General features: G+C 44.3%; 1 protein-coding gene across 13 annotated transcripts; it reads right to left on the reverse strand.

The window, feature by feature from the left end:
• Positions 1 to 15114: 15114 nt before the first annotated feature.
• On the reverse strand, positions 15115 to 58379 carry ZNF217 (zinc finger protein 217). Of its 13 annotated transcripts, none has more exons than XM_005569371.4 (6): positions 58259 to 58379; positions 56842 to 56932; positions 30028 to 31739; positions 26890 to 27006; positions 24011 to 25564; positions 15115 to 17303 (listed from the first exon to the last, which is right to left on the reverse strand). In XM_005569371.4, the coding sequence occupies exons 3-6, from the start codon at positions 31394 to 31396 to the stop codon at positions 17155 to 17157; spliced, it is 3189 nt and encodes a 1062-aa protein (XP_005569428.3). In that variant the 5' UTR covers positions 31397 to 31739; positions 56842 to 56932; positions 58259 to 58379; the 3' UTR covers positions 15115 to 17154. The 13 variants fall into 13 exon arrangements, with proteins under 13 accessions (XP_005569428.3, XP_073861676.1, XP_065379395.1 ...); XM_074005575.1 differs by lacking the exons at positions 56842 to 56932; positions 58259 to 58379 and adding exons at positions 19718 to 19850; positions 42650 to 42814; XM_065523323.2 differs by lacking the exons at positions 56842 to 56932; positions 58259 to 58379 and adding exons at positions 19718 to 19850; positions 42295 to 42814.
• Between the last annotated feature and the right edge of the window lie 13710 nt (positions 58380 to 72089).

Here is a 72089-nt window from a genome sequence, read left to right on the forward strand (position 1 = left end):
TACCATGTTGGTCAGCATGGTCTCGAACTCCTGACCTCGAGGCAATGCCTGCCTTGAACTCCCAAAGTGCTGGGATCATAGGCGTGAGCCACTGCACCCAGCTTCCAACATTCTTTATACAGTAGGGTAGGTTTGGCTATTCACGTTCTTTCAAATTTTTTTTTTTTTTTTTAAACGGAGTCTTGCTCTGTCGCCAGTGGTATGATCTCGGCTCATTGCAATCTCTGCCTCCCGGGTTCAAGCGATTCTCCTGCCTCCACCTCCCAAGTAGTTGGGACTACAGGCACCTGCCACCACACCCAGCTAATTTTTGTATTTTTAGTAGAGACAGGGTTTCACCATGTTATCCAGGATGGTCTCCATGTCTTGACCTTGTGATCCGCCTGCCTCGGCCTCCCAAAGTGCTGAGATTACAGGCGTGAGCCACCACACCCAGCCTTCAAATGCTATTGAATAATGTGTTATATTTCATTTATTAGGCAAATTTTAGTTCATTTTTGTCAATTTCACCAATGGCCTATCAGCCTTGTTTTTGTTTTTCTAAAAATGAACATTTCTAATTAAGTTTAATTTACATAATTTGATTTATTACGCTATTTCTCCAGCTCCTACGACGTACTGGGCAGAATGTCGGGTGCTTGGCAGAGAGTTATGAACCAAACCAAAGTCATCCTTGACCTCCAGGAATTTGTGGTTTGCCAAGGGCTGAGGGCAAATAAACGGGTGCTCACAGCCCCGCAAGTAACAGGAAAGTGGGAGTGCTTCGGGATCAGGCAGGAGAGGAGGCCCTACATGTGCGGGCAGCCACAGCTAAAAAAGAACTGCCAGCTGAGATCTGAAAACTGAAGAGAAGTAACTTTTTTATTGTTATTTTTGACATGGAGTCTCATTTTGTCTGGTATCACTTGAGGTCAGGAGTCTGAAACCAGCCTGGCCAACATGGTGAAACCCCGTCTCTACTAAAAATACAAAAATTAGCCAGGTGTGGTGGCACACGCCTGTAATCTCAGCTGCTCGGGAAGCTGAGACAGGAGAACCTCTTCAGCCTGGGAGGCAGAGGTTGCAGTGAGCCAAGATCACGCCACTGCACTCCAGCCTGGGTGACACAGCGAGACTCAGTCTCAAAAAAAAGAAAAAAAGAAAACCCAAAGCCCATCATTGTTTGAACCCACAAGATTCAAGTCTACTTTCAACAAGGAGGGGACCAGCCACCCTAAAATAAGATTTTTAGAGCATTTCTAATATTGTGGGATTCACATTATTGCAAATTGGGTACATACTGTGGAACTCTAACAAGCCTCTAATTCACAACTTCAGATTTGCACAATTCAGATTTGCAGAAAATAAGACCTCACCGTGTCAGCTAAAGTCCAGACTGAATGCTACTTCTCAAGGTCTTTCAGCTTCTCAACTCCAGGTGTCTTCTGTATTGTACATGAAATGAGGTCATTGCGCTGGTTACAACTTATGACTATTTGCTTTATATTAAGAATCAACAAAAATCAGGGCCGGGCACGGTGGCTCAAGCCTATAATCCCAGCACTTTGGGAGGCCGAGACGGGCAGATCACGAGGTCAGGAGATCGAGACCATCTTGGCTAACACGGTGAAACCCCGTCTTTACTAAAAAAAATACAAAAAACTAGCCGGGCGTGATGGCGGGCGCCTGTAGTCCCAGCTACTCGGGAGGCTGAGGCAGGAGAATGGCGTAAACCCGGGAGGCGGAGCTTGCAGTAAGCTGAGATCCGGCCACTGCACTCCAGCCTGGGCAACAGAGCCAGACTCCGTCTCAAAAAAAAAAAAAAAAAAAAAAAAGAATCAACAAAAATCAGTAAGAGTCACTAGAGTGTTTCACTCTTTTTTTTTTTTTTGAGACGGAGTTTCACTCTTGTTGCCCAGGCTGGAATGCAATGGTGCAATCTCGGCTCACTGCAGCCTCTGCCTCCCAGGTTTATGTAATTCTCCTGCCTCCGTCTCCGGAATAGCTGGGATTACAGGCGCCCATCATCACCCCTGGCTAATTTTTGTATTTTTAGTAGAGATGGGGTTTCGCCATGTTGGTCAGGCTGGTCTCAAACTCCTGACCTCAAGTGATCTGCCCACCGTGGCTCCCAAAGTGCTGGGATTCCAGGCGTGAGTCACCGCACCTGACCAAGGTTTCACTTTTCAATGCGCGCTGCACTCACCTGATCACCTTCAACTCTAACTGATAGTATCAAGGACAAACCAATAAAAGTTCAACCAAAAGTTTGTCTTGCATTTGATTTTAAATATTGCATGTCCACTTCCGGTCAATGAAATGGTAGATCTTGTCATTCTGCGACTTTGCACTCTTCATTGTCTTCTTTTTGTTTTTTGTTTTTTTTTCCAGACAGGGTCTCACTCTGTTGTCCAAGCTGGAGTGTGGTGGCACAATCATGACTCACTGCAGCCTTGGCCTCCTGGGCTCAAGCGATCCTCCTGCCTCAGCCTCCAGAGTATCTGGGACTACAGGCACATGCCACCACCCCTGGCTAACTTTGTTGGTATTTTTTGTAGAGACAGGGTCTCACTGTGTTGCTTAGGCTGGTCTCAAACTCATGGGCTCAAGCAATCCTCCCACTTCGGCCCCACAAAGTGCTGAGGTTACAGGCATGAGTCATCATGCCTGGCCTCTTCAGTGTCTTTTTATTGACCACAAGATAATGCCCAAACTTCCCTAACCAGCTCACCACCACCTCTTCAGCCTCTTCATACCCTTTCCTGGCAGAAAACTCCCTACTCAACGGCATCCCCCTCCTGATGATCCCCGGAACATACCTTGTTGCCTTTAACCTCCTCCCAAAAGGGAAGTTGAGAGGAAACAGCAGGTGCAAACCCTCCCAGATCCTTGTGCAAGCCTGTGATTAGGCAGTTCTTCTTCCAGGAAGCCCTCCCAACCCTCCTCCTGGGGGTCAGGGGCACTGACAGATGAAGCGTTCCAGAAATGGCAATCAAGTTCAACGAGGTGGGAGGAGCAGCTCCGGTCAACCCCATTGGTTTCTCTGCTGTATAAATATTCAGCCTCATTTGGAGTTAACATCAACGATGAAATGACCCCCAGGTCAGACACCGTGATGGAAAACACAGCTGTGCTAAGTCCAGTCACTTAAATCCTCTGCTAAACCTCCCCACAACACCCCATCACACTTAGAGCAAAAGCTAAAAATTGGGCCGGGTATGGTGGCTCACGCCTGTAATCTCAGCACTTTGGGGGGCCAAGGTGGGCAGATCACCTGAGGTCAGGGGTTCAAGACCACCTGGTCAACATGGTGAAACCTCATTTCTACTAAAAATTACAAAAATTAGCCCAGCATGGCGGCACATGCTTGTAGTCCCAGCTACTTGGCAGGCTGAGGTGGAAGAATCGCTTGAAACTAGGAGGCGAAGGTTGCAATGAGCTGAGATCGCACCATTGCACTCCAGCCTAGGTGACAAGAGAAAAATTCTGTCTCTAAAATAAAATAAAATAAAAACTGGGCTGGGTGTGGTGGCTCACGCCTGTAATCTAAGCACTTAGGGAGGCCGAGGTGGGCAAATCATCTGATGTCAGGAGTTCAAGACCACCTGGTCAACATGGCAAAACCCCATTTCTATTAAAAATTACGAAAATTAGCCGGGCCTGGTGATGCATGCCTATTTATATTAAGAATCAGCAAAAATCAGTAAGAGTCACTAGAGGGTTTCACCTCTAGTCCCGGCTTCTTGGGAGGCTGAGGCCAGAGAATCACTTGAACCTGGGCGGCAGGGGGAGCGGCAGAGGTTGCAATGAGCTGAGATCATGCCACTGTACTCCAGCCTGGGTGACAGAGTAATACTCTGTTTCAAAAAAAAAAAAAAAAAAGGAGGCGTATTGTGAGTCGTAACCTCAATTTGTTCATACTTCATTCTGCTACTTTTTCCTTTTTTAAATTGAAATATAATACAGCCAGGTATGGCGGCTCATGCCTGTAATCCCAGTACTGTGGGAGGCTGAGGCAGGAGGATTGTTTGAGGCTAGAAGTTCAAGACTAGCCTGGTCAACAGATCATCTTTACTAAAAAAAAATTTTTTAAAGATTTTTAAAAATTAGGCATGGTGGTGCATGCCTGTAGTCTAAGCTACTGAGGAGGCTGAGGCAGGAGGATCACTTGAGCTCAGGAGTTGGAGGCTGCAATGAGCTATGATCACACCACTGCACCCCAGCATCCCGGTGACAGAGTGAGGCCCTCTCTGTAAAACAAACAAAAAAATTGAAGTATATATATACATATATATGTGTATATATATATACAAACACACACACACACACACACACAGTGCCCAAATCATAAGTATAGACTTCAATTTATTTTCACATAGACCAGCACCCAGACCATGAAACAAAAGGTCTAGAATCCCAAGCGAGTCTGTACCCACTTTTGTTTGCCCACCACCACCCGCATAGCACACACCATCCTGACTTCCAGCAGCATAGGCTAGTGCTGCTCATTTTGGTCGTTTGCATGAGTGGAGTCAGAACACACTCTTTTGTGTCTGGCGTCTTTTGCTCTGCATTATATTTGCAAAGTTTCTCCATGTTACTTTATGATTGTAGATCATCTGTTCTTGTCGCTGTGTACTGACCACTGCAAGGAGATGCCACAATTTACTCATCCATTCCATTCTTGGCAGGCTTTTGCACCTTTGCTATTTTTTACTTTGTTTGTTTGTTTTGTAGACATGAGGTCTCGCTATGTTGCCCGAGCTGTTCTTGAATTCCTGGGCTCAAGTGATCCTCCAACGTTGGCTTCCCAAAGTGCTGGGTTTACAGGCAAGAACCACCGCACCCAACCTATGCTATTTTAAAGTACTGAACTATCAGTATTATTGTTCATGTACTACCATTATTTTTGTACTTAACAAAATCTGTAACCAGAATAATTGGCATCACATGGCACACCCAAGGAGGTATTTGTGGCATTAAAGTTGCATCTGGGCTGGGCACAGCTGCTCACACCTGTAATCCCAGCATTTGGGAGGTCAAGGCGGGAGGCTCACTTGAGGCCAGGAGTTTGAGACTGGCCTGGCCATCATGGCGAAACTCACCTCTACTAAAAATACAAAAATTAGCCAGGTGTGGTGGCACACACCTGTAGTCCTAGCTACTCGGTAGGCTGAGGCACGAGAATCAATTGAACTTGGGAGGCAGAGGTTGCAGTGAGCTGAGATTGTGCCACTGCACTCCAGCCTGGGAGACAAAGTGAGACTCTGTCTCGAAACAAAACAAAAAACAAAACAAATAAAGTTGCATCTGAATAGAAGTTCCAGAAGCCTTGTGATCTCTGTCATCCTGAGTTTCATTCCCATTTGAGGCAAATGGTGAGTTGGATCAATTTTCCTTGCTAGTCATCTTTAAGTCCCACAAGCCACACTAAGCCTGGTCCATTTCCAGAAGTGTGGTTTTTTTTTTGTTTTTTTGTTTTGTTTTGTTTTGTTTTGTTTTTGAGACGAAGTTTCTGTCTTGTTGCCCAGCCTGGAATGCAATGGCACAATCTCAGCTCATCACAACCTCCGCCTCCCAGATTCAAGTGATTCTCCTGCCTCAGCCAAACGAGTAGCTGGGATTACAGGCATGCGCCACCACCCCCAGCTAATTTTGTATTTTTAGTAGAGATGGGGTTTCTCCATGTTGGTCAGGCTGATCTCGAACTCCCGACCTCAGGTGATCTGCCTGCCTCAGCCTCCCAAAGTGCTGGGATTACAGATGTGAGCCACTGCGTCTGGCCCAGAAGTTCTTGATGGATCCATTTGCAAATGAGGGATAGAGGAAAGAGAAGTGGGGAGACAAGAAAGCAGGAGGAAGGGGTGAGAGAACCAGGAGGAGAGGGGAACGGCTCCAGGCTCAACCCCACCCCGCCTGGAGCCTCAGCAACTCCTTCCCTTCCTTCAGGACTGGCTTTCTCCCTTTTCCCTCCAGGGCCAAATCCTGTCTCTGAGGACTTGACTCCTCCTTCCCAGGGTAATTTATTTTCCCCTGGGCTTTCTTGCCTTACAATACAAGCCCTGCCCCTGGGGCTCTCAGAGCCCAGCACCTGGGGCAAAGTGGAGAACACAACGGCAGTGAGGGTTCCTTTTTTCTTCTTCTTTTAATTAAATTGGGATTTTGGGGCCAGGTGTGGTGGCTTACACCTGTAATCTCAGCACTTTGGGAGGCTGAGGCGGGCGGATCACTTAAGGTCAGGAGTTGGAGACCAGCCCGGCCAAGATGATGAAACCCTGTCTCTACTAAAAATACAAAAAGTAGCCAGGCGTGGTGGTGCATGTCTATAATACCAGCTACTCAGGAGGCTGAGGCAGGAGAATCGAACCCCAGGAGGCAGAAGTTGCAGTGAGCCAAGATCACTCCACTGCACTCCAGCCTGGGTGACAGCAGAGCAAGACTCTGTCAAAAACAAAAAAGGAAGGAAGGAAGGAAGGAAGGAAGGAAGGAAGGAAGGAAGGAAGGAAGGAAGGAAGGAAGGAAGGAAGGAAGGAAGGAAGGAAGGAAGGAAGGAAGGAAGGAAGGAAGGAAGGAAGGAAGGAAGGAAGGAAGGAAGGAAGGAAGGAAGGAAGGAAGGAAGGAGAAAAGAAAGGAAAGGAAAAGAAAAGAAAAGAAAAGAAAACCCTGGGCTTTTGGCATCACTGGAAATAAAAATCCAGATAATAGTGGCGTCATTTTGCTCTGCTGTTACAATCACTAAGCACAAGGACTACACTAGGTAATGAACATAGCTCGAGGAACTTTGAATTATAAAAAATGTAAAGTTTATTAAAAGCATTACTAATAGAGTATCATATTTTCTGCAGCATTTGAAATAACACAGATGTTCCATCTTTGAAAAGTTGCTCCAACTATCAAAGTTGAATTTCAAAGCTGCTAGAACAAGGAACTGGCAAACTTGTTAACACCCATTCCACCTGGAGGTGACACTTTATAGCACTAAGTAAAATGCCCCATCATTGGTCAGTTAGTTCCATTGAGAAAAATAGCCTTGAATAATTCAGGTGTTCAATTATTGATGGTCTTCAAGAATGCACTTCTCCACTACGATTTGGTGGAAGTGTGTTGTGCTCACTGCATTCTTCATAACTAGAGACTGGTTTGGTTTCCAATGCAACCAAATCCTCATTACCGCTTTAGCTAAATTCACACAAATAACCATTTTGCAAAACTCGGGTAATGTAGCAAGACCCCATCTCTACAAAAAAAAAAAAAAAAAGGCCGGGCGCGGTGGCTCAAGCCTGTAATCCCAGCACTTTGGGAGGCCGAGACGGGCGGATCACGAGGTCGGGAGATAGAGACCATCCTGGTTAACACGGCGAAACCCTGTCTCTACTAAAAAATACAAAAAACTAGCCGGGCGAGGTGGCGGGCGCCTGTAGTCCCAGCTACTCGGGAGGCTGAGGCAGGAGAATGGCGTGAACCCGGGAGGCGGAGCTTGCAGTGAGCTGAGATCCAGCCACTGCACTCCAGCCTGGGCGACAGAGCGAGACTCCGTCTCAAAAAAAAAAAAAAAAAAAAAAAAAAAACACACACACAAAAATTAGGCCGGGTGCAGTGGCTCACAGCTGTAATTCCAGCACTTCGGGAGGCCGAGGCAGCAGATCATTTGAGGTCAGGAGTTCGAGACCAGCCTAGCCAACACGGCAAAAACCTGTCTCTACTAAAAATATATAAATTAGTTGGGTGTGGTGGCATGTACCTGTAATCTCAGCTACTCAGGAGGCTGAGGTGGGAGGATCACTTGAACTGAGGAGGCAAAGACTGCAATCAGCCGAGATCACACCACTGCGCTCCAGCCTGGGTGACAAAGTGAATTCTGTCTCAAAAAAAAAACCATTAGCCAGGTATGGTGGCATATACCTGTAGTTCCAGCTACTGGAGAGGCAGAGGTGCGAGAATCCCTTAAACCCAGGTCAAGCCATGATCGTACCACTGTACTCCAGTCTGGGAGACAGAGTGAGACTCTGCCTCAAAACAAACAAACAAACAAAAAGTTATTGTTATTTTTTCCATTGAGATGGTCTTGCTCTGCTGCCCAGACTGCATGGAGTGCAGTGGTACAATCATAGCTCACTGCAGCCTCCACCTCCTGGGCTCAAGTGATCCTCCCACCTCAGCCTCCTGAGTAGCTGGAACTACAGGTTTGCACCACCAGGCCCAGATAATTTTGTTATTTTATTTTATGTGCAGACAGAGGTCTCACTCTGTTGCCCAGGCTGGTCTTGAGCTCCTGGCCTCAAGCAATCCTCTCATCTCAGCCTTCCAAAGTGCTGGGACTACAGGCATGCACCACCATGGCCGGCTAATTTTTGTATTTGTTGTACAGATAAGGTCTCTCCATGTTCCCCAGGCTGGTCTAAAACTCCTGGGCTCAAGCGATTCACCCTCCTCGGCCTGCCAAAGTGCTGGGATTACTGGGATTACAGGTGAGTACCCCACACCTGGCTAATTTTTGGATTTTCAGTAGAGACGGGGTTTCACCATGTTGGCCAGGCTGGTCTCCCGACCTCAGATGATCTGCCCACCTCGGCCTCCCAAAAAGCTGGAATTACAGGAGTGAGCCACCGAGCCCAGCCAGATTTTCTTTATATTAACATGTAGTGGGATTATTGCTGTTCTTGAATTTGTAAATTATTTAATTGTTTTCCTTATCTAATAAGGTAAATATCAATAGCTATAACCTATATAAATAAAAACTTTTGAGGATCCTGAAAGCTTTTTAAGAGTGTAAGGGATTCTGAAACCAAAAATTTGGAGAATGGTCATTTTATGTTAACTTTTCCTACAATGAATGTTAATGGATTGGCATGAACCAAAGAATGTCTTTTCTGTGACTGATGAATGTCTCAGTTTCTCAAATGCACATAATGCCCTTTCCCCAAGGATCTGTAATCTTTGATGATCTGATTATGATACTCTGCCCTCCAGCCTCCTGTACTTCCTCCACCATCACTCACTCCCATCAAAAACAAAAACAAAAACCATTCAAATACTTCAGCTCTCTTGATCCCATCCACCTTTTATTCTTCTAAAATACTCGCCACACCCAACCATCATTCTTTCTCTAAAACTCCTTTGAGGGCCAGGTGCAGTGGCTCACGTCTGTAATCCCCGTACTTTGGGAGGCCGAGGTGGGTGGATCACCTGAGGACCAGAGTTCCAGACCGGCCTAGCCAATATGGAGAAACCCCGTCTCTACTAAAAATACAAAATTAGCCAGGCGTGGTGGCACACGCCTGTAATCCCAGCTACTAGGGAGGCTGAGGCAGGAGAATCACTTGAACCCTTTTTTTTTAAGAAGGAGTTGCTCTGTCGCCCAGGCTGGAGTGCAATGGCACGATCTCACTACAACCTCCGCCTCCTGGGTTCAAACAATTCTCCCGCCTCAGCCTCCTGAGTAGCTGGGATTACAGGCGTCCGCCACCACGCCCAGCTAATTTTTTGTATTTTTAGTAGAGACAGGGTTTCACCATGTTCGCCAGGCTAGTCTTGATCTCCTGACCTCAACTGATCCGCCCACCTCAGCCTCCCAAAGTGCTGGAATTACAGGCGTGAGCCACCACACCCCACCAATTTTGAATTTAAGTTATAGGAGAAACTGTGTAGAAAAAAATGGCTTGAATGCACAAAAGCAATATCCATGATTTTTCTGGTTTCTGTTTATCTCCAGTAATTAAGTACTAAGGAATTAGGATATTTAGCTCCACTCTGGCCCTCCAGAGTATTTCCCTACAGTATCCAGAGTAATCCTAAAACAGAAATCTGATCCCACCATCTGCCCAGATGCATCCAAAGGCTGCCACTGTACTTAAACCAACCCCCCAGAAACAAAACAAAAAGCCCAAATCCCTACCGAGATTTAATGTGGCATTCTCCAAATTTCTCCAAACTTATCCAGGTCAGTCCTTCAGCAGGGACATTTTGCTCACCCAAGGACATTGGGTTGCCTGATGACATTTTTAGTTGTCACCACTGGGGAGGGGCTGCTACTGGCATCTACTGGGTAGAGGCCAGAGATGCGGCTAAACATCCTGTGGTGTCCAGGACAGCTCCCTGCACCCAACACAAAGAATTATCTGGTCCCAAAATGTTAATAATACCAAGGTTAAGACCTCTGCTCTGTAGCCACGCTGGTCTCCATTCAGGTCTTCAAATCCATGCAGCTCTTTCTGACCTGAGTCAAGCCCTGTGCTTTCTTTTTTTTTTTTTTGGAGGCGGAGTCTCGCTCTGTCGCCCAGGCTGGAGTGCAGTGGCGCGATCTCGGCTCACTGCAAGCTCCGCCTCCCGGGTTCCCGCCATTCTCCTGCCTCAGCCTCCCGAGTAGCTGGGACTACAGGCGCCGCCACCACGCCCGGCTAATTTTTTTGTATTTTTAGTGGAGACGGGGTTTCATTGTGTTAGCCAGGATGGTCTCGATCTCCTGACCTCGTGATCCGCCCGTCTCGGCCTCCCAAAGTGCTGGGATTACAGGCTTGAGCCGCCGCGCCCGGCCGCCCTGTGCTTTCTTAAAGGGTGCCCTAGGCTGGGCGCAGTGGCTCGCACCTGTAATCTCAGCACTTTGGGAGGCCAAGGCAGAAGGATCACTTGAGCCCAGGAGGTCGAGGCTGCAGTGAGCCATGACCTCCCCAGCCTAGGTGACAGAATGAGACACTGTCTCAAAAATAAAAAAAAGGACAATTGCTTGAACCCGCGAAGTGGAGGCTGCAGTGAGCCGAGATAGCAACACTGTACTCCAGCCTGGGCAACAGAGTGAGACACCGTCTCAAAAACAAACAACAACAACAACAAAAACAAATAATGAATGGAAAAACAAACAAAAAGATTTTTTTTTTTTTTTTTTTTGAGACGGAGTCTCGCTCTGTCGCCCAGGCTGGAGTGCAGTGGCGCGATCTCGGCTGACTGCAAGCTCCGCCTCCCGGGTTCACGCCATTCTCCTGCCTCAGCCTCCAGCGTAGCTGGGACTAAAAATTTTTTTGTATTTTTAGTAGAGACGGGGTTTCACTGTAGTCTCGATCTCCTGACCTCGTGATCGTCCCGCCTCAGGGTCCCAAAGTGCTGGGATTACAGGCGTGAGTCACCGCGCCCGGCCAAGATCCTTTACTAAGGCATTAATTACATGGCCACCTCCTTTCATCCTCTAGGACCTGTTAGGACCTGTCCTGACCACCCAGCTCTCATGGGTTCTCCTAATTATTCTTAGTCTCCTGCTGATTTCCCTCCCCAGCCACTACAGCAGGGCCGTAACTGGTCTGTTGAACTCCCCTCCCCTCCCCACCCCTCCCACTTTTCTTTTCTTTTGAGAGTCTTGCTGTGTCACCCAGGCTGGAGTGCAGTGGCACTCTGCAACCTCCTCCCACCAGGTTCAAGCAATTCTTGTGTCTCAGCCTCCCAAGTAGCTGGGATTACAGGTGCCCACCACAACACCCGACTAATTTTTGTAGTTTTAGTAGAGACAGGGTTTTGCCATGTTGGCCAGGCTGGTGTGGAACTCCTGACCTCAAGTGATCCACCCGCCTGGGTCTCCCAAAGTGCTGGGATTACAGGCATGAGCCACCGCACCCAGCCATGATGACCTGTTTTCAATATATCTTCCACCCCCAGCAACCCCACAAAGACAGCCCCAGAAGGGTAGGAAACGCTACCTGGTTCATGAGACACATGTCCCTGGCACCCAACCAGTACTAGCCTCGAGTGCCTGGTACTTAGTGAAAGCTCAATAAGGATGTACTGAGAAATAAAAGCAGGTGGAGAAAAGACCACCAACTTCAACCTCTCCAAAGTAGTTTCCTTCGAGTCATTTGATGTTCAGCAGAAAACCGTGTTCTTTTTTAAACCAGAATTTTTTCAGCATTTGACTTTTCCTGTGTGTGTGTGTGTCTGTGTGTGTGTGTGTCTGTGTGTGTGTCTGTGTGTCTGTGTGTGTGTCTGTATGTGTATGTGTGTGTGTGTGTCTGTGTGTGTGTGTGAGTGGTGTGTGTGTGTGTGGTGTGTGTATGGTGTGTGTGTGTGTGTGTGTGTGTGCGCTGTTTCATTCTCCAGGAAAACAATGAAACAGTGCTAAAATCAGCCTGTGCTAGTGTGGACTGTAAACTGTTTTTTATATAAGAAAGGGAGATAGAAATAGACCTGCAAATATGCCTGTATTTTCAAAAAGAAATAATGGAAAGATAAATCAAAAACTAATTTTTAGGCTAGGCGCAGTGGCTCACGCCTGTAATCCTAGCACTTTGGGAGGCTGAGGCAGGTGGATCACCTAAGCTCAGGAGTTCAAGACCAGCCTGACCGATATGGTGAAACCTTGTCTCTACTAAAAACACAAAACTTAGCCGGGCTTGGTGGCATGTGCCTACAATCCCAGCTACTCGGGAGGCTGAGGCGGGAGAATTGCTTGAGCCCGGGAAGGGGAAGTTGCAGTAAGCCGAGATCGTGCTACTGCACTCCAGCCTGGGCTACAGAGCAAGACTCGTTCTCAGAAAAAAAAAAAAAAAAAAGATAATTTTAAAAAATGATTACTTTAGGCTGGGTGCGGTAGCTCACGCCTGTAATCCCAGCACTTTGGGAGGCCGAGGGATCATGAGGTCAAGAGACGGAGACCATCCTATCGAACACAGTGAAACCCCGTCTCTACTAAAAATACAAAAAATTAGCTGGGCGTGGTGGCGGGCGCCTGTAGTCCCAGCTACTCGGAGGCTGAGGCAGGAGAATGGCGCGAACCCGGGAGGCGGAGCTTGCAGTGAGCCGAGATCGCGCCACTGCACTCCAGCCTGGGCGGCAGAGCGAGACTCCGTCTCAAAAAAAAAAAAAAAAAAAAAAAGGTTGCAAAAGAACAGGGTGAAAGGATGAAAAGCTAGATCTCTCTGAATATACCTGGTTTTCTAATTTTGACTTTGAAACTATGTAAATGTTTTGCATAACAAAACATGAAAAAGAGCACAGCAGTGTCTAAAGATGGAAAATGATGATTCTGCGTGTGAAGGGGTTGGCATAGCCACACACAGTTTCAACAGGCTCGGTGATGCCCACTCGGTATTCCTTGAGTGGAATCTGCCCAGTAGAGACCAGTGTCCACTGGAGGGCTTGACTGCTGGGCCCCACTTGCCGAGTTCCTGATGGAGCATGTCTAGGGCAAACCTAGTAATTTGCATTTCCAACAATTTCTCAATGATTTTGCCAGTCAGGGACAACTTGAAAACTATAGGCAAACAGAACTATAAAAAGAAATCTGAGGCTGGGTACGGTGGCTCACGCCTGTAATTTCAGCACTTTGGGAGGCCAAGGCAGGTGGATCACAAGTTCAAGAGATCGAGACGATCCTGGCTAACACGGTGAAACCCCATCTCTACTAAAAATACAAAAAATTATCCAGGTGTGGTGGCGGGCACCTGTAGTTCCAGTTACTCAGGAGGCTGAAGCAGGAGAATGGTGTGAACCCGGGAGGTGGAGCTTGTCACTGCACTCCAGCCTGGGAGACAGTGAGACTGTCTCAAAAAAAAATCTGAAAAGTTCACTGGGCAGTGATATGAGTAATAACATTGACATTGTTATATACAGGTTAAAGCCAGGTAACCCAGCTTTTCAGAAAATCAAAAAACAAAGAAAACTCTAAAACAAAATGGCAGTATAATTCACGGAGGTTTCCTTTTTGATCATATTTCTTTTCCCTACATTAAAAAGGCCAGGAGCACAACCACCCAGGTAGCACTAAGCACCCCTTGCACCCAAATCACCCCGATTACCGCTTCCCATAAAAAGAATCCGGGATCCTCGGATAAACGACAGTTCCCAGGTGTGGGTCAGTACAGGTGGGATTTGGAACATCTTGGGTTTTGTTTTGGGGGTTTTTCTTGTCTGTTTTTAGAGACCAAGTCTCGCTCTGTCGCTCAGGCTGGAGTGCAGTGGGTGCAGTCTCGGCTCACTGCAACCTCTGCCTCCTGGGTTCAAGCAACTGTCCTGTCTCAGCCTCCCTAGTAGCTGGGATTACAGGCGCCAGCCACCACACCCGGTTAATTTTTGTATTTTAGTAGAGATGGGGTTTCACCATGTTGGCCAGGCTGGTCTGAAACACATGACCTCAGGTGATCGGCCCACCTCAGCCTCCCAAAGAGCTGGGATTACAGATAACAAAAAGTTAAGCAGCCTTCAGGCTGTTGTCCTGCAAACATTGGGCCAAATTAAAACTCCCACTGATCAAAAATGAGACTCGAGGCATCAAAATGATGACCACATGCTCTCAACGTATCAAGTGTATAAAGACTTGTGAGCTTGGGCAAGCGCGGTGGCTCACGCCTGTAATTCCAGCGCTTTGGGAGGCTGAAGTGGGCAGACCACTTGAGGTCAGGAGTTCAAGGCCAGCCTGACCAACATGGCAAAACCCGTCTCTACTAAAAATACAAAAATTAGCGGGCTGTGGTGGCACATGGCTGTAATCCCAGCTACTCTGGAAGCTGAGGCAGAATCTCTTTAATCCAGGAGGCAGAGGTGGCAGCAAGGTGAGATCGTGCCAGTGCACTCCAGCCTGGGCAACAAAGACCCTATCTCCAAAAAAAAAAGTGTGTTTATTTTTGAGACGGAGTCTCGCTCTTGTCGCCCAGACTGGAGTGCACTGGCGCAATTTCAGCTCACTGCAACCTCTGCCTCCCAGGTTCAAGCAATTTCTCATGCTTTAGCCTCTTAACTAGGACCACAGGTGTTTACCACCACACCCAGCTAATTTTTGTATTTTTAGTAGAGATGAGGTTTCACCATGTTGGCCAGGCTGGTCTCAAACTCTTGGTTTCAAGCGATCCACCTGCCTTGGCCTTCCGAAGTGCTGGGATTACAGGCTAAGTCACATGCTGCCTTAAGATTGTGTTTATAAGCCAGGCATGATGGCTTGATACTCGGGAGGCTGAGAGCTGCAGGATCAGTTGAGCCCAGGGGTTCAAGGCTACAGTGAGCCGTGATTGCACCACTGCACTCCAGCCTGGGTGAAAGAGTGAGAGCACATCTCAAAAAAAAAAAAAAAGAAAGAAAGAAAAAAGAAAGAAAGAAGACTAAAAAGTTAAATAAAATAAAATGAGAAACCAGAAACACAATAAACACTAAAACTCAAGGTTGCAAAACACCAAATCTATATTTACACTTCCACATATAATAACATAACTTTAAGCTGAAATATATCATAAATAAAACAAGTAATGTCTACTGTTTGACAACTTAAGTATCAACAATTAAAATAAATCAAACTGGAATGAAATAAATACATAAACAAAATCCAACGAATTGTACCTCTATTATATGTACTGTTGTCTCAAAGAAAAAAAAAACATATAAAACCAGTAGTATACCAATAGTTAATACTGATGGACACAAAAACATATTTTGAAGTACAAAGGGCTGTAGGAAAATAATTGGTATTTTCATACATTCAGAAATGTGGTTAAAAAGAGAAATCTGAAAGCCCAAAAAATTCCAGCATAACACAAATTGACTTGTTTTCAAATAGATTTGGTGATTCTTTTTTTTAAATACAGGTTTAAATTCCAGCCCTCTATTATCACATACCCCCTTTTAAGATTTATGGTTCTAGTTCAAGCTCTCTGTAACACTCATTGGATTAGGCAAAGATTGAGTCAATCATCTTGCAAATGTGTTAATCTTCAAAAATAGGCTATAAAAGTGCAAAACTATGAAAACAAAAATCTAGATTATGTACATATGGCTCAGCTTGTGAACAGGAAAAAAGGTCAATAGTGTACACTTTCCTGATACAAAGCACTTCATTGCAATGCCAGCAGACTGATCTCAAATTACTTCTCCCTTGTAACACAGGAGCTAAGACTTCTATCAAGGAGGACATCTTACGTTGCATAATTTAAAAAGAAAAAAAATCTTCTAGGACTTTACCCTTGCTCTATGGAGAACAGCGAGGCCAGAAAAATGAACAGTGCAAATTTATTTTTGAAAAAGTTTCTTAATAAAATATTTTGTGGTCACTACGCCCATGTACTAATAATAAACTCAGCCATGGACAGCACATTAAAGAACAAAAGTTTAAAATATCTAGGAAGCCAGCTGGTGGCCATCTTCTCTAAAACCCAAATTGCATGTGCACTGAGAAAAATGCTACTGCTTCACAACAACCAAAAATGGGAAGATAACTGAGGTCTAGAAACAGATTTCCTCTTTCTAGACTCCCAGGAGGCTCGGCCAGCAGTTCCTTATTCAGAATCAATGTGTCTATAATCAACTCTAGTATGTCCACAGTTCACCCAAATGCCAGATACATTAAGACTACCAAATACAAACCTAAAATGTTTCCCCAAAAATTTCCCTTAAAACTGTTCCCCAATATCTGCAATTCACAGGTATAATTTACCATTTTTGTTTTTATATACTAATTTAGGCCCCCCCCAATGAATCTTCCAACAAAAGTGATTAATTTGATAGAAACAAATATAAATAACTGCACATACAGTTTCTTATGTTTACACAATGTGTGGCTGTTCTACAGGAAACGCTTCTCTGTAGACACACACTCTTAAAAACCCTACGAGCCATCCCAAGCCCCTCAGTCAAGGATTCTGGAGGTTCCAGGACAATCGGAGAGGCGAGGAAGGAGGCATCTTCCCCAGCTGAGATGCTGAAAGTTGCAATAAAATGCTGCCAACTTCCAAATGGCTGACTCAATATCTGCAGCACGTATCACATAGAGGGTCAATACTTCCATTAACAATTTTAAGACAACAATAGATTTCGGAGGATTCAACATAATACAAAATCATTGGCAGTTTAAAAAAAAAAAAAACATACATTTTAAATGAAAGAGCACAATAGCAGAAACTGCTCCAAGTGATGAGCTGTATTAGAGAAAAGGAATACACACAGTATTTGAACAAGCAGGTTTACAACTTAAGATATTTACAGATTTTTACCTGAGGTGCAAGCATTATATACTTTTCCCCCATCCCACCCCACCCCACCCAAATGATTTCTTTTCAGCAGCGCTCAAGTATGCAAAAATTCCACTTATTTGGTCGATTCTAAAAAAAATATTGAGGGACAAAATAGAGATTTCCAGTCCCCATGTATGTAGGTTCCAACTGTTCCAACTAGTTTTTATTGCTATTTGGTACAAAAGTTAACAGAACAACTTTACAAAACTGTAGTGTTCCTTGCAGATTCCTTATATGTTTTATGTACAGTACAATCACAGCTTATTTCAGTAGCTTTCACCATTCGCTTCTCAAAGGATGAAGTAAAATTTAATTTCATGGAGAGTAAGCACTGACATCCACCAAGACCTAAGGAAAAAAAATTTTTTTAATGATTAAGATCAAAAATGAACACAGTTTAGAAAATTATTTCTTTAAAAAAGTATAATAAATAGAAACAAATTGGCATAGAAATGCAATGGGTTCTGTTTTTGAGATGGAGTCTCGCTCTGTCGCCCAGGCTGGAGTGCAGCGGCACAATCTTGGCTCACTGCAACCTCCACCTCCCAGGTTCAAGCAATTCTCCTGCCTCAGCCTCCAAAGCAGCTGGGACTACAGGCATGCACCACCACACCCAGCTAATTTTTTTGTATTTTTAGTACAGACGGGTTTCACCATGTTGGCCAGGCTGGTCTTGAACTCCTGACTTCAAGTGATCCGCCCACCTCGGCCTCCCAAAGTGCTGGGATTACAGGCATGAACCACTGCGCCCGACCCCTGGGTTCTATTTAAGTTCAACTTTTGCCATGAAAGTATCAGGAGAATAACTAATTAAATGATGCTGCAAACTTTGGAGCTACTTTTAGTAATTTAACTGAGATGACTTAACCAAGAATCAGAATTGAGTAAAAGGCAATTGCCATGCACAAGAAAATCCCAGCTACTCAGGAGGCTGCGGTGGGAGGACTGCTTGAGCCCAGGAGTTTGAGGCTGCAGTGAGCCAAGATCGCACCACCGCACTCCAGACCCTGTCTCAAACAAACAAAACCAGTATGTGAGCTGGTCCTTAGGATCAGAAAGAAGAGGTTGAAAAGCAAAGACAGTGCAGGCAGGCAGTTCTCCAGATGAAGGAAACACAAGCAGAGAATCTCAGAGTCCTAGAGAGACACCAGCTCCAGATAAAGAAGCATGGCCGTTTGCTACTACTTATCAGTTGTAATGGATGTTGCAAGTAACCTGCTACTAAAATCTGCTCCTTATAATTCATAAGTTATTTTTATGTTTTAATATACAGTGGACTGAATCTTAATCCTGTGATGACAAAGCTTTACTCCCTCGTGTTCTTCAGCTATTATCCTAAGTAGGAGAAAAGGCTGCAGAACTGTATAAGGCTCATGTTGCCCAGAGAGAACATCATCTCGGTTCCCATGTGAGTCCCAGTGAAAATGACAGAAATTCCATCCTGGACCACGAGCATCCTTTCATCTTTGTATCCTAGCAGCCAGCAGGCACTCAGTCAAGAGGCTGCTCAATGAATATACAGTGATGGTTTTACGGGACAAGAGTTATCTGAGAAACAACTAAATCTGCCCGTGAGCCCCAAGCTGTCCATTTAATCTTATTGTTGAATGAGTCATAGTATAACCTGTACACAGACATCACACCTTCTGCCCAAGCTAATTAACTAAATATAAACTAACAAAACAACACATGTAATTCTGATACTACTACTTGAGCCTTATGGGACGGGAGTGCACTACCATCAGACTGTTAACATGTGAACCGCATGCTCACATATACTTGCTCCTGTCCCAGTTCTCCTCCAACAGATAAGGACTTGCCAAGTCTTTGAACAAGCTCTTAACCTAGAACATTGGGCACAGAACCTGGATCTTTGCAGACCTAAGACAAAAACCAGGCTCCTGCCTCTCACAGGCAAGAGGGAGGCTTTGAGCAAACTGCATAATCCACGCTTTGGTCTCATCTGAAAAGCATGCACGATACCTCCTAATGCTAGGTCACCAACTTTTTCTGTAAAGGGCCAGATGGTAAATAGTTTCAGCTTTGCAGGCCACATGGTCTGTCACAGCTGCCTGACTGCTGCTGCAGCAAGGAGGTAGCTACAGACCGTATGTTAACAGATGGGCATGGTCATGTTCCAATAAAACTTTATTGATGACGATGGGTGAAAAGCTAGTTTGCTCATCCCTTACCTAAGCCCTCTGCTGCAACAGAATTAAATGAAATCTTGATTATAAAACACTTCATTCAATGCCTAGCACAAAGTAAATGCTCAGTAAATTCCAGTCACCATGACTGTTTTTCCCATTATTTTCACTAATATCCAAAGATCCTGAGGACTCTAATTTTAAACACCTAAAAAAATTCAAAATCAAACTTAAAAACAATTTTTTTACATTATATTAGACAAGTTAACTTTATTTCCAATCAAGTAAACTCAATCCCCACCCCCCTCTTTTTTTTAAGACGGAGTCTTGCTCTGTCACCCAGGATAGACCGCAGTGGCACAATCTGCAATCTGCAACCTCCGCCTCCTGGGTTGTTCGAGTGATTCTCCTGCCTCAGCTTTCTGAGTAGCTGGGACCACAGGCACCCGCCACCACACCCGGCTAAATTTGTGTATTTTTAGTACAGACAGGGGTTTCAGCATGTTGGCCAAGCTGGTCTCAAATGCTTGACCTCAGGTGATCTGCCTGCCCTGACCTCCCAAATGGCCACCGCGCTCAGCCAATTCAGTGTTTTTAATTGAAACGTATGCTCACCTTTTTTCCCCCAAATTAGTGAATCAAGTTTTTTTGTCATTTGGTCGATAATGTGCATTCCCAATAAAATTCTCATAGTTTCTCTTTTGTACCATGCTGTTAGATAAGTGTTGATATGACACAGGCCTTTTTCCTGATTGGGAAAAAAAAAAAACTATTTAGAGTTAAGGTCAAACAATTAGGTAAGATGCGTATAGGTTGTTAGAAGTCAATTTTCAAAATTCCTGACGCTGATAATGTAATCACAACACATAAGTCACATAGTGGCATGCGCGTTTTCAGTTACAGCTGAATTGTGTTTATGACACTTGTTAGCACAAATGTGGTTGATGTCACTAAAACTAAAATTGTCTGTCACTAGAAAGAATTAAAAAGCCAGAAAAAAATTATATCACAAAATACTTGAAACCTATATGCATCATGAACCAAACTATGTAAGTGTTGCTTTTTTTTTTTTTTTTTTAATCATTTAAAAGGGGATTTGTCAGCCTGGGCAACATGGTGAGACCTCTTTTTTACTAAAAATAAAAAAGTAGCTCGGTATGGTGGCATGCACCTTTAGTCCCAGCTACTCAGGAGGCTGAGACGGAAGGACGGAAGGATTGCTCGAGCCCCGGAGGTCAAGGCTGCAGGGAGCTATGATTGCACCACTGCACTCCAACCTGGGCAACAGAGTGTGACCCTGTCTCAAAGAGGGGGCGGGGGGAGGAAAAAAAGGAGGATCTGACTTGCAACACACAGAGCCTTTTCCCCCTTTAGGACAAAGTTTTGATTCCCGTCCATTTTAAGCACCATGGGGGGGAAAATGAACCTTTTTAACCAAAAGGCAGTAAAAATTACTATTTCATCACAATTTTTATAAAATCTACTGAAGTGTGTGAAAGCAATTGTTTTTTAATTTGCTATCTCTACCGAACCAATCAGCATCAAGCAAATCTTGATAGAGTGTTGTCACCACACAGAAGCCTCAGTTTGAAACTAACACGAACTGAAATGTGTAAAACCAACTGTCTCCTTGGGGAGCACAAACCAGTAGAGCCTCTATCTGATAAAGGAAGGCACTGTGGTTTGATCAAGTTTGCCAAGGGGAAGATGTCCCTGGGACACTGAGCTCCTTTTTTACACATACAGGTATGTGCCAGACACCTGCACGAAGTGACACCACCACGACACGTTTCCATGGGGAAAACCCCAGTCATCTACGAGGTCAACAATTTACCTACAGGGGAAATAAGGCTGGTTTTAAATTCATACAGTTGTCTCTAAGTATCCGAAGGGCACTGGCTCCAGGACCACCGCCCCCCCCCACCGCCCCTGCCCCACCGCCAACAGATACCAAAATCTGTGGATGCTCACTCAGGTCCCGAATATAAAAGTGTCATATTTGCAGTATTCATAGTATTTATAGTACAATTTTTTTTTTTTTTTTGAGATGCAGCCTCGCTCTGTCCCCCAGGCTGGAGTGCAATGGCACAATCTCAGCTCACCGCAACCTCCGCCTCCTGGGTTTCAAGTGATTCTCCTGCCTCAGCCTCCCGAGTAGCTGGGATTCCAGGTATGTGCCACCACACCCATCTAATTTTGTATTTTTAGCAGAGATGAGGTCTCTCCATGTTGGTCAGGCTGGTTCCCAAAGTCCTGGGATTACAGGTGTGAGCCACCACGCCCAGCCTTGTAGTACTATTAATTTGTAGTATTCGTAGTGTAACCTATGCACATCCTCGCATGTACCTTTTTTTTTTTTTTTTTTTTTGAGACAGAGTCTCGCTCTTTAGCCCACGCTGAAGTGCAGTGGCACAATCTACACTTACTCACTGCAACCTCTGCATCCCTGGTTCCAAGCAACTCTCATGCCTAAGCCTCCCAAACAGCTCAGATTACAGGTGCCCACCACCACACCCAGCCAATTTTTGTATTTTTAGTAGAGACGGGTTTTCGCCAATGTTGGCCAGGCTGGTCTCAGATTCCTGGCCTCAACAGAGCTGCCCACCTCAGCCTCCCAAAGTGCTGGGATTACAGATGTGAGCCACCACATCCAGCCCCTCCCATATACTTTAAATCATCTCTACATTGCCGGGCATGGTGGCTCATACCTGTAATCCCAGCACTTTGTGAAGGTGAGACGGGTGCATCACCTAAGGTCGGAAGTTCGAGACCAGCCTAACCAACATGGCGAAATGCCGTCTCTACTAAAAATACAAAACTTAGTCTGGCGTGGTGGCGGGTGCCTGTATCCAAACTACTTGAGAGGCCGAGGCCGGAGAACTGCTTGGACCCGGGAGGTGGAGGCTGCAGTGAACTGAGATCACGCCACTGCACTCCAGCCTGGGCAACAGAGCGAGACTCCATCTCAAAAAAAAAAAAAAATCATCTCCTTCATTATTTACAACACCTAATATGAAGTAAATGCTATGTAAATAGTTGTTACACTGTATTATCTAGGTAACGTGGACAAAAGAAGGAAATCCGCAGATGTTCAGTACAGATGCAACCATCCCATTTTCCCCTCCAATATTTCAGTCCCGCAGTTGGTTGAATCCACTGAGGCACAACCCAAGGATATGGAGGGCTGACGACATTTAACAGCATAACGGTTCACAAGACCATTTAACTGGAACTTCTTATGCTTACTGCTCTTGCCAGGTCAAAGGTCCTCATGTGGTCCTTACTGGGCGCCCCCCCGCCCCCCAATTCTGCCCTGTGTGGGAAGCAAGTGACTTGACGTGTACGTATAAAACGTGGTTTCTGCTCTTAAGAAGTTTACAGGCCAGCAGGGAGTCGTAAAATACCCGAGGAAGAACCCCCAGGCTGGGCGTGGTGGCTCACACCTGTAATCCCAGTACTTTGGGAGGCCGAGGCGGGCGCATCGCCTGAGGTCAGGAGTTCAAGACCAGCCTGGCCCACACGCTGAAACTCTGTCTCTACTAAAAATGTAAGAATTAGCTGGGCATGGTGGCACGTACCTATAATCCCAGCTATTCAGGAGACTGAGGCTGGAGAATCGCTTGAACCCTGGAGGAGGAGGTTGCAGGGAACCGAGATCGCACCACTGCACTCCAGCCTGGGCAACAAGAGCGAAACTCATCTCAAGAAAACAAAACAGGGGGCCGGGCGCGGTGGCTCAAGCCTGTAATCCCAGCACTTTGGGAGGCCGAGATGGGCGGATCATGAGGTCAGGAGATCGAGACCATCCTGGCTGACACGGTGAAACCCAGTCTCTACTAAAAAATACAAAAAACTAGCCGGGCGAGGTGGCGGGCGCCTGTAGTCCCAGCTACTCGGGAGGCTGAGGCAGGAGAATGGCGTGAACCCGGGAGGTGGAGCTTGCAGTGAGCCGAGATCTGGCCACTGCACTCCAGCCTGGGTGGCAGAGCGAGACTCCGTCTCAAAAAAAAAAAAAAGAAAACAAAACAAAAAAAACCCGCAACTCCAGGTGGACTGGCAGTGACTACTGAGCACGCCATAAATGTGCAAAGGAAGAAAAAGGGCTGCGATGAAGTGAGGCAAGATGGGGCCTAAATTGGCTGCATCTGGAATTTCAACAGCAAGACAAGAATGGACTAGATAGACCAGTGTTCTCACCCGCTGTTTCCATGATCACTCCCACAACAGAAAAATAAAACGAACAAGAAAAATTACTCAAGAATAAGGCTGGGTATGGTGGCTCATGCCTGTAATCCTGGCATTCTGGGAGGCTGAGGCAGGAGGATCACTTGAGGCCAGTGGTTTCAGACCAGCCTGGGCAACAAAGCAAATCCCTGTCTCACAAAAAAATAAATTTAAGTTAGCCAAGCGTGGTGGAGTACATCTATAGTCTCAGATACTTGGAAGGCCAACACAGGAGGATCACCTGAGGCCAGGAGTTCAAGACCAGCCTGGGCAACTCCATCTCTACAAGAAAAATTTAACAATCAGCTGTGCATGGTAGCAGCACAGTCTCAGCTACTTGGGAGGCTGAGGCAGGAGGATCTCTTGAATCCAGGAATTCCGGACTACAGTAAGCTATGATTACACCACTGCACTCCAACCTGGATGACGGAGCAAGACCCTTTCTCTAAAAATAAAATAAGACTAAACAAATAAAAAGAATAAAATATTCAGGGTGAGAGTTACACCCACAAAGTAAGCTTTGGAGGACCACAAACCACTGCTTCTCTCCGTGACCCCCAAGAACTCTGTGCTGCCCACCCCCGACCCTTGGGAGTGGTACCATCTCCATTGAGAATGCATGGATTAGCTGTTAGTCACCGTAGGCATCAGTGCCATTGAAACACGACACCCCTCACGCAATACCTTCTAACGTCGAGCTGGATGCTGGACTACTAGCAGGCACACAAGTGTAAAGCGGCCCGGAGCCACCATAGGGCTTCTGAACCGTCAGCACATTTGGAGAATCGACCTCGCTGGAGCTCAGGAACCTCGGTTTGGGAGGCAGCGCTGGCGACGGATACACGCATTCCTGCGGTAACAGTGAGGTGATACCTCTGACCATATGGTACTTGGGAAGGTCATAGCCTCTTCTGTAATTGGCCCCAGGCTGGTCAACGTCAAGGGCAACCACGGTGGACTTCAGTCTTTTTGGAAGGGGTTCACCAAATTCTGCTGCAGTGTTGCTGGCACTCCGATTACAGAAATAGTCTCTTCCCGGAGGGGCCCACGGGCTGTCATTCTTGGGAGGGTAGTCGATGGAACCATTGATGTTACTGCTGCCGAGGGTGGGCTGAGAGGGAGCTACTGGGAGAGGTTTCAATTTTGTCTCAGGTCTTTTTGTCTTATCCGGTGCAGGGGAAACACTGGTTTTAGGAAACATCTCAGATTGCTGTTGTCTGGTGGCGGCCCCTTGGACCCCCACATTCTGCTGTGGTCTGTGGGACTTCAGGTTACTTGGGGCTAAAGTGCTAGAGTCTATCCCTGAAGTCAGAGGGGCCTTGCCTGGCCCAGGAGGGCTCTGCTTCCCCTTCGCAGACGGCAGGGATTTGGACTGCGCTGGGAAGGCAGACTTCGGCTTGGGTTTACAGAAAGTAGACAGGGGAGGCACATCTTTTCCCAGCAACGCCGGCGGGCACCCGGTGCGTCGACTTCTAAGTGAGGACTTGTTTCGACAGTTTTTATGAACGTCAGGATTGTATTTATGCTCCAGTCTCTGGTGCATCATTAAAACTTCTGGATAAAATGTCTTGAAGGTACAAAATGGACAGGTGATACTTGGAATTAAACTTTTGCCCAAAGAAATTGCCGGGCAATTGTGAAGAGCCCCCAGGGATAAATTTAAAGGTTTTTCGTGACAATCCACACTAGGCCTGTATCTGCAGTCAGCTGCAGTCTCCGTTTGCTTCTCTTTGGGGTTAACTTCAAGGTTATGGGTGGTACTGCCGTCCGGAGGAGGAGTAACATCCGCCTTGGTTCTACAGATGAGGTTATTTGCCTGAGTTTCAACTGCTGATCTCTTTTTTAACAGGTCCAGGTAAGCAGGGGTAGGGATTTTATTCACTTTATCAGCACTGTCATCAGCTGCATTTTTATGGAAATCCTGAGTATCTTTGTGTGCTGGTGAGAGGACAGCGCTGCCCAGAACATTCTGAAAAACAGAAGGCATCTCCTTCAGCTGCTTTGCAGGTGGACTGCCTGTAACATCTTTGGCACCATCAAAAAATCTTTTCAAATTTTTGGTTTGCGCACTGTCCGCGGTGAATAGTGCATCTTCAGTGTCCTGATTTTTACCATCGCTCTTGGCTTCAGCAGCAGCGTCGGCTTGTTTCTCCTTGTGGTGTCTCTCCAAGTGATACCTCAGGGACGTCTTCTGGGCTGCAGCATAGTCACAAAATTCACATTTGTATGGTTTTTCACCTAAGGCAAGAAACGGCACTTTATTAGAGAAGTGTATGAAAAGCACTGAAATAGAGCAAAGGGCTATTTACTGAGAAAACAGGCTTCTTTCCTGCATTTGCTTTCTCTATCTGCTATCACCTAGTATTTTTTTTTTTTTTTTTTTTTTTTTTTGAGACGGAGTCTCGCTCTGTCGCCCAGGCTGGAGTGCAGTGGCCGGATCTCAGCTCACTGCAAGCTCCGCCTCCCGGGTTCACGCCATTCTCCTGCCTCAGCCTCCCGAGTAGCTGGGACTACAGGCGCCCGCCACCTCGCCCGGCTAGTTTTTTGTATTTTTTAGTAGAGACGGGGTTTCACCGTGTTAGCCAGGATAGTCTCGATCTCCTGACCTCGTGATCCACCCGTCTCGGCCTCCCAAAGTGCTGGGATTACAGGCTTGAGCCACCGCGCCCGGCCTCACCTAGTATTTCTCATCAGTTCTTTATCACCCTTACTGTAATGAATATGTGAAATTGTGAATACCTATCTTCAGTAGAAAAATTAACAGCAACACTTCTAACTCATTTAATCTTCCTAACAGCCCTAGGGAAATAGGTATTATTCCACTTTTACAGTGAAGAAAACTAAAAGCACAAAAAGGTTAAATAACTTGCCCAAGGGTGCACAGATAGTAAGTGGAAGAGATGAAATTTCAAATCTACGCAGCCTCCTACACCATGATGTCACAGCTCCTTTCACAATCTCAAGACTACTAAATAGATTCTCATTTCATTCTCAATCATAAAGACGTAAGATGCAGCATTTTAAAATATTGTAGTTTTAATAAGATGAGAGTCAGGATATAGCAGTCATAAACTAAACAAATGAACTTTGTCCAGGCACGGTGGCTCACGCCTGTAATCCCAGTGGGTGGATCACTTGAGGTCAGGAGTTCGAAACCAGCCTGGCCAGCATGGTGAAACCCCATCTCTACTAAAAATACAGAAATTAGCCGGGTGTGGTGCCAGGCGCCTGTAATCCCAGCTACTGGGGAGACTGAGGCAGAAGTATTGCTTGAACCAGGGAGGCGGAGGCTGCAGTGAGCCGAGATTGCACCACTGCACTCCAGCCTAGGTGACAGAGCAAGACTCCATCTCAAAAGACAAAAAACTTGACTGATTGCATCAGGCTCAAATTACAATGGCACTAAAAAAATAGTAATAACCGCTGTAATCAACACGCTACATATTTATCCTTAAGCTAGTCCAAGGATCTGGCAGAGTATCTGAACACCACCACCAAAAAATCAGAGAGATAACTACATCATTTTTAACTAAAGCATGGTTAAAAATATAAAAGTTCTTTACCTGTATGCGTTCTGAGATGAATATTGAGGTAATAATTTGAACGGAAAAACTTTCCACAATAACTACACTCTCTTGAAGATGTAAGATGCTTTATTTTTCCTCCATCATCATTTTTATCTTAAAGGAAAAACAGAAACATTTATATAAAAAGGTAGCTGAAGTACGGGAATAAGGCATGCTGACTTAAATGTTCTTGACAAACATTTTTGGAAAGCACGAAAAAATTCTTTAATATAATATCGGGTTAGAAAAGGCTAGACACACACCAAATGCTGTTTTGAGGTTGTCTGAAGTTTCAGAGTGTTGTAACGTGGTTTTGTTTTTTTTTTTCTGGGTACAGCAGAGTACACTATTAAAGATTCAGTTCTTTGTTTGCCTTAATCACAAAAAAGATCATTTAATAGACCGAACTGCCCGGACAGCTTCCGGTTCTCAGTATCTCTGTGAGCAGGCAGGATCTGGCAAACTGAAGGTGGACACACATACTGGGGGGAAAAATGATCTTCTTCAGAATCATTGAGAAAAATGAGCCAATTACAAACCACCAACCACCATGGGAAAAATAAGCCGTTTAAGGGTAAGATTAAACAAGTGACCACTAGAGGGCAGCAAGCACAACTTAATCTTCAACAGAAAAGAAAGTTTGGCATCGGGCAAGCACCTAGGAAAGTTTGTCAAAATTTAGCAAAGTTTTGGAAAGCAGGCTGTATTGTCCACAAACACTCATGTGGGCGAAACAGATCTGACGAATGAAAACCTGTGCCTAAATGACACAGTGTTTGGCTTCAGTCTTTGCAGGACAATAGGACAATGTGTCTCACGTGCATCAGTGAAGTCCACTCGAAGGAGGACAGAACTTCAGACACACACCGGCCCTCCAAAAGACTGAGAGGTGCCGCCGTTAAAATACCACCCCCAACACACATGAATGTTTAACTTTTAAATAAATGTCCCCTTACTGTAGATCATATGACTATCCACCTGTAAGACAGACACACCCTTGATCTATAGTCTAAAGAAAGACTTAAAAAAATTTACCTGATCTTCTTAAATCTTAAAAAAAGCCAGGTTGATAGTACAATATGATAAATCTAGACTACTAAGATAATATAAGTTTAGGAAAATCAATTCCCCAAAAACAGAATGGCCAGCTTTTTTTTCTTACAAGCATACCCAAACTAGCTGGGTTTATAACTGGGTGTTCTTGCAATTTCCGACTCCCAACTATGTGTCAGGATTTATGGTATGTTGCGTCATATCCAAAAAGCTATGAAATGCCTTTTCTTTAGAACAAAGGACGTGACATTTCCACATCTACCTGATTCCTGCTCTTTCAAGCATCACCTCTGACTTTACAGTTATATTTTTTAAAGGACTGTGATCTTTTTACAAATAGGCTGTTCAAATTGTCCTTGGGAGGTGGAAGACAAGGGTCAATGAACCATTTTGCAAACAGGGAAACAGTGGCAAAGAAAGGTTAAGCAACTCATAATTAGTCACAAAACAATGCAGTGGTAGAACGAGAACTCAGTGCCAAGCTGTGGTGCTTCCACCCACAGCCAGGCATTCGGTCCTGCCTGATGATCTAGCCCATGTTTTCCACACCACCCACCAGTAACCAGTCTTTTCATTTCTTTCAGGGCACTGGGGCATCTCACAAGGCCCCTTCAACAGTACCGGCACTAGCAGAAACCACTTCGCTAACTGGAGTCTGTGTTTAAAGCCTCTTTTTATGATGCCAGTAAGACATCAGATTTGTAGTATGCTAAGTGCTAGGTTTCCTGTGTCCCAGGAAACTCAAAAACATTCTAAAGATGTGATATACAGACTACAGTTCTCATGTCAATCACATGATCAGAAAAGGAACTGGCACTGCCTGAAGAGCAGGTGAAGGACGAGTCTGATCAACTGTGTGGGCAAATTCACCGTGGGTCTCATATACACAGTTCTCCAAAGAATTCACACACACAGCCAAGTTACACTGAGAGGAGGAGGAACTTGTTTGAACCGAGGACCACTTTAATAAAGGCTTCCCCAAGACCAATTCATGTTCTCATCATTCACTTGTCAATTATGGCCTGCCCATCAGGGGTCTTTTCCAACTGTTTTAAGCAGCAGGATCCTCTATTCAAACAAAATATTAAACTCTGATAGGAGAAGCTCTGGCTACAATGAGGATGGGCACAACTCCAAACACAGGTGGAATCCTCTGCCCTAGATAACGCCCACCAAGGTTCAGGAATATGTGAGCATGCCTTCAGTGATCGCCTTCTGTTTCTATAAATGCTGTTAGTACACTGAAAATTTTGCTGAGCAAATGAGCTTTCTTAAAAATGTCTTGGTGTGCCCACATTCCTTGTATTTTATGACAAATCATTTGGGTTCTTGAAGTACCTATTAATGGATACCAGCTTGCCAGACAGAATGGATAGGGTTTCGGACAGCACCAAATGGCTGCCCAAGTAATATTCCTGGCTCTAGTTGATCATCACTCCCAGTACCTCTTATGACCACTGGAAATTCACTACAGATAAGATCAGGAACACCAGAAAACCTTACGTGAAGGCTAGGGTCTCTCAATGATGAAACTATTGATACTTGGGACCAGATAATTCTTTGATGATGGGGCTGTCCTGTGCATTGTACCATACTGAGCAGTGTCCCTGGCCTCTGCCCACTGGGTGCCAGTAGGCACACAAGCACACGTGCATGCACACACCCCCACACACAGTATAACAACCAAAATGCCTCCAGACATTGCCAGATACTGACTGGGAGCAAATCATCCCAGTTAAGAAGCAGTGCATTTGGACTGGATGCACAAGTTATTTAAAAAAAAAAAAAAAAAAAACACCATGTTTTGTGAGCAAAACGTTCAACGTTTAAAAAAAAAAACACACAAGATTTTCAGAACAAGGAGACCTTTTAACTCAACCCTGTTATTACAGAAATGAGAAAATTAAGGCCCCGAGAAGTTAAATGGCTTACACAGAGTGATACCAAAAAGAGCCTGGATTTGACTCTGGCTCTCCAAATTCCATTCCTGGCCAGCGTTGTCTAGAGATGGGAAGAGAGGGGGAGACAGACAGACAGACAGACACAGGCGGAATAGCACGGGAGGGAGACAGGGCAGCTTACCCAGATGGATTCCTTCGGGAAGCCCATCCTCAGATCCGTCTTCAGAACCACCTTCCCCTCGATCCACGGCTCCATTTTCATCCAGAGGGGTGGCGAGGTCAGGAGAGCATGTCCCCGGCTGCCTCCCGTCCACAGACATGGTGGGCGACTCCGCGCCAGCCCTCCGGTCCTTCTTGTGGACCCTCGAGTGCAAGACCAGCTGGTGGTAGGTTCTGAAAGCTTTGCCGCACTCGGAGCAGTGCGTGGGCTTCTCCTTGCTGCTGGTGGGTAACTTGGGATCCGCGTCCACGGAGGGCGCGTCACCGTTGGAGTGTCTGCACTTCTCTTTCTCTTGCGAGAGGCCTGTACAACTGCCCTTATTTTCTCCAAGCTCCTTCTCGGAACTCGAATCATCGTTGTCGGTGCTCCCTTCTTGTCCCGATTCCTTCACTTCTTCTTGGCAAATGGCAACTTTTCCTTTGGTAGCCAGCTGCCAAGCCTGGAAGGTGGTGAACGGATCGAGCTGAGGTATGCATTTGACAAGCTTCTTCCCCGTGTCAGTGTGAGATTTTGGTCTCAAGTTGAACCACCGCAGGAAGTCTTCCCTGGAGGACGGCATTCCTTCTTGTGGAGAGTCTGTCTGCGTGCTGCTGGTACCGGGAGCAGTTTTTTTGGTGTGCACCTTGCTGTGCTCTATTAGATTTTCTTTATTTGTAAATAGGAAGCCACAAACCATGCAGATTTTGTAAGGAGAGGGGATGCTCTCAGCCGCGTGCACCTGGACGACCTCGTTGATCGTCGCGGGACAATCCAAGCCTTGCTGCAGTTTGCTCCTGGCCCCTGATTTGCCATTATGTGTCCGCATGTGATTTTTAAGAAACCAAGGCTCCTTGAATCTTCTTCCGCACATGTTACACCCGTAAGTGAAAGAATCTTTGTGTGTCCTCATGTGGATCTCAACATCAAAAGCCACTCTAAATGTCTGCCCGCATACCTCACAGCTAAATTCTTCATTTTCCTTGCAATTCTTTTCCTTGGGAGGTTCTGTTCGTACTTGACTTTTATCAAGCGGACTAAGATACTCTGCTTCAACCCGCAGAACTGCTGGTTCACAAAGGGTAGGCCGGTGTTGCATTAAGACGTGTTTATTAAGGTCTTCCGAATGTGTGAAGGTCTGGCTGCAGAACATGCAATCCAAGGGCATATACCCCTCTATTTGGATGACATTTTTCTCTTGCGTAGCTCGGAATGGAACAACAGCGGTCCCTTTCATTGACATGGCATCCTCCATCTCCATCTGACTGCCAAGAGAGCTGCCAATCACTTCTGGCCCATCCATGTACATCAAGAGGGATTGAGTTGGCATGTTTCCTGTCACTTTCGATTGCATATAATCTCAAAGTTCCCTTGGGGAATTTCTGGAGTTGGAATAAGGCCACTTGTAAGACTTGTCACTCACCCCTCTAACAGCCCTGGGCTTCAAAAACCAGAACAAATATTTATTATAAAAGTTCAAAAGAAAGTGTCTAGTCCTCTAACTTCTTCGGAACTTTTAGGAAGCTCAGTGGTGGTGTCACTGGTTCTTTCCACAAACAAGGCATACAGACTCCCCAATGCTTTGATTCAAATATGAATCAGCACAAAGCATGAGTTCTCTTTGTCTCCATTGAATGAGTGTTTCAATTGAGCAAGAAGTCAATCCCAGCAACCTGGAGACAAGGGATTTCCAAACCCTAGAGGAAAAAAAACAGAAACGGTTAGCTACACTCAGAGCAGAGAGAAGGCTGGTGTGGGTGAGTCAGACGGTCTTTTCCACGCAGCAGAGAAGATACCTAATTCAACTGCCTCACTTTTAACTAATATATACAGCATCCTGTTAAACGTGCTTGTTAATTAAATCACTGGCATTTTATCCAGTCAGTACACTTATTAAATCAGAATTCCATCCAGTTAAAATCCAGTTTAAATCAGTGCTTTACTGACTTAAATCTAAAATGTCAAGTTTTAGGTCAGAAATGGTTAAATTCAGCTGAACACATTTTAAATGTCACTAAGATGCACATGTGGATGCCATCAACAGCCTTCCTAAATCTAAAGACTGTAAGAACTGTGAAAATTAAGATGAAAAAATTTAGTAAACTAAAAAATTTTAAATCCAGTGTACATAAAACAATTTAAAATGTTTTGTATACAAGCAAATCTGCATCCAAGAAATCTAAGTGCCCAAACACACCCTCAGAGATTGCACATACAGAGATCAACAAAATGAGCACAGAAATACAGAAACTTTTCCTAAAATCCCCATTCAAGAAATATGAAACACCTCAGAACAGTCACTCATCTTGGGCAGGGGAACCCTGATATATTTTGGTTCACTGTATATTCCAAACCTCAATCCACTGTTCAAATCCCGGCTTGCTTTCAACAACTTTCTGCCTTCAACAAGCACTGGGTGGGGCTTCCTAGTCCAAACAACAAATAGGGAAAGACATACACAAAGCTCCTTTGTGAATGTATAGATTTAAAATAAAATCCTCAAACAGGGCTGTTTCAACAGGGCTTAGTCTTTCATCAGAAAATGGGTCCTCTCGTTTTTTAATCTACCTTTCACATCATGCACTGGCCAGGTGGAAAATTACTTTATTTAGCTCCGCTGCTTCTGGTTTAGAAGCTAATTTTTCACTCCTGGAGAAGAATTAACTTCTAAAGCCAATACCCTCGGCCTTTATGGCAAACATTGGATAGGCATTGTTTTTAAATAGTCCCAACTACTTAAAACTTAAGTCAGTTAATTCCACCCAAGAAAATCAAAAGGGATGCAAACTACTCCCAGCAAAGTAACCATAAAAAACAAAAACATACTTTATTTTCCTCCCTCTCCCTACTTCCTTAAAGAGTAACGAGGGCCTGTAGGCTCAGAGAAGGCAAGGAAACATCTCCTTTACACTCCGAAATAAATTCTCATATTCCTTGTTATCTTTAGTTTTGAATAAACTAGATCTTTAACATTAAGCTTTTCTAAATAAGACTGCAGATCAAGGATTAGGGTAAAAGAAGGAATGTCCTGAAGTCTTTTCTTTGTTGCAATCACAATGGAGGATCAACACATGGGCTGGTGACCAGCTTGGTGTGATATAATAGAACACACCAGAGACCCGAGTTCTAGTCACAACCTTCAAGCTGTCACTGCCACATACCACCTCCTTCTATTATGTATTTAATGCAGTTGGTTAAACTACAGGATGGCCTTTACAGTTCCAATATTCTGTGATTCTGGGGATAGATCTACACACTGAAAAGAATATTCAATTACTCTGCTAATCAGAATGTGAAGTGATATTTGGACATGAGTCTGACAACTTAGGTTTCTATACATAGAAGTTTAAGTTTCATTTGCTTATTCAACAAGTATTTAGTGAATGCCAGCATCCCAGGCAATATTTTAACTGAATAACAGCACATACCCTAGAAAAACAGTTATCAAACTCTGACAACGTTTTCCCTGGCCAAGAACAAAGACTCATTTATTTGAGGTCATTCCTACTTTTAGATGCTAAAATACGCTTATTTTTCAAAAAATCAAATAGTGGCAATAAGCAATAGTGGAGTTTTTTTTGTTTTGTTTTTTGTTTTAAATGTCCTTATTTAGCAAAATCAAAGTTAGGTGAGAATTTGGGGGAAAAAAAAATCTAAGTCCCTATGTCAGCTCTCAACATTATTACTGTATTTTAGAAACTTGACTAATATGTGAAACTGTAATTTTGGGGAACTCCACTTCTCTACTGACATCTTTTCCAAAAACAGACACCAGCTCTACACTCAGTCTCGGGATTAGAAATAAGATGTGAGGCCGGGCACAATGGCTCACGCCTGTAATCCCAATGCTTTGGGAGGCTGAGGTGGGTGGATCACTTCAGGCCAGGAGTTGGAGACCAGCCTGGCCAACATGGTGAAACCCCTTATCTGCTAAAAATACAAAAATTAGCTGGGCATGGTGATACACACCTGTAATCCCAGCTACTTGGGAATCACTTGAACCCAGGAGGTGGAGGTTACAGTGAGCCAAGATCGCACCACTGCATTCCAGCCTGGACAACAGAGCAACACTTTTGTCTCCCCCCCAAAAAAAAAAAAGAAACACGATGGAGGGTAACTTTATTATTTCCCACTCAGGGAAACAGCATAACTTACTGAAAACATTTACTAATAGAAGAATGTTTTGGTTCCAATTCTCAATTATCTGAAGTTACCATTACTCTCCACCCAAGACCCTGTAGGATTATTTCACTGCAGTGAAGGACAATGAAGGAGGTTCAGTGGGAAACGATCTAAGAAGAGAGGAAGCTTCCACTTTGCCTGGGAGGGTGAACAGCCTGGGAGACCTGGAGATGAGGGCAGGCATTCTAGGCCAAGGGGTCTTCCTGTGTGGTCAGATGGGGAAGGAAACCCTCCTGGCAAAACAGCAGCAACTCTTTCTCCAAGGAAGCTTCTGAGACAGACTCTGATAATCAATTGTGCCTAACTGTCCTAAGCTCCCAGGGTCACAGGAATCCTTAGGCACCCCAAAGGTGCCATCCCTGACTGCCCAGCACACCCTACCCCCAAAGCATTGTGACAGCTCGGGGATGACTTCCTCTGAACTTCTGTCCAGATCTAAAACCATCATGTTTGCTTGTAACTGTCTTTTTCGAAAAGTAACACCTCAGGACCAAGACTGTTGCCTTGTCCACTGCTGCCCCCAATGCCTGAAACAAGGTGCTGGACACAGGGTCAGCCACTCAACACACAGCTGGTGAATAAACGTCATGGAATTAGCATACGTGTAGAATCAGTACACACATGTTTTGGCCACAGTCACTAACCGTAACTGATCAGAAATTAAAATTAACTTGCATATTCATCAAAACTTCTACATGGCTATCAGTGGCTGCCATCTAATTGCCATTCTGCAACTTCAAGAGTAGCAATTTCAAGAGTGTAATAAAAAAAAATTGCATTAAACACACCATAAAGTTGATCAGCACAAGCAAAAAAAAAAACTGCACCATTTGAATTTATACTCACTCCACTTATGACCCTCCAAAACAAAAATGCTGGGCATCCTAGGGCTATCTCTGACAGCAAATGCCTTCAGCTCTTGGACTTAGAAACTGTAACATACTGGACAGAACACTTCCTTAAACTCTAAAACAATGAATAATTTTAAACCAGGTTTACATCGATTAAAACCAATTTGCTAATCAGTAATCAAAGTGGTTGTAACAATAAAGACGTTAATAACGGAATACAGCAAAATAGAAATTCTAATCTACTAACAGCAAATCACCATTCCAATTGAATGGGGTGTGTGCACAAACATAAGCCTTCCCAGAAGCCTCCAGCTCTCCACACTCCTGCACACATAAGGCAGCAGTAAACTGATGGCACTGCTGATAGAGTCAATTGTCTTTCCTGACAAAGAACTGAAGGGGAAAAGGAGGATATTATAATCCAACACTATAATCTAAATGCTTCTAGTTTGCAAGGAAGTGAGCATTATGAACACACTAAGCTTACTGAAAAGTACTTCACAAAAATGTTTTCCAATGTTTAAAAACATTTTAAAATCTTTACTCCAGTAAACGACAGAACTTAACCTTAACTCAAATACCCCCTAACACCTAAGGCAAGTGGCTATGCAGTATAGCCATATTTTGAGAAAATACTAGGGTTTAATTTATATTGGGATTATTTAAGTAGACACTTTTACAATTTGCCAGAGCATAATCTTTGAAATCCAGTAGGAACCATATTGCTAGAAAAGGCTGGACTAGAAATGTGATGTTCTTCAGATCACTAATTACACACTGATTTGTGACTAAAGCTACCACTACCTGTAGATCCTGAAATTAGCAAATACGACACATTATACACTGCTTAATAAAAACCACAGTAATCTCTGCTTAAGTACAACAAATTAGGTACAACAGCCACTTTGCTGACAATTACTGTAACTTGGGAATATTTTTCTTTACATCCAGATGTACTCAAACTGTTAATTTTTAGAAACAGCACAGCTTCTTTGTTTCGGCTTAACAGGTTATCTTACCTTGTTGATATGAAATATGTATCTACCATAATATGAAGCAATAAGGTATTCAAAGTCCTCAAAAACACAGAAAAATTATATTTATACACAATCTGTCATACTGCTAATAAAGCTACTTTTTCCCGAGTTACTGAAGTGTCCAAATCAGGAGTTATTAAAAAATTCAACTTAAATATCTATTCTCTGGCCAATGCATTTGTACCCTGAAAACTACAAAATTGAATCTTTAAGACCGGGCTAGAAGTTTACACTTTTTCTCAAAGTTTTCCCTCTGGATTTTACACACAGTATTTTTTCTTAATCTGACAAGTGAAGAAAACTCTGTAGAGCCGTCTACTAACAATCAAAAAGCTACAGGTTTTTTTTATTTTTTATTTTTAATGCTCTAAATTCTCCAACACTGTTTCAAGGAAATTACTAGGGGTCACACCCATGAGGCTAAATGGTCAACCCAACGTTCCTAATATAGCTGTGGAAAGATGCTTCCAAGTTAAGCAAAAAAAAAAAGATTGGAATATTCAAAGTTTTTATTTAAGGTTACAACCTCAACTCTTCAAACTTGGGAAGCTCGTAAAGGAAATAACTTCATTTTGCTGAAATTGTTCATAAATTACCAATTATAACTAGGATTAGAGATCAAACTACTATAAAAATATAATCATATAGCATATCTGAGTGTCATTAACTAGAAACTGCCTGATTCATCATAAAATCAGTTAAGGTCAGTTAAGGGATCTTAATAAGAACTTAAAGTATAACATAGTAGCTTTAGTTTCAATATTAACAGGTACTGTCATCTCCAAAGTAGTTTTTAAAAACATCCTGATCTGAAAAAAAGTTATAAGGAAAGTGAATTTTTAAAAACTTTAATTAAGCAAGATTAAGCATTGCTATCCATTTCTCCTATTACTACTACTTAACCAGTACAATCTTGTATCTGTAAAAATTTGACAGGCCTAACTGCACCAAAAAGATTTCAGCAAATTAATAAACTGTTTAAATAAACTGTTCTATCTTTACCTGCACTAACTCTCTGCAATGAAAACACTGAGTGTGTATTACACACATATATACACACACACACACACACACACACAAATAACTAAGCCCATGACTAGACCACTACACCATACCGCTTTTTCCAGTGAGCGCTCTGAATTAAACACAATTCAAGTAACCTAGTTCAATACAAGCTTAGGCAATGCCTTTTAAGGCATAACATCTTTCTTCTGCAAGATTTAAATATTCCCATCCTATCTTTTGTTGACTACATACTAAAGTTGTGTATCTGGCTCTTTCCAGTCACCTGTTTGCTTTCAAAATCAAGGGGAAAAGTCTCCTTTCAATTAATAATACAATCACTGTTCAGTAGACTTATAAACTGAAAAAAATATATATATTGATTACAAAAGAAAGAAACACACTTCTTCAGTATAACTGAGATGCTTTATGTTATCCTTATTTGATACAGGTAGAAGTATTATTCCTAAGTTTGATTCAAGAAATGTCTAGAGTCTACATTTCCGGTCCATTTAACTATATTTTAAATTTCAAAGGTTTCCAGACACACCCGAAAATAATGGAACACCAATACAGAAACACTACACAAATCCGTTAAAAACCTAGCTTCTGAGTCTAGGGGAGCTTTTCCATAGGAAGTACAGGCATGTGGAGGTCAGAAACAAGTTTTGTAAAGCTTAATAAGAACAAAGGCTAAGTAAGGAATCCAACTAACTCTCTCATACAACTTCTTCAGCTGTCTTTTCAGGTTTAGTAATTTTATTTCTCAACTTTATCATAAAATTACCAAACTGTCCCCAAATTTCCAGTAACTCAGTTATGCTGATACCCTGGGCAGGAAGTAATGGAGATGTTCAGAACAGTCAGTCAACAAATGTTCAAATGGAAAGCATTCCAACGTTAAATATAAAAGGGTAATATGTGGCGGCAGCTGGCTAGCAGGGGCTTCCCCCCTATTTATCTGGAAGATAGATGTGTACAAGAATTGAGCACGTCATCGTGAGCTGCAGATTTTAGGAAAGAATGGTCCCTGTTCTTCTACTTCCTTCAAGTCAGATTTCTATCTGCCCTCGTGGTCTAAATTCAAAAACCTTTGCCCCAGATACCACTGCAAATTTGTCTGTTATTACTGGTTGGGGAAAAATAACCCAGTTCACCTTACTCCAAAAAACATGAGCATTTCAGGAAAGTTTTTATACTGCCTCTAAAATGAGGCCCTTAAGTGATATTCAATAATCAGGCTTCCTTCACCCGAATTTAAGAAATTTCCTGCCGTCTTTGTGTAATATATTTTTTCTTCCACGTGCATTTAAACTAGTTAACACCCCTCCCCGCCAAAATCTGGAGATGAGGTGTGCGGATCAAGACCCCCCCCCCACCCCGCCATTGTCTCAAGTTTAATTTACATGCTGTAACCAAACCCTTCACTCTTTAGAATATTTAACAAGATTGAGATTCCTTTAATTCCATTTTGGTAGCTGTTCTGTAAATACCTTTCAGGTTTTTATTTTTTAATATCCCAGTAATCTAAAAACTAATTCTGTATATTTCAATTGTAGTAACTGGATTTAAAATCTTATTACATTTATTAGTGCAATACTCAAGTTTATGCAACTCTCTGTTTTTCATTCCTACTTTCTAATTCTAAGGCTTGAAAACAGCCATTGCTCAGTCCTTCAGCTTCACCTTCCCAATTCATTCATTAAACATTCTGCTCAGGGATTAAACTGAAATGGGAAATTAGGAATGAACCATTTAAAACAAATCATACCCAGCAACCTCAAAATCTATAACATACAGGCCATACGGGCATACAGGAGATGGGACAATTTGGATTTTTTTTTTAAGCAAATGGAAACAAAGCTTAATATAAAACATAAAAAGGGTCCAATCATTTACTTTCAAATAGCATCAGATAAAAGTAGCTCCTTTTTTAAAGTGCCATCTTTGAGGCAGTCAAGAGTCATTAAAACTACTCCAAAGTTCTTACCAACCAATATCATGTTTGTGACAACTGTGAGAAAAGAATGTAATTTTATAAAGTGGGAAAACAGCACATCTTCTGGGACCCCCGAGGCTCTAATCAGGCATCTCAGAATTAGGAGTGCTCCAGGGTTGGGAAATGGCTACCCTGCTGTGGCGAAAACATGCCATTTCATAATAAATGTTGTTAAGAGAGAAAAAAGTGATTAGCATGTATCTGCAATGAGGAGATAGAAGAACTTAGTCATTGCCAGGCCATTATATTCCTTAATTATTTCATCAGTTTATAAGTGACTTGATGATTAAGTCTTATTTTCAGATTTCCTCCAAAACAAGTCCACTGGAAGGGGATTAGGAGCTCCTACTCCTCCCTGAAGTTTTCCTGCCAAAAATGGAGGCTTACAAAGAAAATGCAAATTTACCCCCACCTTAAAAGTAAAGGCAGTCAAAGTCAAAACCTTCACTGCTCCTCCTTCCTCCCCTACTACCTGGAAAAAAATTTTGACCTATTACCAAAATAGATTCCTCAGGGTAAAGGGGAGAAAAGTTTTCTACACATTTTTTCTAAGTGGTGTATTAGTTCCTTTTTCTGAGTAAGAAGTGAAAGGGAATAGGAACCCAACAGAACTGCTAAACTTCGAGCTCACAAGTTATTAAAAAACAGCAAAGGTCAAACTGCAAAGCGTTAGGAAAGTGTTGTGAAGACAAAAAGATTAAAAGAAGTGGGACACTAAAGAAAAAAGTGTGTGTCCTTCACCAATAAAAGTCATATCTTGTCCTCTACTTCCTCCTTCTGTAGGCAAATAAAGACACAATTCTATCTAAAGGACTAGCTTTCCTCATCACGCCAAATAATTAAAATTCCAAACAAGCAGATTATTAATCCTATTCTAACAATTAAAATAAATTATAAATCTGCCTTGTAACTACTGACAACTGAATTTTAAGTAAGTCACTGCCTCTTGAATTTAATCCTTATATAACCGATTAAAAATGGCAGCAACATCAGGGTTAGGAAACAAAACAAATCGAAACACTATTAGTCTCTGGAACACTGAACAAAACAGTATCTAAAATAAATATGACTTCTCAGAAGGAAAAAAGTTATCTACCATTAAGGACACACCTTAAAAGTTCTTAGCACACATTAACTAAGCAAGCACAAACTAGTGGCTTGCCTGTTATATTTTCAGAGAAAAAGAAATGAGGTTATTCCTCTACACTTGTCACTGCAGACACATAAAGGCTTTTAGAAACTACATCTATTACTCAATGTCTAAGTATCATAAAACTTAGCATTTTAATTCTTGATATCAGTCAAGAAAGAACTTCCATTTCAGGGGAAAAAAGTACAGTAAAATAAGAATATTGTAAATGTCCTTCTTGACATATACAAAAGAGAAAGTAAAAGGCCTCCTAAGACCCCTACCTAGTGGCCAGGCCTGGACGGCAGCTGTTGCTACCTCGCCTTTTCTTTTGTTGAGCTTAATCTCATGTCAAGTCATTCAACCAACTCAAAAGCGATGAAGACATAATTGAATCAACCTGAACTAAATCAGACCTAGGCTTCTTAAAACATACAGCTTAATGCTTCCAAACGATCTAGAAAACTAAGAAACCTAGCTACGCTGTAGGACATACGGTGGCCAATAATACAGGACCCCCAAACTGGCCAATGGACAACTGCAACCGCCATTTACTTCCTCTGTGTTTAGGAATGTTCAACGCTTCAAGCCCCATAGGCTGATTCAAGAAGATAAACTGAGGCTCAAGGAATTTCGAAGTGGAACAATACACCAAAGCCTTAAACCTGAAATGACTATCCTTTTCTGGGGCGGGGGGGGGGGGGGAGAATAGAAAAAGAGAAAAGACTTTCTGGGGCTCCCAGGGTGGCCCGGATGCCAGGGTCCCAGAAGGGGCCTTTTCTAGCTCCTGTAACTAAACCTGGCGGAAAACTCCCCGCCTGCTCACCCCACCCCCACCCCACCCGCCCAAGAATGCGCCTTCCCGTCTTCGGTAGCCCTACCCAGAATCCCAAAATGTGGGTTCCAACCGGGGCCCTGAACGTCTTCCCAAATCCCCGGGATCCAGGTTCCGGCTGCGCGCCCCGCGTGCCGGCTCTAGCCCCTCGGGCGGGACCGCCCAGGCGGCCCCAAATCCAGCCTCCTGAGCCCCCAGCAGCGCCCTCCGCCCCTCCACCATCCCGTCCCGCTCGCAGTCGGGGCCAAATCGAGAGACAAGAGGGCTGTGCATCTGAAACTGAGCGGTTTCACCACTCGGCACCTCCTGGCAGAAACTTCCCTTTAAAAGAAAAAAAAAAAGCAGCAGCACTTTTGGGCATTTCAATCCTTCCTGCCCTTTAGAGCTCCCAGTTCTGCTTCCAGCTGGCTTTGGGTGTTCCACTACAATTGAGTTGTAAAGACATTAAGTGTTTTATACAACATTAAGACTTAAATAAAAATCTTTAAAATTAGAGGGAAAAAAAGCCACCTTATCGCACACATCCAGGAAACGCAGCCCGTGCATCCCTGCTCAGGGATGAGCAGGCGCCCCGAGACTCCCGGGGACAGATTTTTGGGCACCCGAGGGAATCACCGGGGCGCGCGTCGGGGTCCGCGGCGAGGCCCAGCCCCTCCCGCGGTCCCTTAGACGCGCCCTCCGCCCGGCCCGTGTGGACCGTCCCGGCCATTGTTTGCGGGGGATGCCCGTCCGGACGCATTGTTTTGGCCGTTTCCAACTTGCCCCAGCCCCTCCCGGGCATCGCGGGGGACCCCACGCCGACGTACCCTCTCCGCCCGCGCCCCAAGGGCCGAGTGGGCAAATTGGGAGACCCGCCCCGAGGAGCGACGCAACTTTTCGGAACCCCCTACCGCACACCCCCGCAGCCCCCGGACCCCTGCTCCCGGAGGAGATTCTGGGGACACCGCACCCCAAGCCCTTCTGAATCGTGCGGCGTGAGTGTGACGGCCAAGAGCGGATGCAGTCCGGAATCGCCCGCACCTTCCCGCGGGCGGAAACGCCGGAGCCGGCTGGGGAGGGGGCGCCCTAGAGGAGCGGATAGAAAGCTGAGGCGGGGAACTGGGGTCATCCTGGGGGGCACAAGACAACGAGCCGGGCGCCTCGGGGGCGGCGCGGGAGCCTCCGCAGGACCGGGCGGGCGCCCCGGGTGGCCCGGGCGGGGGGCGCGCCCCCTTTACCTGCGGCTCCGGCTCCTCGGCCATTTCCTCGCGCGGCGGCGGCCGGGACTGAGCTGACACCACTCGGGCCGGCCGGGTTTGAATGAGGAGGAGCGGGCGCGGAGGGGAGGGGGCGGGGAGGGCGGAGGGAGGGAGGGAGGCGTCGCGGAGTTTCTCTCGGCCTTTTGTGCGGACACCTCCCGGATTCCCCGCCCGCACCCGGCCCCCCAAAAGACACGGGGAGCCCCGGGCGAGGGATGCAGCCATCCGCCGGGGCGCCTCGTAGCTTCGCGCTTCCAAGACCCCCCCCGACAAAAAAAAGCGTCCCCCACCCCCACCCCCGCCCCCGCCCGGAAGATTTGGGGGCCGGGCTCACCTCGGGCGCGGGGCTAAGGTGAGCGGGGCGGGGGTGCGCACGGGGGGCAAAGGCGCGGGCGCCCCCTACTCGTCCGCGCGGGGACAGTGCAGGCACGGGGGGTCCCTAGAGCCGCCGGGGCGCGGCGCGTCCGGCGCCGGGGGACTGTTGGGTCAGAAAGTGTTCAGGGAGCAGCTGTTGCGCCCTCCCTCGGCCCCGCCGCTCGGAGACGCCCCGCCCCCTGCCTTCACCGGCCGCCCGGCCCCGCCCCGCTCCGCGCCCGGCCCCGCCCCAGCGACCACGTGAGCAGCATAGGCGCGCCCCCGCTCCGCCCCCCGCCGCGACTCCGCCTCCGGGAAGCGAGCGAGCGCGAGCGCGCGCCGTGCCACCCTCCCCGCGTCCTCCGCCCCGCACCCCTCCTCCCGCCATCCGGCTTAACGTGGCGGGCGCGCGCCGCGGCCGTAGCCGCGACAGGTACTAGGGGAGGGGGACCGCGAGGGTGTGCGCAGGCGCAGACCCGTCCCCCGTCCCCCGTCCCCCGTCCCCGTCGCCCCCTCCTCTGCAAGGTGTGCCCGGGCGAGGGGAGGGGTCCGGGGCCCGAACCCCTGGGTCACCCCGAATTACAAACAAAAACCTTAACGCAGTTGCGCGCGGGTTAGAAGGCAGCTGTGCGCGAAAAACACCTCAGATTTTCTTCAAGCGTGAAGAAGGTCGAGAAGATAAACAGTTTTTAAATGAGTATCTTCAGAAAGCTATTTAATTGTTCTGATTTTTTTTTTTTTTCCTGAAAGGGCCGGGCTTGCGCTATTCTAACTTGAGATTTCTCAACTTAGTCTAGGTTCCAAGAATCTACTTGGCTTTGATAGAAATCCATTTGGAGGAAACCGGGGACAAAAAAAGTGGGGACAAAAAAAAAAAAAAAAAAAAAAGCTACCCTTTCCCCCTCCTCCCTACGCCCAACTCATTTAAAGCGTTTCCCAACTGTTTTTTTTTTCCTTGCTAAAAAAAAGGACAAAAATAGGTTCTGATTCCCAAAGCCTGTGATATTTCCCCATTTTAAGTAAGCCTCGAGGAACCATAGACACAACAAGCACACCCCCAACTTTTCTGCCCCAAAATGGATACTAATGCAAATGTGAAATGGATCTATGCAAGTCGCTACCAACAAAATAGCCAATTATTTATTTTTTTACTGGCCTTCGGCATATCCAAAATGAAACTTTAAAACACATCAAGAAAAGCATGTAAAATATGTATTTCCTAAATCAAAAGAAAGAACGCACTACAGAAATGATCCGGAGCTGGTGAGCAATGCAATCTTAATAAATAGGAAAAGGAATCTGAGAAGACAGCTAGCTCAGCAAAGGGGAAGAATTTGCCAAGTGTCATGTTTTGCTGTCATTTTATATATAACTACTAACCCCACATATGGTCTGCTTAGTCTTTTTTAAAAAGGAAGTGAATCAATTACTTACTCACAATTAATTAGCAGTGCCAGTAGATTCTTAGGCCAGCACTAAAAACCTAAATTGGGTGATTTTTTTCACTCAAGTCCACTGATACTGATCACTTTTAGTATTAGGATTCCTTTTCTCACAAAAGATGAATACCTTTCTTTAAAATATATTTTTTAATCTTATTGTCACATTCTAAAACACAGTCCAAAAACACTCTTCATAAACAAGAAACTTCATTTAACTTTATGAAAACAAATGACTATGAGCCTTGCTACACAACAAAGAAACTGAACAAGTGGAACCAGGTTGAGCCTTAAGTGTAGCCTCATTCTACATGTTAATGGATAACCTTTGAACTCTGAGATCTTGAATGCTGTAAACACAATAGCACTGATAGTTAAAAATTCCAGTGTCAAAATCGAGCATAAAGAAAAGTCCAAACTTTTCAGGGGGAATAGGGAAACAATCAAATATTTTGACAAATAATCGTTTCAGTAAGAACAAGGAGATTCCTGGCTCTCAGACCTTGTTGCTACTGAAGTATTTTCTGAGCAAAAACGGTTGTGCTTGTTTTCCCCTGTGCCCTCCAAAGCTACCACTTTGTTCACATCATAGCATCATGATTTGTTACTGTTTCGCCACCTCCCTCAAAAAAAGAAAAAAGTACCTTATTATGTTGTAGCTTTTAAAATTGAAAGATGATTATATTCACTGATCTATCTTCTAAGAGTTTTATTTATATGTGATCCTCCTTATGTTTGAGCAAAGAATTACAAAGAACCACCTCCTGGAGTCTTGCCAACAAAACTGGGAAATCGTTGCAAAATTCTGCCAGTGACTGACTGCTGGGTTGCAAATACATACTGTGTTTCCCGAAGGACATAGAGGGATCTGAATTCGCCCGGGAGGGCTTCCCTGAGACACATTCTTCCCTTAGAATGTGAGACTCATACTTCACATTTATTTGGAAAGCATGTATAGTTCAAACAATTAAAATATGGAAACTCCAAAAGTAACAGGAGAACACTGGAAACATTTGGTTTTGTAATAAAATCCAGGAACTCATATTGCACGAAGTGAAAATTGAAAATCGAACGTTGGTCTTCCTACGCTTAGCTCCACCCACAAGAAATCCAGCTTCGCCATCACTCCCTGCCTAGGCCATCTCTAAAGGAGTCAGGTGCTACTAGATGCCAGCAACAAAAACAAAGAATGGAACCCAAAGAAAAGCTCTGCATATGTTACTTGGAGAAAGGGCAGAAAAGCTCCACTTCACCTTGTTTTAATGCAGCAAACATCAGCTACACTTCATTTTTCACAATTATCCAAACAGACAGGCCCTCCTTAAGACGTATTTCCTAGTATGCGCTTATAAAATCACACCATTATCTCTGATTTAATTCTAGTGATATAAGGCCTCTTCGTTTAGTCAACATCTGATTTTCTATCCAGATCCTGCCAGTCCCGGCATGCTCATGCTCAGAGCTAGTAACATAACAAAAAAAAAAAAAAAAGAAGAAGAAAAAAACCAAAACTTCTGATTTGCTGTATTTAACACTTACTGGAATCATCTGTTGAGACTCAGCCTTAATTAGAAGAACAGAATGAGGTATGATCTTATTTCACAAGTCTTTATTTTACTGTGGAATTATTATAGAAAAACTATTTGGAAACTGTGTGTAAATCCCTGGAGCTGAAACAGAGCCAACATAGATACGGGACGTAAAAGAATTCAGTGTTCAGAGCAGGAAAACCTGAAAAACTGCAGCGAGGAGTTAGCAGGAAAAGAACATGAAAAAGTTAGGCAAACCTGCCAGCATCTGCAAACTACAAAGGACATTTGAGAAGGAAACAGGGACGGCCCTTTGAACAAGACTGAATGCACTGAAGTAAGTAGGAATAACAAACAGCTCGAAGGAGCAACACATTGCTCTCTTTTCTATTAAGTTTTTTGATCCCATGCAACTCACTCCTCTGTAAAGTATCACAATAATATACAATTAAAAAACATATATATATATATATGTGTATATATATATAGCAGAACTTACCTTTCAGAAGAGAAGGCAGGGTCTGGAACCTGATAACTCTCTAGGACAGGACTTCACTCTACCTGGCTCTAAACAATACTGGAAGAGATGTGATTGCTGGTTTTTATAAGCACACCAAAAAGGGAGGGGTCAAGAATAAGGCTCAATTTAAATAAAGGTTTTAGTACCCTCCCAACTTGATTGGATTAGTCAATCTTGATAAGGTTGACAGCATTTTTTAACTGGATTTGTCCCATTGGTGCGTTTGATGAGTGCCCTCCCCCACTGCAAACACAACTCATGACTCCTAATATTCTGGATCGTTTTCTGAAATTACCTTCACTCAAAATGTTAATGTAAACTCCCTTAAAAATGGCACACAAAACACAACACTGGGAACACCTCTTTAAAGTTTTCTGCCTTCATCAGATATTCCAAACGGGTAGCTTTGGAATGAGGGATGGAGGGGAAGAAGAAGGTAACTAACATTAATTGAAATTCAATCATCATTATAATCTCCAGCCAAAATCTTAAAATCTAATCAGGATATTTAATCTCCACCCTACTCCACCGTACACAGACCTTGCATCTGTCAGCAAACCCTCATATGTCTCAATTGTGTCCATTTACCTTTATCTGTAACAAAAGCCTACACCAAGGTGCCACTGGCAGGTGCCATGCACGTGAACATGGAGTCTGTTGTTGGAAATGCGTTGGGAAGGGCAAGTGCCCGGTGAGAATCATGCACATTTAGGAGCTTTCCAAATACTGATGGCATGTTGAGTCATCAGACTGGATAAAATTGCCCAAAAGAGGTGCTAGTATTGGGCCCTAGGGTGGTTCGGCGCCCGGAAGTCAAGGAGAAGAGAAAGAGAGCAAAGGGGACTGAGAAGGAGCAGGCAGTAAGGTCTGAGGGACCTCAGGAGAGCATGGGGGCCCAAATGCAAGGGAAAAAAGGGTGTCAGTGCCACCACATGTTCTCCTCCAGACACAGACAGTACTGTATGTACAGGTTTCTCCAAATTTCTTCCTTTCTAGGTTTCCCTTAATGCTTTCTCTACCTATAATCCAAGATTTTTACCCAGAAAGACCCAAGTCTTTTACCATGCATATCAAATAAGTTCACTACCCCTTAATGGCTTCCTATTGCCTTGAGGGAAGAAAAACTCCATAGCTTGCCCCACCAGCCCTGCAGATCTGGCCCCTGCCTAACTCCAGCCTCAAGTCCTGGCAAGCCCTTCACTTAGGCATCTGAACTCCAGCCTTCTCTCTGACCTAGAGCCTTCAGCCCTGGGGTTCCCCTAGCCTAGCACCCCTTTTCTCATTCTCTTCAAGAACTTGGCTTCTGTTCTTTCTGAGAGTGGTTTAAACTCCCTGGTTCTCTGGGAGGGGGAGGAGAGGGGGAGGCTCTGACATAGTGTCCTGGTTATGAACATTTTCTCTCCAATAACTTGGGCTCAGATACTCAAATTCTACCTCTGGAGAGCTGCATAGGCCTAGAATATTATTTAATCTCTCTTGGGTTTCAGTTTCCTTATCTATAAAAGGGAAATGATGAAGATGATGAAGAAGACAATTAAAATAATTGTTTGTGTTACTTATATAAGTAGTAGTCACATTTCTTCAAGACTCTGGAGAATGAAATGAGACACACTACAGAGCTTGTGAGCCCAGAGTTTTGGGGGCCCCGGCACTGTTCTAGGCATGGGAGATAGAGCAGTAAGCAAAACAAATGAATTCCTTGTCCTGTTGGGGCTTATCTTCTGGAGGGAAACAGACAACACACCGGTAGTTATATTTGCAACCTACTGGGACTGGGTCATAGGAGAGGGGAAAAGCCTGCTGTTTTAAATTGAGGCTCCCTGAGGAGCAGAGACCCTCCAGGAAGTCAGGTGGCAAATCATACCAGGATGGAGAGGGTTCCATTCATTCAGAGGGAACAGAAGGGGAGAAGGACCAGAGAGGAAGAGAGCCAAGCTTGGAGAAAGAACTGGCGGGCAGCCAGTGTGTCTGGGGGCCATGGAATGAAGACAGGGTAGGGACAGAGGAGCAAGAAATCAAGGCAGGCCCATGTGAAGACCGGAGATTTGACTCTCGTTGCAGCAGGATATCAGTGACCAGTTCACTGTTCCCTGGTATTTGCCACATCTGCAACACTTGATAGAGCTCTTTTCTGCCTTGCAGTTGGATCCCCATGCTCTCCTGATCTCCGTTAGTCCTCTCTGGCTGCTCCCTCCCAGACCCCGTGGCTCCTTCTTTAGACTCTTCTCCTTGACTTCCAGGTGCTGACATGCCCAATGCTAGCAACACTTTCTTATTCATGTGATTTTATCCAGTCCGAAGGTTCAACATGCCATCAATATTTGGAAAGCTCCTAAATGTACATATTTCCCACCTGGAACTCTCCCCTCAACTCCCAAAACACATTTCCAGCTGCTGATTTGTCTCTGCATGCAAGGTCCCTGTGTTTACAGGGCAGAAATGTAGGCAGTCCCATTCTAAGTGGCCACAACTGACCTTTTCAAAAGCCGTCGTCTGGTTATGTCATGCCCTCATGCATCTTAGAATAAAAACAAAATTCCCGATAACACAGCCCTCATGCGTCTTAGAATAAAAACAAAGTCCCCGGCTGGGCGAGATGGCTTGTGAGATGGCTCACGTCTGTAATTCGTAATTCCAGCACTTTGGAAGTGTGAGGTGGGAATAGTGCTTGAGTCCAGGTGTTTGAGACCAGCCTGGGCAACATAGCGAGACCCCCATATCTACAAAAAAATAAAAAATTAGCCGTTGTGTGCCTATACTCCCAGCTACTCAGGAGAATGAGGCAGGAGGATCACTTGAGCTAGCGAGACAGAGGCTGCAATAAGCCAAGATTGTGCCACTGTACTTTAGCCTGGGCAACAGAGTAAGATCCTGTCTCAAAAAACAACAACAAAACAAAAGTCCTGAGAACATGGCTGGCAAGATCTGGTGGACCATGCTAAGACTCTGGGTTTTATTCCACGAGCACTGGGAAGTCACTAAATGAAACGGAAATAAAACCAAAGGAACCATCGAACGTCAACTAAGTCTTTCTTTCCCAAGAGATACTAGTTATCTCCTAAAGACCCCATCCTGGTTTAACAAAGAGGACATGACAAACTCTAAGAAGTTGGAGTCCTGCTGGGTGCGGTGGCTCACGCCTGTAATCCCAGCACTTTGGGAGGCTAAGGCAGGTGGATCATGAGGTCAGCAGTTCAGACCAGCCTGACCAACGTGGTGAAACCCTGTCTCTACTAAAAAAATACAAAGGGAGGTGGAGGTGCAGTGAGCTGATATCACGCCACTGCACTCCAGCCTGGGCGAGAGAGTGACACCCTATCTCAAAAAAAAAAAAAAAAAAAAAAAGAGAGAGAAAAGTGAAAACTAAGGCTCAGGATCATTAAGTAACCTGCCTGAGGTCACACAGCTAATAATTTGCTTCCCCACTTTCCCGACTACAGTAAAGCCAATGCACCAACTGAACACAAAGTCAGACTCCCCCTTTAACACCAACCTAAATTTCCTCAATTCTAAAAATTGACACTGATGCATATTTCTCGACCCCCTATTTCCAGGATGTTTACCAGTCAGTCATGTGTGGCTCTGGGGCAAGGTTGAAATGTCCTCAACCCACTGTCCTCCCCTCCCCACATTCTGGAACAGCAATACAGTGTTTCACTTGGTTGCCTGAGGGCTAGTTTCCTCCCACCTGTGTCACTCCCTTGAGTTCTTGGTATACCTGTGTACAGGACCCTCTTCCTCACCAGACTCTAACAGACTATAAATCTTTTTTTTTTTTTTTTTTGAGACGGAGTTTCGCTCTGACTGCCTAGGCTGGAGTGCAATGGCGCAATCTTGGCTCACTGCAGCCTCCATCTATAATTTCAAGCAATTCTCCTGCCTCAGCCTCCTGAGTAGCTGGGATTACGGCGCCCGCCAACACGCCCGGCTAATCTTTTTGTATTTTCAGTAGAAACAGGGTTTCGCTAGGTTGGCCAGGCTGGTCTGGAACTCCTAACCTCAGGTGATCCGCCTGCCTCGGCCTCCCAAAGCACAGGGATTACATGCGTGAGCCACCATGCCCAGCTGAAATCTCTTTTGAAAAGGAAGCCGGGCACCGGGACTCATGCCTATAATCCCAGCACTTTGGGAGGCCAAGGCGTTCACCTGAACCCGAGAGTTCAAGATCAGCCTGGGCAATGTGGCGAAACCCTGTCTCTATGAAAAATTAGCTGGGCATGGTGGCTGGCACCCGTGGTCCCAGCTACTCAGGAGGCTGAGGTGGAAGGATCTCTTGATCCCGGGGAGGTCACGACTACAGTGAGCCGAGATGGCATCACTGTACTCCAGCGTGGGCCACAGACCCTGTCTCAAAAAAAAAAAAAAAAGAAAAGAAAGCGGGGAAGAAAAGGTAATACAAATTAATATACCAACAGCAATTAGTGAGTGCCTTTTCCATGGAGCTGGGAGAGAATAAATGTTTGTAAAATTAAAATGTTCTATGCTAGATATCAACTTTCCTTCTATGCCTTCTTTATTTCACACCTCATAGCTAGTTAGTAAATCTCACAAATCCTATCCTTCTAATCTCTCTGAAATGTACCGTTTCCTTTCTATTCTCACCACCCATGTTTCTTTGTTTCCTTCTGGCCTGTGTAATAATCTCATAATCGCTTCTCCTGTACCTGCCTTCTTTCTAGTCCAGAATACTTTTTCCTAAATTCCACTAATAACCATCCTGCTACTGCTTTGTGTGAAATTCTCCCAAAAAAAATTTTACTTTTCCAAAATAAGTCAAGCTCCCTCTCTTGGGATACAAGAACCACACCACGGTCCCAGCCAATCTTTCAGCCTGATTCACTGAATATATATTTATTGACCACTCCTTTCTCCCAAGCACTTAGCTAGATAGTAATTCAAGAGTGAGGCACAAAACAAATTGGATTCCTTCCCTCATGGAGCTTATATTTTAACAGAAAACATAGACATTAAATAAATTAAAGCACAAAAAAATAGACAAGCATATAATTACAGTATCCTAGAGAATTATCACTCATGCAGAAAGCATACACAAGGATGCAGCACCGTTTACAATAGTGAAAGGCTAGAAACAACCTACATGTTCATCAAAAGAAAATGGCCACATAAAACATACCATATCCAAATTTTAGAATATAGACAACAGGCCAGGTGCGGTGGCTCACACCGGTAATCCCAGCACTTTGGGAAGCCAAGGTGGGCGGATCATGAGGTCAGGAGTTCAAGACCAGCCATGGCCAACATGGTGAACCCCGTCTCCTCTAAAAATACAAAAAAAAATTAGCTGGGTGCGGTGGCAGGCACCTGTAATCCCAGCTACTGAGGAGACAGGCAGCAGAATCGCTTGAACCCGGGAGGCAGAGGTTGCGGTGAGCCAAGATCGTGCCACTGCACTCCAGCCTGGGTGACAGAGCAAGACTCCGTCTCAGAAAAATATGTATATATAATATAGACAACAGGCCGGGTGCAGTGACTCACGCCTGTAATCTCAGCACTTTGGGAGGCGGCGGTGGTCTGATCACCTGAGGTCAGATGTTTGAGACCAGCCTGGCCAACATGGTGAAACCCCGTCTCTAATAAAAATACAAAAATTAGCTGGGCGTAGTGGCGTACGCCTGTAATCCCAGCTACTTGGGAGGCTGAGGCATGATAATCACTTGAACCCGGCAGGTGGAGGTTGCAGTGAGCTGAGATCACGCCACTGGGCAACAGAGAGAGACTCCCTCTCAAAAAAAAAAAAAAAAAAAAAACCCCACTGTGTTAATTACTGTGCAGCACAAAAACTTAGGAATAAAATGTTTACTAGTTCCATATCCTGCTTTTGGATAAACATTTGATAAACCATTCTATACTTACTCCTCTCTTGGCTCTATTCCAACAGCCTACACCCCTCCCCTGCCACCCAATCCCCCAACATATATGCCATATATATAAACATCAACCTGTAACCACCCTAATCAGCCTCAAGGTCACTCCAAATGCCACCTCCTTCAGTTACTCTCTCCTTTGTTCAATGCCTCCTTTATGACACTGTCTGCATGATGCCTAGCCCTGGGTATATTGTTTCTCTTACCACCTGTATAGGGTGGAGGCTTTTCCAAGGGAAGACCGGTTTCCTCCATGTTGTGGAATGGTCAACACACAGTAAGTGCTCCAATCAATATTTAGCTGTCCCAATACTTAGCTGTTCTGTGCTCCTTGGATTTTCTTTTTTTTTTTTTTTGAGACAAAGTCTCACTCTGTCGCCCAGGCTGGAGTGCAGTGGCGCGATCTCAGCTCACTGAAACCTTTGGGGTTCAAGCGATTCTCCTGCCTGAGCCTCCTGAGTAGCTGGGATTACAAGCATGCACCACACCTGGCTGATTTTTAAATGTTTAGTAGAGACGGGGTTTCACCATGTTGGTCTCCAACTCCTGACCTCAAGTGATCTGCCCGCCTTGGCCTCCCAAAGTGCTGGGATTGATTACAGGTGTGAGCCACTGCTCCTGGCCTCCCTGGATTTTTTTTTTTTTTTTTTTTTTTGAGACGGTGTTTCGCTCTTGTTGCCCAGGCTGGAGTGCAATGGTGTGATCTCAGCTCACTGCAACGTCTGCCTCCCGGGTTCAAGTGATTCTCCTGCCTCAGCCTCCCTAGTAGCTAGGATTACAGGCGCCTGCCACCACACCCAGCTGATTTTTTGTATTTTTAGTAGAGACAGGGTTTCACTATGTTGGCCAAGCTGACCTCAGCCTATCCACCCGCCTCAGCCTCCCAAAGTGCTAGGATTACAGGCATGACACACCTTGCCCGGCTCCTGGATTCTTTAATACACTCGTTTTTTTTATTCTCTCATGTGACACGTACATAGTAAACACCCACCACGTACCAGGCATTGTTCTAGGTACTGGAGATGCCACAGGAAACCAAACAGATCAAAATGCCTATCCTCATGGAGTTAACATTTGATATTATAGTCTGTTAGATATTATAATAAGTACTATGGAGAGAAATACAAGGGGCAAAGGGGCTACAGAGTGGAGGGATGGTGAGGGCAATGTTAAACAGATTGGCCCTGAAAGGCTTCATCATAGACATATCTAAATAAAGATCTGAAGGGGGTGACAGTGGGAGCCACAGAGGTTCTAGGGGAAGAGCATTTCAGGCTCAGGGACAGGCAAGCGAAGTCCTTGAAGCAAAGTGCGCCCAGTGTTTCAAAGAACAGCAAGGAGGCCAGCATGGCATTGTGGTTGGTGTAGAGACAAGCCAGGAAATTAGGATGGGGATGGTGCATTTTGATTGCACGGATCTTTCTGGCCATGATAAAGATTTTGGATTTCATTCTGAATGGGCCTGAGAGCTCTGAATAATTTGAGCAAAATGACCTGGCTCAGTTAGTAAGTGGCGTATTAAACGGGTTGACACAGTCAAGAGCACTCCTAAAATAGTAACACAGGGTCTCTCTCCTTTGCCGAAATCACTCAGATATTTAAATGTATCTATTTCAGGTACTTTTACAACCATAACAGTAATAATAATAATAATAGTAAGAAGAGGGCTGAGCGCAGTGGCTGGTTCATGCTTGTAATCCCAGCACTTTGGGAGGCCGAGGCCGGCGGATTGCTTGAGTCCAGGAGTTCAAGACCAGCCTGGACAACATGGTGAAACCCTGTCTCTACAAAATACAAAAATTATTACAATATTAGCCAGGAGTGGTGGCAGGCGCCTGTAATCCCAGCTACTCAGGAGTCTGAGGCAGGAGAATCACTTGAACCCGGAAGGCAGAGGTTGCAGTGAGCCGAGATCACGCCACTGCACTCCAGCCTGGGCAAAACGAGTGAAACTCTGTCTTAAATAAAATAAAAATAAAAATAAAAATTAGCCGGGCTTGGTGGCACGTGCCTATAATCCCAGCTACTCGGGAGGCTGAGACAGGAAGATAATTTGCGCCCAAGAGGTCGAGGCTGCAGTGAGCAGTGTTTGGGCCACTGCACTCCAGCCTGGCCGATACTCTCAAAAAATAAAATAAATAAATAAAATAGGAAGAATGGGGAGGAGAAGAGGAGGGATAAGAAGGGGAAAAACAGACCAGGCTCGGTGGGAGGCCAGCACTTTGGGAGGCCAAGGCAGGAGGATCACATGAGGTCAGGAATTCCAGACTAGCCTGGCCAACATGGTGAAACCCTGTCTCTACTAAAAAATACAAAAATTAGCCGGGCATGGTGGTACATGTCTGTAATCCCAGTTACTTGGGAGACTGAGGCAGGAGAATCGCTTGAAACCCAGAGGCGGAAGTTGCAGTAAGCAGAGATTGAGCCACTTCACTCCAGCCTGGGCAACAGAGACTCTGCCTCAAAACAGTAATAATAATAAAAGGGAAAAAACAAAACGATTTACTGCAGCCCCGCTATGTGCCACTCTCAGCTCCAAAGCTGATTTATATTATGGTGTTACTTAGTTCTCCTGATAACTTTCATGCTTAAATCCATTTGCAGATGAGGAAACTGGGGCCTGAGGTTAACTTTCTGACTTAATTCTCTTACTTGAAGATCTACAACTAGAAGAAAGTGGGGTTCCAGCCCAGATCCAGCGCCAAAAGCCATGCTGACTCATACCATTCTTTTCTGTCCTAAGTGGTTGACCTTGGCCTTAGGAAAACAATAATAATAACGATCACTGATTGGGCATTAACTCTGGGGCAAGCACACCATACCCCATTTCGAGATCCCCCCGTAGAGTCGGAATCCAAGTCTCCCAGAGTAGAAAGTAGCACCTAGGAGCGGTGACCCCGCAGCAGGTCAGGGCTGAGCTCTTGAAAATGGCTCTCTGGGCCGGGCGCGGTGGCTCAAGCCTGTAATCCCAGCACTTTGGGAGGCCGAGACGGGCGGATCACGAGGTCAGGAGATCGAGACTATCCTGGCTAACACGGTGAAACCCCGTAAAATACAAAAAACTAGCCGGGCGAGGTGGTGGGCGCCTGCAGTCCCAGCTACTCGGGAGGCTGAGGCAGGAGAATGGCGGGAACCCGGGAGGCGGAGCTTGCAGTGAGCTGAGATCCGGCCACTACACTCCAGCCTGGGTGACAGAGCAAGACTCCGTCTCAAAAAAAAAAAAAAAAAAAATGGCTCTCTGGGTTCAAACCAAAACTCGATTCCCCAGATGTGCCGCTTTGGGGCTTCCTCTGAACTCTCTTTGACTCCATTTTCCCCATTTTACAGATGGGGATAATAGCACACCCTAATGGTCAGGCGCAGTGGGTCCCGTTTGTAATTCCAGCACTTTGGGAGGCTGAGGTGGGCAGGTAACTTGAGCTCAGGAGTTCAAGACCAACCTGGGCAGCATAGCGAGACCCCCCCCCCCTTCGCCATCTCTACAAAAAATACAAAATTTAGCCAGGCATGGTGGCTGAAGCCTGTAATCCTAGCACTTTGGGAGCCCGAGGCGGGAGGACTGCTTGAGTCCAGGAGTTCAAGATCAGCCCTGGCAACATAATGAGACCCCATCTCAATTTATTTAAAAAATAAAAATAAAAACTAATAGGCCGGGTGCGGTGGCTCACACCTGTAATCCCAGCACTTTGGGAGGCTGACGTGGGCGGATCACGACGTCAAATCGAGACCATCCTGGATAACAAGGTGAAACCTTGTCTCTACTAAAAATACAAAAAATTAGCCGGGTGTGGTGGCACGCACCTATAGTCCCAGCTACTCAGGAGACTGAGGCAGGACAATCGCTTGCTTGAACCCGGGAGGCAAAGGTTGCAGTGAACTTAGATCGCACCACTGAACTCCAGCCTGGGCAACAGAGCGATTCTCTGTCTCAAAAAATAGATAGATACATAGATAGGCCAGGCGCGGTGGCTCACGCCTGTAATCCCAGCACTTTGGGAGGCCAAGGTGGGTGGATCACTTGAGGTCAGGAGTTTGAGACCAGCCTAGCCAACATGGTGAAACCTTGTCTCTAATAAAAATACAAAAATTATTTTTTTGTATTTGAGACTCCATCTTAAAAAAATAAAATAAAATAAATAGCCGGGTGCAATGGCTCACACCTGTAATCCCAGCACTTTGGAAGGCCAAGGCAGACGGGGTGGATCACCTGAGGTCAGGAGAAACCCCGTCTCTACTAAAAATACAGCCTGGCCGTGGCCTGCGCCTGTAATCCCAGCTACTCAGGAGGCCGAGGTAGGAGAATGGCGTGAACCCGGGAAGTGGAGGTTGCAGTGAGCTGAGATGGCGCCACTGCACTCCAGCCTGGGCGACAGAGCAAGACTCCGTCTCAATAAATGCATTAAATAATTAATTAAAATATAAAAATAAAATTTAAAAAATAGTACTCGCTGACAAGTGAATTTGGGAGGAATAAGCAAGCCCTCACTCGTGGTAACGGGCGCAGGGTGGGGAAAGTGGGGGGTGGCACACAGCGCTCAATTAAGTCACGCTATTATGATCACGATCATCGCCCGCGGCCGCAGAACATGCCCGCTCTGAACACCAGGGCGGACACCCACAGACGCGTCCTTCACCCGCGCAGGGACCTGCCAGGGCTCTTATACCAGAGGGTGTTCAGAGTAGGGAAGGGAGAGATCAAGTCTGAACCCGGATCCGTCTCCTCCAGAACTTGAGTCGCTCAATCATCAGCTAGATCGCCCAGTGTAGACAAAGCAAGTGGAATTCTTTGAAGGGTATACCTTGAGTTGGGCAATCCTCATAGAAGGTGGGAGACGACCTGCCCTTCAGTGTTCCTGGGGCACCTTCTCCAAAGCGGAGGTCGAGCCAGGCCTAGGAGGAAACAGAGGGAAGGTGTGGACGACCCCACCGCAGAGACGGAGGTGAAACCGACGAGCTCCAGGTAGGTGTGTCCTCCTCAACGACACCCTCCCACAGGGCCCTGAGACTGGGGAAGACCGGAGATGAGATTAGGATCAGAGCCACACCCCTGACCGGCTTACTGGACAACCTGAAGCCACGCGTCTACACTGGCGCTCGGAACTGAGTTGGCCCAAAGCGTCTTCACCGCTTCTAGCGGAGGGCTTATGCGGTCCCCCAGCACTCACACAGCGGGTTTTCTCAGAACCCAGTCTCCAGAGACCGCCGGGACTCAAATCCTGCGCCGCCCTCAGCCGCTGGGAGACCAGGGCCTTGGCCTCACCTGCTTCCCAGCCTCACCTGCAGAATGGGTGGTCCCGAGGGTTAAATGCCCTCATCACCATGAAGCCTTAAAACGGTGCCTGGCACATGGCGATCACGCAATAAACGTCCGCCAAAATGACGTTAGCCAGGATTCGCCCCGGAAGGCTGCCTGTTCTCAAACAGCCCTTCAATGAGGGCTAATCCCTTTGACTCCTTGAACAACTTTTTTTTTAATGTGGTTAGCACATTTTGTTGATTTTTTTTTTTTTTTAACAAAGACCAAGTCAGCATGTTCTCTTAAAAATATTTTAAGAGATTATGTTTTGTTCCCACTTGCTTTGAGGAAAGACTTCGTCCTGGTTGAGTGGGGTGAAAACAGTGAAATGCGAACAAGGGTAATAAGACCATCTTTCCTGTACTATTTCTTAAAAAAGGAGGGGAGGGAGGAATTAAAAATTCAGATGCTGGATTTTAAAGACCGTCATGCTAAGAATTATCAACTTCCTTCTCTTTTTTTTTTTTTTTTTTTTTGCCCTCATATAAACATAACAGTAGTGAGTTTTTCCTTTTTTCTTGACTCAAAAAAAAAAAAACACAAAACTGACACATAAACTTCTCCAAAGCAATACAGCTGAATTTTCTACAAAGATTTGTAACTGATAGGATATATTCCTTAAAGAAAATAAGAATGCTCTGAACAGAAATAAAGTTTCTGCAGCAGTTTTATTTGAAGCCCACAAATAAAAACAGCATGTCCCCAAGGAAACAAAATAGAATTTGGAGTTGCAGCTAAAATGGCTCTGCTCTAATCCTCTCTTACCCAGTAGTATGGGGTTTGTTTACAGGAAACCCCTGCCACGAGAACTTTTCTGCTAGTTTTCAACCGTATTTTGGCATCATCAACTCAGGCATATGGAAACAAATGAAATATTCAGCTTTAAAAAAAATTACAAAGTAAACGAAGAGAACGCTGACCTGTTCCTTTCTACCTTCTTCAGGATGGGTAGAGGCATGAAGAAATGCAGGCTCCCCTCCCCCTCCGGGCCGCGCTTCCCGGCTGGGTGGAAACTATCTCATTACCACACTTTCAACAAGTAGACCAGTTTCCTCCTTTAATCAAAGTTACTTTGTGGTTGTTTAGCAGTCTGCGCATGCCATGTTTTTATAGCTATAGAAAATGCATATTTATTTATTTTGAGATGACTATGACCATATGACAAACCTAAGTCAGCCTCTTGTAGCCAATGATTTATAAGAGCTCTGAAAAACCCGGCCTTTAAACATTTTAATAGAGGCTCTCTCATCCTTTGTAAGTGGAAGTGTAAATTGGTACAGTCCTTTTGTAAACAACTCAATGAGACAAGTCAAGGGCCTTACAAATGTTCATACATTTGGATGCAGCAGTAACACTCCTGGAATCAATCCTAAGGAAACAGCCCTAATGTAGGAAAAGGTGTTAGGAACAAAGATCTTCGTGGTAACAAGATTTACTACGAGGGGGACAGCAATACATGTTCACTCTCCATACATGTGTGGAGGCACACAAATAAAGGAGTGGTTAGTCATCCAAGTTATGTATCCCCACACGATTACACACAGTCATTTTAAAATTAGAACGTTTTGAAAAATAGGCCATTGGGAAATATTTATAATAGCAAATGAAAAAACCGAGATGCAAAGTTGTATTTTTAATGAACTCTAATTTTTTCTATTAGTAAAGAAAAAAGGATATAATATACATAAAAATACTAAAATAAATTTTATCAGAAAAATGTTAGTACAGACTGAATATTATATGAAAACAAAAAAACTTAATTTCGTTAGCTGCGATAATGGCATGGATTATCACAGAATATGTATACATATATATAAAGATATATACTGAAGCATATAGAAGAATGACATGATATATGAGAATTTATAATACTTTAGTAAATAAAAAAAGAAGAGAATTGAACCAAATGCGGTTAACATCTTGAAACTAGAACTGGGCATCAGGTATGGGGGGGTTACTCATTACGCTATTTTTATTGTTCTCTCTACTTTTGCATACATTTCAAAATTTTTATTAAAATTGTTTCCTTTTTTCTTTTTTTTACCCTTAATCTTATGACGGGTTACATTTAAACATTTTTTGATGGTTGTTTTTCAATAATGGAATATGTATGACCCTTTTTCCACTTTCTATTTTTCTCTATTTTTCATAATATACTTGTATTACCTTTGAAATAAATTAGCATTTATTTTACCAAAAATAAATTAAAAATAAGAATAGTAAACAGTCCCACAGAAAAGTTTTTCTTGCCGTGTAATTCTAGTGAATCCTCAGAATGCTATGATAAGCCTGTGTACCTTAAAATGTGAGCTCCTAAATGGTCCAAATCTTTTGGGACGGCACCATGCCATCTGAGACTGCTGTAAATATGATCAACTGATAAAAAGGCCAGCTGCAACTAACCATTTTAAAGATTAGGAACCATTTAAAAACACACACACACACCACCTCTTGCCTCTTGAGTGTTAAGTGGCAAGATACTCTGGTTTATTTCTAAAGTTTCATGCAATAATCATGTAAGCACTGAGTGGGACAGAATTCTACATACTGCCGAGCTGACTCAGAAAGAAGGGTTCCACATTCCTTAATTAGCAGCATCAGAGAAGCACCACTTCCTGCAGTGGAGTTCCCATTTCATCCAGCCACTCCACTGGCTCAGTACATCCTCAAGTTCACGTAAAAGATTTTCATAAAGTCTGGAGACATAGTGTTATTTAATTTATTTCATTTTACTCTGTTTTGTTTTATCCTACTTTATTCTATTATACTCTATTCTATTGTATGTATTCTAATTTTTACAAATTAAGGATGTTTGTAATGACGTAGATTCTTTGTTTCCAGAGTTTATGGATGCCCGTATATACTGAAATCACAGCTGGAGGCAGAGTAGGTGAACACCTGACCACCTTGAAAGGACAGCTTTCACTTTGGGAGGCCAAGGTGGGAGGATCACTTGAGCCCAGGAGTTTGAGACCAGCCTGAGCAACATAGTGAGACCCCTGTCTCTATTTTTAATCTTTCTTTTTTTTTTCTTTTTAAGACAGAATCTCACTCTGTTGCCCAGGCTGCAGTGCAGTGGCATGATCTCGGCTCACTGCAACCTCCCTGTCCCAGGTTCAAGCAATTCTCATGTGTCAGCCTCCCAAGTAGCTGGGACTACAGGTATGTACCACTACGCTCGACTAATTTTTGTATTTTTAGTAGACATGAGGTTTCGCCATGTTGGCCAGGCTGTTCTCGAACTCCTGACCTCAAGTGATCGGCCCACCTAAAACTCCCAAATTGCTGGGATTACAGGCATGAGCCACACATCCCCCCACCCCACCCCCCGCCAGCCCCCACCATCACCAGTCGTCTCTATTTTTTAAACGAAAGAGAATACAGCTTTTTTGATTATTAAAAGTCAAAAGATTCAAAGTCCTGGACCAGAAGTTTCTTTTTTAGTACCTATGACTTAAATTTATGATTTGCATTAAAGTTCTCTGGCAGAACTCCTACAGGATGCCAAAGCCTGAGGAAGATTTCCAAACAAGATTACATGGTTTTCTAATAGGATATATTTGATCACGTGTGAAAACGTGGTGGCAGCACTACTGCAACCTGAAATGAAAGGGCAAATTCTCAGGAAACACGTTCTACTTGTAAATATTGGATGTAATCATTGTAACAGTTATTTACTTTTAACTTCAGAGGTCTTAAAGAAATGTAGCCGCGCGGTGGCTCACGTCTGTAATCCCAGCACTTTGGGAGGCAGAGGCGGGAGGATTACCTTGCACTCCAGCCTGGGTGACAGAGCAAGACTCAAAAAAAAAAAAAAATAGCCTTTTTTCCTTTTTCCTTTTCTAAGTTTTTAAAGATTTTATGTCTGTCTTGGTTTTCAAGGTATGCAGCAAAACATTGTGGATCCGTTACAGAAACACTACAATTTTAGCGCATAAGAATTCAAAGCTTCTGTTATCTAGAACACAAGGGCACCCCTCATTGCCAGTGTATCCTATTGTGTTCTGTTTGCATAGAATCCAGCCTAAATGCTGCCCACCTGGAGTGAGTTGCTAGATGGACTGAAATAATCCTAGCAAACTTGTAATGGTTTTGGCACAACCACTGCTCCTTTGCCATCTAGCTGGTACTGCTGCTGTTACCGGGTCTGTTAGATAGCGACCAATGAGGCCTCCTGGCCTTGTTGATATTTCTTTGCCTATCAGTGAATCGTTAGCTGGAGTATTTCCTTAGTCACAAACCGGCCATTTATTGGATGTTCTCAGTAGGAACTACATTTGCAGATAACAGATGGTTATTTAAATAAGAATGTGAAAAATGTATATACTCTTTCTCTTCGGGGACCTAAGATGGTTTTTGCTGATTCTTAAACTTTTAGCTGTTTTTATGAGTGGATATCTGATTTTTAAAAACTCTCTCTTATGACATTTAATTAAGTTGCTTGAAAACATTTACATTTTCTGACCAGCCAGCAACACTTAAAATCTTCCATAGTTCCCAAGATTAAGAAAATAGGAGAAAGCTAGAGAGATTTGGCAAAGTATGTAACAACCTAGCAAGGAAATTCTTGAGCAAGAGTATACGGGTTTGAATTTATTGGAACATTTGAAAGCAATTAAAATTTTTTTTCTCCAAACTTATTTTTGTCCTTTTTAAAGCACACACAGGCACACAACTGAAAAAGATCACTGCAAGTAAAATGAATCATTAAGCTGATCAAGCCTAGAAACCACCATCAGAGGTATTTATAGCATTATTAGGGTGGAGTATCTATAATCCATTCTCAGACTTATTATAAGTCCCAAGATCAACCCTTTGAAAAGCTAATCCTATCTTCAATCTTCAAATTTAATTAGTATTTATTGATCTCATACAGAACAGCCTGCACAGTGTTAAAAAGGACCATCTTCATCAAAAAAAAAGAGAAAAACCAAAAAAATTGAAGGAAAAAAAAAGAAAGAAAAAGCAAACAAAACAAAAAGTACCATCTTCCAAATGTGAGGACAGGTGCTCAGATGATATCTGTGGTTCAACTATACATGCGTGTTGAGCAAATGTAAATAGCATATAGTAGAAGCCACCATAAATGAATCAGAATGATTCAGGTTAACTTTTCACTAAACTTGAAGAACATTACTATTAGGTTTGCGTATCTGCCATATTTCAAATACAAGAGTCCTCACATTTTATAAGGTCACTTAGGAAAGATTAGCGGACATGCAATGTATAATTCTTTTTTTTTTTTTTTTTTTTTGAGATGGAATCTTACTCTGTCACCCAGGCTGGAGTGCAGTGGCACAATCTCCACTCATTGCAACCTCCACCTCCTGGGTTCAAGCAATTTTCTGCCTCAGCTTCCCAAGTAGCTGGGATTACAGGTGCCCACTACCACACCTGGATAATTTTTTTATTTTTAGTGGAGATGGGGTTTCACCATCTTGGCCAGGCTGGTCTTGAACTCCTGACCTCGTGATCCGCCTGCCCTGGGCCTCCTGAAGTGCTGGGATTACAGGCGTGAGCCAACACGCCCACCCAGTTTGTTTTTTTTTTTTTTTTTTTTAAGTCTTCTTTCGTACTAGTCATGCAATGTTTTTTTTTTGTTTTTTGTTTTTTTTTTTTTTAAGACGGAGTCTTGCCCTTTGCCCAGGCTGGAGTGCAATGGTGTGATCTCAGCTCCCTGCAACCTCTGCCTCCTGGAGTCAAGCAATTCCCCTGCCTCAGCCTCCAGAGTAGCTGGGATTACAGGTACCTGCCACCAAGCCCAGGTAATTTTTGTACTTTTAGTAGAGACGGGGTTTCACCATGTTGGCCAGGCTGGTCTCAAACTCCTGACCTCAGGTGATCTGCCTGCCTCACCCTCCCAAAATGCTGGGATTACAGGCGTCAGCCACCACACCGGGCGGCAATATATAATTCTTAAAGAATACTTTTTTATTTTTATGATTAGAAAGCCTTACTTGGCTGGGTGTGGTGGCTGACATCTGTAATCCCAGCTCTTTGGAAGATTGAGGAAGGAGGATTGCTCGAGGCCAGGATTTTGAGGCTGCAATGAGCCATGACTGTGCCACTGCACTCCAGCTTGGGCAGCAGAGCAACACCCTGTCGCAAAAAAAAAAAAAAAAAAAAAGAAAAGAAAAGAAAAGAAAAGAAAGCCCTACATATCATTATAGAAAATTTGAAAATTGGCCAGGCGCGGTGGCTCACGCCTGTATCCCAGCACTTTGGGAGGCTGAGGTGGGTGGATCACGAGGTCAGGAAATCGAGACCATCCTGGCTAACACGGTGAAACCCTGTCTCTACTAAAAACAAAAAATTAGCTGGACGTGGTGGCAGGCACCTGTAGTCCCAACTACTTGGGAGGCTGAGGCAGGAGAATGGTGTGAACCCAGGAGGCGGAGCTTGCTGTGAGCCGAGATCCCACCACTGCACTCCATCTCAAAAAAAAAAAAAAAAAAGAAAAAGAAAATTTGAAAATTGCACCCATAAACCCAATACATAACATGCAGAAATAACCACTGTTCCAATTTTGCTGCCTTCTTGCAGCTTTAAAAAAAAAAAAAGGCCATTTGTGACATTTTGGTCTGGATGATAAAAAAGAAAAAAAATGGCCATATGTATCTTCAAAATATGTACAACCCTTATGTATTAATAAAAAAATTAAAATGGCATAGTACTTAATTGACCCCTGCTCTTTATCTGATACTTTACAATGATCATTTCTTTTAGGTGTCAAAAATAATGTAAGACCAGGCATAATGGCTCACACCTGGAATCCCAGCACACTGGGAGGCCAAGGCTGAAGGATGACTAGAGGGTAGGATTTCAAGACCAGACTGGGTAACATGGCAGAACCATGTCTCTACTAAAACTAGAAAACATTATCAGGGCGTGGAGGCATGTGCCTGTGGTCCCAGCTACCTGGGAGACTGAGTTGGGAGGATCACTTGAGACCAAGAGTTAGAGGCTGCAGTGAGCCATGATCATGCTGCTGCACTCCAGCCTGGGGCAACAGTGCAAGACTCTGTCTCTAATGATTGATAATAATTTTAATAATAATAATAATGTAAAGTTTTTTTGTTTTTTTGTTTTTTTTTGAGACAGGGTCTTTGTCTTGCTTTGCACTGTCGTCCAGGGTGGAGTATAATGTCGGGATCATGGCTGAGACTAAAAGAGTATGCCACCACACCCAGCTAATCTTCACTTTTTTTTTTTTTTTTGGCGACATCTCCCTCTGTCGCCCGGGTTGGAGTGCAGTGGTATAATCTTGGCTCACTGCAACATCTCCTTCCTGGGTTCAAGCAATTCTCCTGCCTCAGCCTCCCAAGTAGGTGGGACCACAGGAGTGCGCCATCAAGTCCAGCTAAATTTTGTACTTTTAGTAGAGACGGAGTTTCACCATATTGGTCAGGCTGGTCTCGAACTCCTGACCTCAGGTGATTCACCCGCCTCAGCATGCAAAGTGCTAGGATCACAAGCTTGAGCCACCGCGCCCAGCCGTCTTTGCATTTTTATACAAATAAAAATAAGTAAATACAGGCTGGGCGCGGTGGCTCATGCCTGTGATCCCAGCACTTTGGGAGGCCAAGGCGGGTAGATCACTTGAGGTCAGGAGTTCAAGACCAGCCTGGCCAAATCGTGAAACCGGGTCTCTATTAAAACTACCAAAAAAACTTAGCCGAATGTGGTGGCTGATGCCTGTAATCCCAGCTACTAAGGAGGCTGAGGCAGGAGAATCGCTTGAACCTCCGAGGTAGAGGTTGCAGTAAGCCGAGATCACGCTAATGCACTCCAGCCTGGGCAACAAGAGTGAAACTCTGTCTCACAAATAAATACATAAATAATCTTTACTCTGGTCCTAGGAATGACCCTGCAAGGGGAAGAGGACTCGACAGTCAGGGGAACCACAGTGGGTGGGAGAAAGACTGACTTCTCTGTGTACCTTTTGATATCAGAATTATGTTTTAACTTCATAAAAGATACATATGTCAATTTTTTTTTTTGAGACAGAGTCTCGCTCTGTCGCCCAGGCTGGAGTGCAGTGGTTTGATCTCGGCTCACTGCAAGCTCCGCCTCCCGGGTTCACGCCATTCTCCTGCCTCAGCCTCCCGAGTAGCTGGGACTACAGGCCCCGCCACCACGCCGGGCTAATTATTTGTACTTTAGTAGAGGCGGTGTTACACCGTATTAGCCAGGATGGTCTCAATCTGCTGACCTCGTGATCCGCCCACCTCGGCCTCCCAAAGTGCTGCGATTATAGGCATGAGCCACCGCGCCCAGCCCTTCTCTTATTTTTTATTTTAGAATCTTTTTTTTCGGGGTTAGGGCAGTGGTGGGGTGAAGGGCACAGTAACTAATCATAGGACACCTGCTCTATTTTGCTTGCCCTTGAGTAAAATCTCAGAAAAGCCTTGACAACATCCCCAGAACTAGATGGCCTAACCAAATAAAATGGCAACACCTAAAGATACTTATAAAGTCAATCTTTAGGCCCGGCACGGTGGCTCATGTCTGTAATCCCAGCACTTTGGGAGGCTGAGGCAGGCGGATCACGAGGTCAGGAGATCGAGACCATCCTGGCTAACACAGGGAAACCCTGTCTTTACTAAAAATGCAAAAATTTAGCCAGGCATGGTGGCGGACGACTGTAGTCCAGCTACTCAGGAGGCTGAGGCAGGAGAATGGCGTGAACCTGGGAGGTGGAGCTTGCAGTGAGCCGAGAATGCGCCACTGCCCTCCAGCCTGGGCGACAGAGCGAGAGTCTGTCTGAAAAAAAATAAAAAATAAAAATAAAAAAAGAATCAGCCCTGACCTAACACAACAGACATGAATGACAAAAAGTTTCATTGTGCAATTTTCTCCATAAGAGGACCTGAGGCAGGTTCTATGCTTGCTGTCTGCATTTTAGAAAATAATTTCAATGTATTTTGGATTCATCCATACTAAGCAGTTTTTGCTTTGTTAACGGTTTCGCCTTATGAGATTTTTATTTTGAGAACGTGTGGTGAACGTTGGGATGTTTTTTTCTTCCTCCTCTTTTTTTTCCTTCTGCTTTAAAAACAAGATAAGCTTGTATGCAAATGAGTTCAGGGTGACCACAGTAACACTCTCAGCTTTATTTACTGAATTACAGAGTCTTCCTTCACTTGATTAAGTGCCATTTGCATACTTTTAACATGAGAAACACTTTAGTCCATTAAGGAGTCATTTGAGACATCTTCAGAGTTTATAGCTCTGAAGCTATAGCTTCAACCATACCAATGCTGTAAGAATGGATAGCTTCTGTATGAAAACTTAGCGGTTGTTTATGTGCAGAGAAAAAGAGAGACAGACAGAAACAGAGGTTTTAAAAAAAAAAAATTCTAAAACTGAAATGTGCTCAAATGAATTAAACATATTTGAAATATATTTACGTATGTATTTCTAACTAAAGAAATATACAGTATAACATTCTTATTCTATGAAGAAATAGGCTATTTCCTTTTGTGCTGCATATAATTAGTTTTCAAAGAAGAATAATAACTCTATATGTTTACTATTTTTTTATTTTAATTAATTTTTTTTTTTTTTTTTTTTTTTTTTTGAGATGGAGTCTCACTCTGTTGCCCAGACTGGAATGCAGTCGCATGATCTCGGCTCACCACAACCTCCACCTCCTGGGTTCAAGCGATTCTCCTGCTTCAGCCTCCTGAGTAGCTGGGATTACAGGCGCCCACCACCACACCCAGCTAATTTTTGTATTTTTAGTAGAGATGGGGTTTCACCATGTTGGCCAGACTGGACTCGAACTGCTGATCTTGTGATCCACCCGCCTCGGCCTCCCAAAGTTCTGGGATTACAGGCGTGAGCCACCTCGCCTGGCCTATTTTATTATGTCTTATTTAATTTTTGGAGAGCAGTGGCTCACTGAAACCTGGACCTCCCAAATTCAAGTGATTCCCTTGCCTCCGGGAGTAGCTGGGACTACAGGCACCCACCACCATGCTCGGCTAATTTTTGTATTTTTATTAGAGGCAGGGTTTCACCATGAGGGCCAGGCTGGTCTTGAACTCCTGACCTCAAGTGATCTGCCTGCCTCAGCCTCTAAAAGTGCCAGGATTACAGGCATGAGCCACTGCGCCTGGCCGAATATTTTTAAATAGGAAAACAAAAGAGAGAGAAAGAGAAAGACAATCTCAATGCTTTTCTCAGAAAGAACAGGAAGCTTCAAGGAGGAAGTAGGTGACAGTTTAGTTTTCAACAAGCACACGTTATCAAGTGAATGAAATTCCTCTGGAAGCTATAAAATTGAAGATTGGAGGATGGCAGTGTTCAGATAGCATAAAAGGCTGCTCACTATTCAGGAATTTTTTTCAAAGCTACGTTATTAATGAAAGCCAATTATTTGCACTTTTCCAGAAGGAAACACTGAGTCATTCATGAAATGATCTAAGATTTCGAAACTTGCTTACACCATTTTTTTCCCCTCCTCCTTTCTTACCTGTGCCAAAACCAGAAAAGCCAACTACTCACTGGGGCCTAAATCCAGGGAACCTGCACCAAATTAGTTCAAGACTGGAGTAATTTAACAGACTTGTGATGCCCCGAAGGCTTAGGTCCTTACCAGGATGGTAAACTCTGAAGCGCCTCCACTGCCCCCGCAGGGTGCAGAGCACAGGGGTCTGGTCCCCACCTCTGGAGGGCCTGTGATTAACTGGTTCTGGCTCAGTAATTTTTTGGCCATATCCCTGGCCTGCCTCCAAGTTTCAAGTGGAACAGCAAAAGGGCGTGGGCCGGCAGATAGGCAGGCCCGTGTTCCTAGGAGGCATTACTTATTTACAGCCAGATCCCTACGGAATTTGGCCAGAGATGGGATACAGATGAGAATGTGTTTGGCTAGGAAATACTGACTTCTTGATTCATTTATGGAAAGTTTGTGAGCTTAGGCCAGTAAACCATGTCAAAAACACAGTCAACAAATGTTTGTTTCAGGAATAAACTGTGAGTTAGGTGGTTTTAACCTAGGGACGGCTTCATACTGTTTCTTTCCTGGTGAGACAGAATATTTCTAGGTACTTTTTAAAAAACATAAGTTGAGGCAAATTCACTAAAAATCAAACCACTGAAGTTTCTGGTTAGGCAGGCCATCAGTGGAAGCTGCTTAATTTCATCTTCACAAACAACTGTAAGTCCATGTAGATAAATAATGTAGACAAGGAAACAATGTTTTGATCCAAACAATACAGTAAAGCTTGGAATTGTGCCTCATTAACATAACACCTTATGTTTGCATTGTTCTCTTAAAAGGATTTTACAGATACATTATCTTCAAATGTCACTGCAAGGCACAGAGGGGAAGTTGAATGTCCCATTTCACAGATTAGAAAATGGTGGCTCAGAGAGACCATGACCTTCCTAAGGTCACAAAATTAGTACATTGCAAAGTCCATGCTTAAATCCAGAGCCCCTAGCAAGAGTGCTGACCTTGCCCCTTACGAACCAGATCTGAATGTTCCCTTCTGTACACCTTCTGTATACCTGGACTCTGTGAGCTTGTATGTCCTGTGGTTTTGCATTAAACATGAGCTTTTAGCTCCTAGAATTCACAAGGAATATTCAAGTCTATTTCCACTCCCTACGTTGAAGCTCCTGGTCTGTTTTCACAACAGGGGATGTGCCTATTTGAGAAGGAAGTGGTCTAGAGTCTGGTATTAGTGTAAAACGGCTTCCTCTTTTTCTCCTTGAATTTATTCTGGTAGTATTTTATCCCAATACTCCTCCCCCGCACCAAAAAAATCCCAAATTCTGCAACACATTTGAGGAACTTAAAAAAAAAACCTTTCCCATCCACTAAGATGTTTCTAATGATCACCAGTGATTTTCCCTTTGTATATGTGTGTATTTTTCAGTTTTTTTTTTAAACAATGATATATAGGGTGGGGTTTTCTGACATTTAGGGAAAAAATTATTTTAAAAAAATCTTATGATTTTTGTGTAATTCACATGGTGTAATTCACACAATGGGTGGTTATTTCTAAAACCAGTAGGAAAAAATATCACAGGAGCTTCATGACAAATCCTTAGGCAGGGTTTAAGTCTCACTAATTTAGAATATGCCTGGTAAGCACTGGTTAAAAATTGATGATCCTGGGAAGTCTTTCTCAAACGATTTTTGTGAAATACCTAGGAGACCTTGAACATTCTGTTACGGAGGTTTACAATCCTGGGGAGAAGGACGGAGGGTGGCGTTCACGAGGGATACTGCCTATTACTCAGCTAAAAGTCCCCTTGGCTCTGCCCTCCTCCTCCTCGTGCTGCGAGCTGGGAGGAGTCAGCGTTTTGTCTCCCTAACTGGCATTTTTACTAGGCAGAATACTTGTCTTTTGTGAACGTTTTCATTTTCAAGATATATAAAAGAAAACGTTGTTCTTTAGTAAGTGATTTTCTCCCCTCACTGGTTACAAATCCCTCCCACTCCAGCTTAGTTTTCTTCTCTCTTCTTTACAGAGCAGTAGCCATTTTGGGGAGGGGGAAAAGTTGTCAGCAACTCACAGCCTAATAATGGCAGATATTCTTCTTAAACACTCACCATGTCCCAAGCACTCTCCCAAGAGTTTTACATGTATTAACTCAGTTAATCCTTCTTACAGCTTTATGGTATATGTGCTATTAGGATCCCAATTTTACAGAGGAACAGAAATGTTAACTAACCTACCCAGGATCACACAGCTAAGCACTATGCCCTGACCTATTTTTCTTTGCTGCCCGGAGGTATTCATGCAGCCTGCAAACCTTCAGTGAAGTCTCCATGACTGGGATTAGCTCTCTGACCTCTGTCCCAGAGACAGAATTTTTTTCTAATCTCACGAGTATAGGTGAAAGTCAGAGTCTCATTACACACTGAGACTGAACAGAAAGTTGGAATTCATTGAAAAAGAGGTGTGTGTGACATTGATCAAGGCCAACACTTTTATTTTTGCCCATTTATACTTCCTTAAAATCTATGACCCAACTCTGTTGTTACAACACAAACATGCAGTGGTTCCCTAGCCAGGTCAGCTAGAAAACACAACATATGCTTTTGAACAACTAGATTTATTTTAATCCATTTTCAGTGTTTATATAATTCAATTTAAAATGTTAAAACTTAGAGGATTTTATTCACCAGCTGAAGGACTCATAGTTACTATCTTTAGAAACAGCAATGAATAAGCAAACTAGAAACAAACAAACAAAAAAAACAAGCACAACAAAACAGACAGCAAATTAGCTTTAATCATAACGCTTGGGAGAATATGTATTTGGCTTCATTATACTTTCTTTTTCCTTTCTTTTCTTTCTTTTTTTTTTTTTTTTGAGATGGAGTTTCGCTCTTGTTGTCCAGGCTGGAGTACAATGGCATGATCTCAGCCCACTGCAACCTCCGCCTCCCGGGTTCAAGCAATTTTCCTGTCTCAGCCTCGTAAGTAACTGGGATTACAGGTGCCTGCCACCACACCTGGCTAATTTTTGTATTTTTAGTAGAGACAGGGTTTCATCATATTGGTCAGGCTGGTCTCAAACTCCTGACCTCAGGTGATCACCCACCTCGGCCTCCCAAAGTGCTGGAATTTCAGGCGTGAGCCACCATGCCTGGCCAATTATATTTTCTAGTTACTCAGCTATCTACAAATAAAGGTTTTGTTTCATCTTTACATATTTTAAATATGTCTTACTATATATTTATATGTATATATAAATATTTCTTGTACTCTTTTAATATGCAAGAAATAGTTTTCCATCTTTAAACATGTTTAATATGGCAAATGTCATTTTTTATGAAACAAGATTGAATATCAGCTAAATCACAAGTAGAAGAAAATCTCATATTTCATGGAGAATTCACAGTTCTTTAATGCTGTCATTCTGAATCTGAATAATCATTCATGATGAACTAGAAAGCACAGTTAAGTCTGACCCATGTGGACTCTTCATAACATTCCCTGGAAGCTTCCTTTTTCGGACCAAGCCTTTAATATCAGTTCTGTCCTTATGATTTATCTCTTCCTCCTTCAAAAGGGGAAAAAAAAATTAAAGTCTTTTTTTTTTTTAATTTTATTTTTTTGAGATGGAGTCTTACTCTATCGCCCAGGCTGGAGTGCAGTGGGGCGATCTTGGCTCACTTCAACTTCTGTCCCCTGGGTTCAAGCAATTCTCCTGCCTCAACCTCCTGAGTAGCTGGGACTACAGGAACCTGCCACCGTGCCCGGCTAATTTTTGTATTTTCAGTAGAGACGGAGTTTCACCATCTTGACCAGACTGGTCTTGAACTCCTGACCTCGTGATCCACCCACCTTGGCCTCCCAAAATGCTAGGATTACAGGCATGAGCCACCACGCCTGGCCTAAAGGCTGTTTTTTTTGTTTGTTTGTTTGTTTGTTTGTTTTTGTTTTTTGAGACGGAGTCTCACTCTGTCGCCCAGGCTGGAGTGCAGTGGCGCGATCTCGGCTCACTGCAAGCTCCGCCTCCTGGGTTTACGCCATTCTCCTGCCTCAGCCTCCTGAGTAGCTGGGACTACAGGCGCCCGCCACTGCGCCCGGCTAATTTTTTTTTGTATTTTTAGTAGAGACGGGGTTTCACCGTGGTCTCGATCTCCTGACCTTGTGATCCGCCCGCCTCGGCCTCCCAAAGTGCTGGGATTACAGGCGTGAGCCACCGCGCCCGGCCAAGGCTGTTTTTATACATACACACACACATATTTTTAAATGTGGTACACACTATATAGAATATTGCAAT

Source organism: Macaca fascicularis, chromosome 10 (genome assembly GCF_037993035.2).
Source record: "Macaca fascicularis isolate 582-1 chromosome 10, T2T-MFA8v1.1".
NCBI classification, from domain to species: Eukaryota; Metazoa; Chordata; class Mammalia; order Primates; family Cercopithecidae; genus Macaca; species Macaca fascicularis.

Coding starts and splice junctions, on each gene's coding strand:
- ZNF217 (XM_005569374.4), bottom strand. CDS start 31,396: ATGCAATCGAAAGTGACAGGAAACATGCCAACTCAATCCCTCTTGATG. Junction 27,007..30,027: donor TCCCGAAGGAATCCATCTGG/GTAAGCTGCCCT, acceptor TTTTCCTTTAAG/ATAAAAATGATGATGGAGGA. Junction 25,565..26,889: donor TCATCTCAGAACGCATACAG/GTAAAGAACTTT, acceptor TTCTTGCCTTAG/GTGAAAAACCATACAAATGT.